Source organism: Lytechinus pictus, chromosome 3 (assembly GCF_037042905.1).
Source record: "Lytechinus pictus isolate F3 Inbred chromosome 3, Lp3.0, whole genome shotgun sequence".
Lineage (NCBI taxonomy): Eukaryota > Metazoa > Echinodermata > Echinoidea > Temnopleuroida > Toxopneustidae > Lytechinus > Lytechinus pictus.
This window is the reverse complement of record NC_087247.1, coordinates 71243801-71315889: the sequence shown is the minus strand read 5'-3', so window position 1 is coordinate 71315889 and position 72089 is coordinate 71243801. Positions and strand designations below refer to the sequence as shown.

Genomic DNA, 72089 nt, shown 5'->3' with positions numbered 1-72089 from the left:
TCCTCATTGTCCTGTACAAACGAAATGTAATTCCCCCTTGATATGTGGAATTACAATTGATTTGACATTATATGGTTCAGTCAAGTTCACTGTAAAAATGAAGTGCTAATTTAGCACTTTCAGTGCTTGTATAGTGACTGCACTACGAGTGCTTATTTTCTAGTTTAAATTTGAACTAGAAAATCAGCTCTCGTAGTGCATAGTGCAGTCACTATACAAGCACTGTAAGTGCTAAATTAGCACTTCATTTTTTACAGTGTTGGTCCTTTTTTTATTGTCAAATTCGTAAAATTGATTTATTGTATAATTCATGGCCCTGGGAAGATTTTCCCCAGGGGTGCTGCGTGTATTATTTTCCATAGGCAGCCGGCATCCCCTTCCCCTGGTAAGTGTGTCACACTGGAACATATATAATGTTTGAAATTGCTATTTTTTGAAAACATTTATACCCTTCCAAAATCATCCTGTTGGATGATATATAATATATATATGTATGTGTATATATGTATGTATATATATATATATATATATATATATATATATATATATATATATATATATATATATATATATATATAATAACACGTAGTGTTGACTCTTGGGGCAAAAAGTACATCCTTTATAAAACATTTTAGTCTTAAATTTTTATACCCTCGCGCATGTTACCCTAAACACGTAGCTTTCTTAGCGAAAATAGATACCCTTTTTTCATTATTTTAGTATTTTTGACGCCCTTATTACGTTACGTACGTAACGTGCCCTATCTTGAAAAATACATAATTTTTACGTGTTTTTTTTTTGGTGGGGGGGGGGGGGGGTCGCGCATGGTATCCACTCGTCAATGTAAGTGGTCCCCGGGTGAAAATTCAAACGCAAAGCTGAAATATGATATCACACAACGTGTCAACATAATTTCCCCACAGCTATCCTCCCGTTTGGTGAGGCCGAAAAATGTCTTTGCCAGGAATCGGACCCGGGCCCCCATCTTAGAGTGCCGGCGCCTTAACCACAGAGACGAGTTAGAGACAATCCGTCAGATAAATGGATTTTCGACCAATTTGTCGGGTGTAGATGAGCTTTGAACAATGACAACCGCATCAGCTGGATCAAAGCATATGATTAGATATACACATGGAGGTAATAACGTTAGTAGCCCCGTGCATGCATGGAACAAATGTGAGAAATTACACATATGGGAAGTTCCAGCGTTACGGACATTACATTTCAGACAATTTTTGCAACTTTAAAAGGTCATAAAGATAACACAACTCCTTGATTCTGAACTCATATCGTAAAATCACTCACATATGACCATGATAAACAGTGCAAGTTTCAACCAATTTCAGTACTTGTGGTAGTTGGTTGCAGCATATAATGTTCGCCGTTACGGACATTGCATTTTTGGGGCAAGGCTTAAATTTTGCATACATAGGCCTATACATTTATTGAAAAGTCTGTGAGTTTAGATACACAGTTAAACAAATTTACCCATAGATTTAAAGGTTATGAAATTGTCCAATGTATTAAAGTTAAATTTAATTAAACATTTAAATGAGGTATTTAACCTCTGGAGCCAAAGTCGTGGCGTTATAGACACGGTCATTACAGATTTGTCCACTTTCTTTAAGTAGGGGTGGCATGATAGTGGTAATATTTTGTATTCTTTTCACCTGTATTGTGATTAATACACATTCCAAAATATTGCCAAAGCATTTTCAGGATTTATTTTACAGGTTGAGTTTATTTTAGGACTGTTTATTCGTTTTAAACTGGAACTTTCTTAGTTCGTTGATTTTTATTTTTATTTTACTGGAATCAAACCAGAATTGTTTTATCTCTGTAAAGGAAAAATAATCTATAAATGACACTGTATTTCAACTTTTGACTCTGTATAATAATAGTTCAACTTATAATATCTCAAAATGTAATATAATAGAAACGTTACAGACATTACACTTTTGAAAAGTATCTTTTCATACGCTCGTGCACCCATAGCATAACCTAACTCTACAACTTCTATTCTAATAAAAACAAATGTAGGCCCTATATATTGTTCATCAAACATCCAATATGACTTTTTGGACCGTGAAAGAATGCTTTCCCTTTCAATTAATTTCATATTCCTGTACAAATCAATGCAGTCTTCACAAGTGCCATTCTTTCAGACATTTAATTTATTCCGCTTCACTTTCGAAGTGGTTTCCATTCTAGTAGGATCCATGGTTGGCGAGAGTAGAATCAGGTACAGCAGTGCTATGATTATAACCTTCCTTCCTCACTTTACACAAACATGACCAATGTGTGGATCTGTTTTTGTTTCCTCTTTTAACTTATCATGCATGCACCCATCAGTATGTGATATAAATTGAAAGAAAATACAATTTTCTAGGACCCCATTGGAAATAAGCCATCTCGGCTTTCATGGACTATTCTGTCAAGGTATCTTTTTAATACTTCATATTATTCATCAATCAATTACATATATTGCTTTTGAAAGGGAATATTCCAAATGGAAGACAAGGGACTCCATGCTAAAAGTAATATGGTTTTAAGAGATAAAAAAGAGGTTAGAAGAGTAACAAGGCAAACGCCAAGCGTTGTCTCGCCTGCATATTGCAGTCATGAAGAGACTGCATGTCAAAACTACATGTATGCTATATGACTTAGATGGACCTCTATTACGAGTTTGGCGATCCCACGTCGAAGCTATAGAAAGTTATTGTGTGTACAACACAGCAGTGCCAGTCATGGAAAGTTCATTGACCTTCGACCTTAATCAAATTCAACTCACATTCGAACTTGACCTGCACCTTCAAGAGATGGACCTCTTGTTTGAATTTGGCAATCCTACCTCGAAGATATAAAAAGTTATTATGTGTACAACAAAGCACAGTGCCAGTCATGGAAAGCTCATTGACCTTTGACCTTAATCAAATTCAACTCACATTTGAACTTGACCTGCACCTTCAAAAGACGGACCTCTTGTATGAATTTGGCAATCATAACTCGAAGCTATATAAAGTTATTGTGTGTACAACACAGCACAGTGCCAGTCATGGAAAGTTCATTGACCTTTGACCTTATTCAAATTCGACTCATATTCAAACTTGACCTGTACCTTCAAGAGATGGACGTCTGTTATGAATTTGGCGATCTCACCTCGAAGCTATAGAAAGTTATTGTGTGTACAACACAGCACAGTGCCAGTCATGGAAAGTTCATTTACCTTTGACCTTTGACCTTATTCAAATTCGACTCATATTCGAACTTGACCTGTACCTTCAAGGGATGGACCTCTGGTATGAATTTGGTGGTCCCACCTCGAAGATATAGAGAGTTATTATGTGTACAACACAGTACAGTGCCAGTCATGGAAAGTTCATTGACCTTTGACCTTATTCCAATTTGACTCATATTCGAACTTGACCTGTGCCTTCAGGAGATGGACCTCGATCTGTTATGAATTTGGTGATCCCACCTCGAAGCTATAGAAAGTTATTGGGTGTACAAAGTTATTATGTGTACAACACAGCACAGTGCCAGTCATGGAAAGTTCATTGACCTTTGACCTTATTCCAATTTGACTCATATTCGAACTTGACCTGTGCCTTCAGGAGATAGACCTCTGGTATGAATTTGGTGATCCCACCTCGAAGATATAGACAGTTATTATGTGTACAACACAGCACAGTGCCAGTCATGGAAGGTTCATTGACCTTTGACCTTATTCAAATTCGACTCATATTCGAACTTGACCTGTGCCTTCAGGAGATGGACCTCAGGTATGAATTTGGTGATCCCACCTCGAAGCTATAGAAAGTTATTGGGTGTACAACACAATTGTTGACGACGACGACGCCGACAATAGTGATACCTATGTCTCGCTCCGCTACGCAGGCGAGACAAAAATCAGACAAACACTGATATGAAGGTTTAATCAAAATTGGACAAGGAATACAAATGACATTCAAAGTTTTATATTGCTTTGGTGAAAAAGTTATATGCATGTGTCTTCATGAATATGTAGTAATTAAGCTGATACCGTCTTCTCCTATACTTATTCTTTTGTATTCCATTTTATGAATTATTCATATTATTTCCTGCAAGAATTTTCAGCTCATACCTATGGTGGCCCTGAAGGGACATCGCATATAGACCAAATCGCGAATATTCATGACGAAATTGGCGACGAAATTCACGACGTCGTCAATTTCGTCGTGAATTTCGTCGTGAATTATTCACGACGAAATTCACAACGTCGCCAATTTGAATATTGACGACGAAATTCGCGACATCGTGAATTTCGTCGCCAATTTCGTCGCGAATTATTCACGACGAAATTCACGACGTCGTGAATTTCGTCGCCAATTTCGTCGTGAATTTGTTTTGCTTGCCTGGGCGGTATGCGGGTTGAAACCAATTCGTCTGCTGCTAATTCCTCCACTCACAACAGGGTCTACATTCATTTAAGTCTAATGCAATTCTGTCCATTAACTTTTCGCCTAACAACCATGGTCCAATAACCATTTGGTCCAGTCGATCATCACTTCATCTTATCACCAGTTCGTCTATGACCATTTCGTCTCATAACTAGTTGGTCTAATATCAATTTTATTTTCCTTAATTTCGCCCAATAACACTTAGTTCAATTAGACCAAATGGCATATGGAATAAATGGCAATTGGACCAACTTGGTTATTAGACGAAATGGTAGACCATGTGGATAGTGGATGAACTGATGGTAGACCAAATGATAGCAGACGAATACGTGAGTTGGCATTAGACCAATTGAAAATAAACCATTTAAACGACAGAACGATGTCCACTGCTATCCATATGCATATAGGCGGATCCAGGGGGAGGGGCCGCCCCCCTATTGGCGGAGCAAAAAAAAGGAAAGAAAGAAAAAAAAAGAGGGAAAAGAGAGTAGAAAAAGGAAGAGGAGACGAGTGAATAAAATAAGATGAGGGATGACATGGAAATAAAAATGTCAAAAGTTTTTAGCTCGCGCTTGCATCAATTGTTTATTATATACCTATTCTGTTTAAGTTACAAAACGTCCTTAGAATTTTAATTTTTTAGGTAAAAATAAAAAAAATTCAGCCCGCGCATCGCGCTCGCATTATTTGATGTTTAAAATATATAACGTCTTCATGACAACTGCTTGCAGTCTTTAACAGGTAACTTTTCCACCAGTTCATTTCTGCTCGCGCTTCGCGTTCGTAGTAATTATTTATTTGCATACACATCTTTTTTAGGAAAACAAACATTGCCCAGAATGTTAAAATTTTAGGAAAAAAATACATAAGATTTCCAAAAAGAATTAGCTCGCGCTTCGCGCTCACATTATATAAATAAGGATTATGATATTATATATTTATGTTGATTTATAAGAATAAAGCTAAGAAGACTACCCCTTCACAGAAACCAAAAATCATCTTCGAGCGGCCGATCGGGGAAAATATGGCTGAAAAATGATTTCCCCCCCCCCCCCCCCTATTGGCGAAGGCTTTTTTGTGTTCAACAAGTCTATTACTATAACACTGTAGTCACAAACACTGCACACATGACTGCTCTCTCTGCTGGTCAAAGAACAAATGCTTTATTCATACATATGAAACATGTGGTACCACGCAGGGTCCAGGGTATTATATAACTCTCTACACGGTGGTGAGGGGTAACCATGGGAACAAATGAGATAGGGTAGGGGATGGAATGTGCTGACCCAGGGAAAAGTCTGCTACTGGGAAATGATGACATGGAATGATTATATGCCAATGCATGCATGGAGGCCTCCTCTTCTTTTTTTTCTCCTCTATTTTCCCTCTTTTTTAAATTTCTTTCTTTCTCCCCTTTTCATGTTGTTTGCTCCGCCAATAGGGGGGGGGGGGCGGGCCCCCCTCCCCCTGGATCCGCCTATATGCATATGGATAGCAGTGGACATCATTCTGTCGTTTCAATAGTTTATTTTCAATTGGTCTAATGCCAACTCGCGTACTCGTCTGCTATCATTTGGTCTACCATCAGTTCATCCACTATCCACATGGTCTAACTGCCATTTCGTCTAATAACCAAGTTGGTCCAATTGTCATTTATTCCATATGCCATTTGGTCTAATTGAACTAAGTGTTAATTGGGCGAAATTAAGGATAATAAAATTGATATTAGACCAACTAGTTATGAGACGAAATGGTCATAGACGATCTGCATGGTGATAGACGAAGTGATGATCGACTGGACCAAATGGTTATTGGACCATGGTTGTTAGGGAAAAAGTTAATGGACAGAATTGCATTAGACTTAAATGAATGTAGACCCTGTTGTGAGTGGAGGAATTAGCAGCAGACGAATTGGTTTCAACCCGCATACCGCCCAGGCAAGCAAAACAAATTCACGACGAAATTGGCGACGAAATTCACGTGAATTTCGTCGTCAATATTCAAATTGGCGACAAAATTGGCGACGTCGCCAATTTCGTCGTGAATATTCAAATTGCATGACGACGAAATTCACGACGAAATTGGCGACGTCGTGAATTTCGTCGCCAATTTCGTCGTGAATATTCGCGATTTGGTCTATATGCGATGTCCCTTCAGGACCACCATACATACCTACAGCTAATTAATCACCTGTTCATCCATAGTGACGTTGGATGTCATGGTTTTCCATCTGTCTCTATCCAGTGCTATCTTGCAGCATTCTTTCTGCCTGTCATCTCTTCAATATTTCCAAGCCAGCTTTTCCTTTAACGTCCCCTTCCTCTTTTGCCTTCAAATTTTTCCCTCCGTGATTTTTTTGACATGAACTCGTTACGGTTATCAAAAACACCGATTTTTCGAGAGAAAAACAGGTGGTTTTGAAAGACTGGTCAATGGTCAATCGCTGGGTCAAACGTATTTAGGGTATTTTTTTTTCAATTAAAAAGCTTTTTTTTTTTTAGACTAGCCAAACTTGTTTAGGTTAGATCTATGTTTTTTGCATATTCATGATGGTCATGCATTTAACTGTTTTCATAATATAATTCAAAATTAAAAATTCAATAAGTCTGTAATCTTTAATGTGATTTTTAAGAAAGACTGGGTTCTTCTCGTTAAATATTACTGTATTCATTCATTTAGATTTGATCATTCCAGCACTCGATAACCCCTTTAATATCAAAATCAATATTCATATTAATTGCATCATCTCATCTAATCCCATATCTCACTTTCATTGTTCTTTCTTTTGCCATTTTGTGACTTTGGATTCCAGAACCAAATCATTTGAGGGACTACAGCCTCTTTGTTATAAAAGCAATCTCTTAATTGTTGACATGTGCTTGATGCTAGACGTGTGTCAAATTTTTGTTCATTTTGACTGAGTGGAATTTGTGAAGTGCGTTTGTGAAGTTTGATAAGTTTCTTTTAGGAACCCAGTTGGTTGAAGAAAACTAAAAAATAAATAAGTAAATCTTTGTTTGATACTCAAAATTCAAAAGGGAGTAAAATAAACGGAGCACACGTACCTATGCGCTTAATGGTTGCGGAGAGGGTAAATAAAAAAAAATATGTGAGTAGAAACGTAGACATGAACATTCCAGTTTATCCTGTATTTTACTTTTTCTCTCTCCATCGGTTTCTTGCGTTTCTGAAAGGAATGGTTTCATTAAAGGACAAGTCCACCCAAACAAAAAGTTGATTTGAATAAAAAGAGAAAAATCCAACGAGCATAACACTGAAAATTTCATCAAAATCGGATGGAAAATAAGAAAGTTATGACATTTTGAAGTTTAGCTTAATTTCACATAATAGTTATATAAACATCCTGGTCAGTATGCAAATGAGGAGACTGATGACGTCATCCACTCACTATTTCTTTTGTATTTTATTATATGAAATAAGGAATATTCTATTTTTCTCCTCATCGTCAAGTGAAAAAACAATTAATTCCTCCTGAACATGTGGAATTAGCATTGTTTAATACTATATGGTTCAGTCAAGTTGGTCCTTATTGTCAAATCTGTAAAAAAAATGAAATATTGTATAATTCAAACAATAAAAACAAAAGAAATAGTGAGTGACATCATCGACTCACTCATTTGCATGTCACTGAGTTGTGCATATCACTGTTTTGTGAAAAAATAAGCTAAACTCTAAAATGCCATAACTTTCTTATTTTACATCCGATTTTGATGAAATTTTCAGCATTGTGCTAGCTTGATTTTTCTCTATTTATTCAAATCAACATTTTTCTGGGATGGACTTGACCTTTAAATAGCAATAAACATAAACAAATAACCATCATGCCATGTCTGGCCCCCTAAAAATTTTAGATTCAGAAAGGCATTTTGTGGTAGGTTTCATTCAAGGGGAAGATCACCCCGACATAAAATTTGTTGTAAAAATACCAGAACTAATAGTTATAAGAATTTTAAGTTTTTAATTTGTGACGTCATATACGAGCAACTGTCCCCTATGTTATGTAAAGTAATATGCACGAATTTCAATGGTGCATGATGGGTAAAATACTTCATTTTTTCAGGAGAGGGTGTGAAACATAGAGATGTATACTATTCTCTATGGTGTGAAATGATTTGTTGATATTTCTGAAGGTACAATACACATTATTTTCAAATTTTGAGAAAATGCCATTCATAAGCACTTCACTCGCCAGGCGAGTTCCTTTCATTTACCTTTGAATAGAACATCGTTTGCACAGAAGACATTTGTTTTTACTGGTCCAAAATTATGGAATTCTTTTTCAAAGGATATTATAAAATGTACATGTGTAATTCAATACAAAATTTCTAAGGAAAACTAAAAAAATATCTTCTGAATTCATATTAGATTATCGTTTTTTCCCAAAGTAATGTAATTCAGAACTTAATATGTAAATGTGTTTATTAATTTCTCTTTGTATATGTTTAATCGTTTTATGATTCCTGTATACAGTGTATACTGAATATTTTTTTTAATTATTTTTTATTTATTTTTATTTGTTTATTTCTTATTCATTATATATATATTGTTTATTTCTTTATTTCATATTATTTTTTATTCATAAAATGTACTTATAAAAGGGGGCCTTCACCCTACAAGCTCTGCTTTTTAGTTGGTCTCCTTCTCTTTCGATTTCATGGTATTATTGTATTGTAAAAAAATGATTTAAATGTTGTATTTTGTAAATATGTATATTTAACTATCATTGTAAATGTAAAAAGATTGAAAGAGGAAATAAATGAATTGAATGATAAATGACGTCACAAAGCAAAATATTGAACTTCATATTAGGATTTTCCTCAAACCTCCAAAATCATTTTTCTGCTATTTTTACAATAAACTTTTGTCAGGGTGACCTTCCCCTTTAACCCTAAAAGGACTGGAGGCCATGATGCCCCCCAACGCTTCGTACGATATTTCCGAAACGCAAAAAAGATAGCGCCGGGTATATAGCATCGAGACGCCACAATGTCATGCCGAAAATTGCTAATTTTTATACTTTGTGTACACAACAGGGTGATTATTTTTCAATCTAATTGGTCTGCATAATTAATTTAGGGTTAAGTTTAGTCGTTAAATGGTGTGTCATAATTTCCATTGAAAAAACAATGAAAAACAAACGATGAAGAAACAAGGAAATACATGAAAGAAATATTAAAAACAAAGAAATACATAAGGGAAACAAGTGGAACGCCTCTGGCAGTCTCCCCTGCATTACGCGATTTAATATAGCAGCAGTCCTAACTTTGAAAACTACTATAAAATAATCATTCACAAAAACACCATTCATATAATGACATAATACCACGTTCATTGACCATAAACGACATTTGAACGGTGACTTAAGACTTGTCATCTACACCCATGTCCACATTTCATTCACTCTATCTATAAGTTATGATGGCAATTCAACAAATACCCCCAACACGGCCAAAGTTCATTGACCTTTAAAGACCATTGACCATGGTCATGTGACCTGAAACTCGCACAGGATATTCAGTGGTACCTGATTAACCTAATGTCCAAGTTTCATGAACTAGATCCATAAATTTTCAAAGTTATGATGGTAATTCAACAAATACCACCAACTTGACCAAAGTTCATTGACCCTAAATGACCTTTGACCTTGGTCACGTGACCTGAAACTCGAGCAGGATGTTCACTAACACTTGATTAACCTTATGCCCAAGTTTCATGAACTAGGTCCATATACTTTCTAAGTTATGATGTCATTTCAAAAACTTAACCTTCGGTTAAGATTTTGAAAATAATTCTCCCAACATGGTCAAAGTTCATTGACCTTAAATGACCATTGACCATGGTCATGTGACCTGAAACTCGCACAGGATATTCAGTGGTACTTGATTAACCTAATGTCCAAGTTTCATGAACTAGATCCATAAATTTTCAAAGTTATGATGGTAATTCAACAAATACCACCAACTTGGCCCAAGTTCATTGACCCTAAATGACCTTTGACCTTGGTCATGTGACCTGAAACTCAGGCAGGATGTTCACTAATACTTGATTAACCTTATAACTAAGTTTCATGAACTAGATCCATAAACTTTCAAAGTTATGATAGTAATTCAACAAATACCCCCAACTTGACCAAAGTTCATTGACCCTAAATGACCTTTGACCTTGGTCACGTGACCTGAAACTCGAGCAGGATGTTCACTAACACTTGATTAACCTTATGCCCAAGTTTCATGAACTAGGTCCATATACTTTCTAAGTTATGATGTCATTTCAAAAACTTAACCTTCGGTTAAGATTTTGAAAATAATTCTCCCAACATGGTCAAAGTTCATTGACCCTAAATGACCTTTGACCTTGGTCATGTGACCTGAAACTCAGGCAGGATGTTCAGTAGTACTTGATTAACATTATGTCTAAGTTTCATAAACTAGGTCCTTATACTTTGTAAGTTATGTCATTTCAAAAACTTAACCTTAAGTTAAGATTTGAAGTTGACGCCGCCGTCGTCGGAAAAGCGGCGCCTATAGTCTCGCTCTGCTATGCAGGCGAGACAAAAAATGGCTTTCACCATTTTCTTTGTGGAAACGTTTGATAAAGATGACATCTGGGGGGGGGGGGGAAATAAGTGAAATTGGGTACGTGTAAAAAAAAAAAAAATCACAAATTTTGCATATTTTATCCATAATATATATAAAAATATATTTCCAGTTTTTTTTTTATACTGGCTTGTAGTTTATGTGGTAAAGAACGGCGGCCCTTTCATATAAAAGATACGACTTGCCCTTCAAAATGCCGTCTTCTTGCCCTAAATTCGAATCGAAGATAGTCTACGTTCAAAATGTTCATATTTATTGAAATGCAAATTAGGAAAATCGTAAAATGACCATAACTTCCTTGTTTTTACTCATTTCGGTCTGATATTTTCATGGTTTACTAATGGTATCATCCTCCATTTTTCAACAAATTTTTACGCATCAGTGACTTTCAAATTTACAAATAGCGCCCTCTACTGCAAAGTCGACAAATAGTAAAATGACAATAACTTTGTTGTTATCATTCATTTCGGTCTTATATTTTCAGGGCTGGCTTATGATATCATCCTTCATAATCCATATTCTTTTCACGCATCAGTGACCATTACATTTAGAAATAGCGCCCTCTATTGCAAACTAAAGAAATATTAAAATGGCCATAAGTTCCTTGTTTTCATTAATTTTGGTCTCACATTTTCAGGGTATGCTTATTGTATCATTCCACATAATCTATATTTTTTCACGCATCAGTGACTATTACATTTAAGAAATAGCGCCATCTTTGAAAAGTGCAAAATAGTAAAATGGCCATAATATCCTTGTTTTCATTCATTTTGGTCTAATATTTTCAGGCTTTGCTAATAGTAACATGTTTTCTAATTCATCAGTTTTTTACGAATCAGTGACCATTATCTTAATAAATAGCGCCCTCTACTGAAAAGTGCCAAATAGTAAAATGGCCATAATTTCCTTGTTTTCATTCATTTTTGGTCTATCATTTCCAGGGTTTGCTAATGGTAACATCCTCCATAGTTCCCTGGTTTTTAACGCATCAGTGACCATTACCCCTAGAAATAGCGCCCTCTATTGTAAAGTCGAAAATAGTAAAATGGCCATAACTTCTTTGTTTTTAATCATTTTGGTCTCAAATTTTCAGGGTTTGTCTCTAGTATCGTCTCCTGTATTTAAAAGGTTTTTACGCATCAGTAATCGTTACCTAAATAAATAGCGCCCTCTATTGAAAAGTCTCAAAATGTAAAATTGTCATAACTTCCTTGTTTTCATCCATTTTGGTCTCATTTTTTTAGGGTTTGCTTATGGTACCATCCTACATAATCCATATTCTCACGCATCAGTGACTATTACAGTTAGAAAAAGCGCCCTCTATTGCAAACTAAATAAATATTAAAATGGCCATAAGTTAATTTTTTTTTTAATTAATTTCGGTCTCCTCATATTTTCAGGGTATGATTTTTGTATCACTGGCGTAAATCCCGGGGGATATATCCCCCCCCCCACTTTTCGAGGAGGGGGGGGTGGCCTGTACAATCACCCCCCCCCCCCACTTTTTACGAAAGAAATAAAAAAAAATCACAAGAGATAATTGTTTTATTGGTGAAAATTCTTCCTAAAATACCGCTTAACAAATAAAACAATATTATTGAATCATAAAATGCAAATAAAGAGCCAGTTCACCATTTCCAAACGAAATACTTATGTCCTTATTATAACATTGAAGAGAAACCCCCGTTTCTTCCAATTCATCAATGTTGGGGTCTTTGGGAAGGGATTAAGATGGAATGTCAAAAAATGTTGAATGTAATCTCTAAGAAAACCATTAAACCATCATGGGGTAAAAAGATAATAATATTGGAGGGGTATTTGCCATATGGACATACAGTGGCGTAACTACGGGGGGGGGGGGGGCATGGGAGGCACATGCTCCCCCCATCGGCTGACAAAAAAACCCCGGGGAAATGGGGAAAAAGAGAAAAGAGGGAGAAAGGAAAAGAAACGTAGTGGGAAAGAAGAAAGTATTATTCATTATAATGTTATATTATATTATAATTATGTTATGTTACATTACATAAGAAACATTTTTATCATAACTTTATGAAACATAATTTGCCCAGGGCCTACGTCTTCATTGTTCCTGGTGCTCGCATTGTCTGTTCAACGAGATATATAATCCTGTTGTACTAAAACATCCCGTTTTCAAGTCAATATAAACCAAATATATTTCCTAGCACTTGAGTTATCATTGTTTTATGTAGTGACATAGGCCTATGCTTCTTTTACATAACTCAAAAAGTGATTGCCCCATGTTAAGGTCTTCGTATATATAAAAACATTTCCTGTCCGTGATTACGTTCGCATTAGTGGATTGGTGAGATATGTCTGCTCTTCATGAATTCCTAAAATCAGTCCTTAAAATGTCCCTTTTTCTGATCTGAATATCAAAAATTTTCAGCTCGCGCTTCGCACTCGCATCATTTGGTTAATGAAATACGTATGGTCCAAGTTAATTCCTACAAAGAAACCTTAGAATGCCCCACTTCAGGTCTGAATAATCTAACTTATCTAAATTTTCTGCTCGCGCTTCACGCTCGCAATATTTGATTTGTGAGATGCGTATGATAATCATGATTGCAATGACTACAAAAAGTGTTTCATGTGTTCAGATGTAATTCTAATAAAATCAGCAAGCGCTTGGCACTCGCATTAGATGACTATGGTGAGATATGCATACTCTTAATGGATTCCTAAAATATATTCCTTAAAATCTCGCTGTTTGGGGTAAAAATATACGAAAATTTCAGTTCGCGCTTCGCATTGTTTAGCGAGACAGGTAACTATCATGTTTACGCAAATTTGATTATAATGTCCCTTTTTAGGTGTGAATATAAAAAAAATTCAGCTCGCGCTTCGCGCTCGCATCATTTGATCAGTGAGATACATATCCGTTCAATGACATTGTCCTTAAAATGTCTCTATTAGGTCAGAATAACTAGCAACTGAGCGCGCGTCGCGCGCTCACTCAGTGATTCAAAAATTTTGCTGGCGCCCCCACAATGCCGTGACCCACGGTACGCCACTGTGGACATATCAATTACAATTCCTTGCATATCTAAAAACATGATTGCAAAAAAAATGCCAAAATATTTCGGTCATCCCCCCCACCCCTCAACACGGATTTACGCCAGTGTTTTGTATCATTCCACATAATCCATATGTTTTTCACGCATCAGTGACCATTACCTTTAAGAAATAGCGCCCTCTATTGAAAAATCGAAAATTGCCAACTTCCTCGTTTTCATTCATTTTGGTCTCATATTTTCATTGGTTGCTTATGGTAATATCTTTGGAAATTCACAGGCGTCAATGCATGCACATCGTTCTGAAACGATTAAAGTTCTAGTTTCATAATGGAATTGTTTTGAATTAGAATGTCCACTTTAACAAACTAAGAAAAAATAATTGAGATATAATCAAGTCTCACATTATTGTTTAAATACAGTGGTGCTGAAAAGTTAGTGAACCACATCAGAAAATGAACATGATTAGAATGTTCAAGCTCTGCCATGTTTTAGATATTTTATTGTGAACTCGGATGAGAAAATATACTCAATAAAGTTTGTTTCTCAGGTCTAGCTAAACATTGTAGTGTTGTCTACATTCAACACTCAACATTTAATAAAGGAGTGCATTTTATGGTGGGATTCACCAACTTTTGAGCACATATTTATTACAATATTTTTTCTAACATTTAATGTTTCTTCTCTGGTGAGATTCCCCCCCCCAAAAAAAAAAAAAAATCTAAAATACAATCACACAATGAAAGTAAAATGATATAACAAAAACAAATTTTTGCTGTTGAAATATTAGCATCCTGGAAAATTTTAATGACATGCATTGATACCAAAATATACATAAAATTTTTTATTCTCTGTGCCCAAAATATGATAAATCAAATATTAATTTTAAGTTGTAACAATTATCAAATAAATATAAACAGAAGTTTACAGAACCCAACCAAATTAGCACAAAGTGTTTGTATAAATGAATATCATGTGCAAAATTGACGGGGCTTGTTTCATAAAGCTATTCGTAAGTTAGGAATGACTTTACGCACGACTGGTGACCCTTTCCTGTGCTATATGACATGTCCCTATGTAGCTGACTTATGAACATGTTCCAGTCATTCGTAAAGTTTTGCGTAACTTTACAAACAGCTTTATGAAACACCACCCGGGTAGAAAAATAGAAATAACTCAGTAATTTGCACAATAAACATGGAATTCGGTCAAGATTCAAGAGATAGGAATTTTTCCAAACTACATGTCTTAATTCGCATGCTAGTTAGGATTCAAAATCAGACTTTGTAATATGCGGCAGTCAGACCGCAGGTCCCTATGCTAATGAGCAAAAAAGCCAGATTCATCCAAATCATCTCGTGGCTGAATCCTTCTCCTTGCAAAATCTCGTTATTTGTGAGATTTTCTTTCTCTAAGAATTTACCTGATTTAACCTCAAGTCAAATGAAATATCACTGCACCATCAGATAGAGTAAATGTTACTCTTTCATATTGGTCATTTATTTTGTATGAAATATTTTGATGAATAAGTGAATTTCTGGCCTGAAAATGTGCCTCAAAACTGAATTTTCGTCCTGTTTTCTTTTGCAAATTGTGCAAAACTTTTTTATTTTGAGCCTCAATGATATATATATCACCATAAAGCTGAACTTCTGTACTTTCTCACAATGCCACTCTTGATATGCGGCACCTTTTAATCGGGTCAAGATCACACTTTTCCCACCAAGGTACAAGACAAGATTTCTGAAATTTTGTAGTTGCATGAAATCCAGAGTTCTGATTGGCTGGATAAGGTTAAAAAAACAACAGGCGCGGCTAATTTGAGATTACCACATGGAAAGTGTGACTTTCCCATGAACTGGAACCATTGGAATTTGCCAGTGTGTGGTCTCTTTGACCAATCAGAGTGCAGTATTCTTGTTTCAAGCTGCTTTTTGTACTTGGCCAATGAAAAGTGTGATCTTGACCCGATTAAACCAATTCTTATTTTGAAACCTATACCATTTTAAAGCACACATATTCAGCTTTATCATGATCGAAAATTAATTTGGGCTCAAACAAAAATAAAATGTAAAAATAGCAGCTTTTGTCAGGTAATTATTTTGTACCATATTTTAGATCAAAAGTTTAACCTATATTACAAAATCTTTGAATAAATGCAAACACATGACCTAAAAGAATGATTCTTCTTCTTTACAATGATACCACAATCATGCAATTCGATGCCCAATTAGAGCAGCAATGACCGAATGTACATAGGTGTTTTGGTCCGCATCAAGCTCATTAAATATGCAAAACTTCTCTAGTCATGAATATCACTTGTTGGATGAAAGAAGCCACTTTCTTGAGACCTGCTGACTGACTGGCGGTGTACATAGAACTTCATAGATCTATCTGTGAATTACGCCCCCCCCCCTTGACATTTTTGGCGATAACTCCGCTGTGCGAAATTTTTCAACCGCGCCGCTCGCTTACTTTTTACTTTCAAATCTCGCGCAACTTTCGAGAACGCGGTTACGAAATTATGCAACATTATGTAAGAGCATCTCAGATCCAAAACTGCTCAAAAACGTGAATTCATGTACAAATCCAATGCAAATTGTGTATTTAGCCATAATTAATGAATGTATTATTTCGACTTTTACTGATTAAACTTAATTTTGTTGTTTATGATCAGAATTAAGTCTAACAATTTCCATCAAAAAAACAATAAAAAGAAAAAGTCGAGAAACAAAAAATACATAAATTAGAACAAGTGGAATGCCTCTGGCCGTCTCACCTGCATCACGCGATTCAATATAGCAGCAGTGCTGATTTTGAAAACTACTATAACTCGCACAAGATGTTCAGTGATACTTGGTTACTCTTATTTCCACGTTTTATGAACTAGACCAATACACTTATAGAGATATGATGGCAATTCAACAAATACCCCCAACGTGGCCAAAGTTCTTTGACCTTACATGACCTTTGACCTTGATCATGTGACCTGAAACTCGCACAGGATGTTCAGTGATACTTGATTACTATTATGTCCAAGTTTTATGAACTAGACCAACACACTTTCAAATTTATGGCTGTAATTCAACAAATACCCCAATTTGGCCAAAATTCATTGACCCTAAATGACCTTTGACCTTGATCATGTGACCTGAAACTTGCACAGGATGTTCAGTAATACTTGATTACTATTATGTCCAAGTTTCATGAATCAGATCCATAAACTTTCAAAGTTATGATGGTAATTCAACAGATACCCCCAATTCGGCCAAAGTTCATTGACCCTAAATGACCTTTGACCTTGGTCATGTGATGTGAAACTCATGCAGGATGTTCAGTGATACTTGATTAACCTTATGTATAAGTTTCATGAACTAGGTCCATATATTTTCTAAGTTATGATGTCATTTCAAAAACTTAACCTTAGGTTAAGATTTTGAAAATAATTCTCCCAACATGGTCAAAGTTCAATGACCTTAAATGACCATTGACCATGGTCATGTGACCTGAAACTCGCACAGGATATTCAGTGGTACTTGATTAACCTAATGTCCAAGTTTCATGAACTAGATCCATAAATTTTCAAAGTTATGATGGTAATTCAACAAATACCACCAACTTGGCCCAAGTTCATTGACCCTAAATGACCTTTGACCTTGGTCATGTGACCTGAAACTCAGGCAGGATGTTCACTAATACTTGATTAACCTTATGACTAAGTTTCATGAACTAGATCCATAAACTTTCAAAGTTATGATAGTAATTCAACAAATACCCCCAACTTGACCAAAGTTCATTGACCCTAAATGACCTTTGACCTTGGTCACGTGACCTGAAACTCGAGCAGGATGTTCACTAACACTTGATTAACCTTATGCCCAAGTTTCATGAACTAGGTCCATATACTTTCTAAGTTATGATGTCATTTCAAAAACTTAACCTTCGGTTAAGATTTTGAAAATAATTCTCCCAACATGGTCAAAGTTCATTGACCCTAAATGACCTTTGACCTTGGTCATGTGACCTGAAACTCAGGCAGGATGTTCAGTAGTACTTGATTAACCTTATGTCTAAGTTTCATAAACTAGGTCCTTATACTTTGTAAGTTATGTCATTTCAAAAACTTAACCTTAAGTTAAGATTTGAAGTTGACGCCGCCGTCGTCGGAAAAGCGGCGCCTATAGTCTCGCTCTGCTATGCAGGCGAGACAAAAAATGGCTTTCACCATTTTCTTTGTGGAAACGTTTGATAAAGATGACATCTGGGGGGGGGGGGAAATAAGTGAAATTGGGTACGTGTAAAAAAAAAAAAAAATCACAAATTTTGCATATTTTATCCATAATATATATAAAAATATATTTCCAGTTTTTTTTTTATACTGGCTTGTAGTTTATGTGGTAAAGAACGGCGGCCCTTTCATATAAAAGATACGACTTGCCCTTCAAAATGCCGTCTTCTTGCCCTAAATTCGAATCGAAGATAGTCTACGTTCAAAATGTTCATATTTATTGAAATGCAAATTAGGAAAATCGTAAAATGACCATAACTTCCTTGTTTTTACTCATTTCGGTCTGATATTTTCATGGTTTACTAATGGTATCATCCTCCATTTTTCAACAAATTTTTACGCATCAGTGACTTTCAAATTTACAAATAGCGCCCTCTACTGCAAAGTCGACAAATAGTAAAATGACAATAACTTTGTTGTTATCATTCATTTCGGTCTTATATTTTCAGGGCTGGCTTATGATATCATCCTTCATAATCCATATTCTTTTCACGCATCAGTGACCATTACATTTAGAAATAGCGCCCTCTATTGCAAACTAAAGAAATATTAAAATGGCCATAAGTTCCTTGTTTTCATTAATTTTGGTCTCACATTTTCAGGGTATGCTTATTGTATCATTCCACATAATCTATATTTTTTCACGCATCAGTGACTATTACATTTAAGAAATAGCGCCATCTTTGAAAAGTGCAAAATAGTAAAATGGCCATAATATCCTTGTTTTCATTCATTTTGGTCTAATATTTTCAGGCTTTGCTAATAGTAACATGTTTTCTAATTCATCAGTTTTTTACGAATCAGTGACCATTATCTTAATAAATAGCGCCCTCTACTGAAAAGTGCCAAATAGTAAAATGGCCATAATTTCCTTGTTTTCATTCATTTTTGGTCTATCATTTCCAGGGTTTGCTAATGGTAACATCCTCCATAGTTCCCTGGTTTTTAACGCATCAGTGACCATTACCCCTAGAAATAGCGCCCTCTATTGTAAAGTCGAAAATAGTAAAATGGCCATAACTTCTTTGTTTTTAATCATTTTGGTCTCAAATTTTCAGGGTTTGTCTCTAGTATCGTCTCCTGTATTTAAAAGGTTTTTACGCATCAGTAATCGTTACCTAAATAAATAGCGCCCTCTATTGAAAAGTCTCAAAATGTAAAATTGTCATAACTTCCTTGTTTTCATCCATTTTGGTCTCATTTTTTTAGGGTTTGCTTATGGTACCATCCTACATAATCCATATTCTCACGCATCAGTGACTATTACAGTTAGAAAAAGCGCCCTCTATTGCAAACTAAATAAATATTAAAATGGCCATAAGTTAATTTTTTTTTTAATTAATTTCGGTCTCCTCATATTTTCAGGGTATGATTTTTGTATCACTGGCGTAAATCCCGGGGGATATATCCCCCCCCCCCACTTTTCGAGGAGGGGGGGGGTGGCCTGTACAATCACCCCCCCCCCCCCCCCCCACTTTTTACGAAAGAAATAAAAAAAAAATCACAAGAGATAATTGTTTTATTGGTGAAAATTCTTCCTAAAATACCGCTTAACAAATAAAACAATATTATTGAATCATAAAATGCAAATAAAGAGCCAGTTCACCATTTCCAAACGAAATACTTATGTCCTTATTATAACATTGAAGAGAAACCCCCGTTTCTTCCAATTCATCAATGTTGGGGTCTTTGGGAAGGGATTAAGATGGAATGTCAAAAAATGTTGAATGTAATCTCTAAGAAAACCATTAAACCATCATGGGGTAAAAAGATAATAATATTGGAGGGGTATTTGCCATATGGACATACAGTGGCGTAACTACGGGGGGGGGGGGGCATGGGAGGCACATGCTCCCCCCATCGGCTGACAAAAAAAACCCGGGGAAATGGGGAAAAAGAGAAAAGAGGGAGAAAGGAAAAGAAACGTAGTGGGAAAGAAGAAAGTATTATTCATTATAATGTTATATTATATTATAATTATGTTATGTTACATTACATAAGAAACATTTTTATCATAACTTTATGAAACATAATTTGCCCAGGGCCTACGTCTTCATTGTTCCTGGTGCTCGCATTGTCTGTTCAACGAGATATATAATCCTGTTGTACTAAAACATCCCGTTTTCAAGTCAATATAAACCAAATATATTTCCTAGCACTTGAGTTATCATTGTTTTATGTAGTGACATAGGCCTATGCTTCTTTTACATAACTCAAAAAGTGATTGCCCCATGTTAAGGTCTTCGTATATATAAAAACATTTCCTGTCCGTGATTACGTTCGCATTAGTGGATTGGTGAGATATGTCTGCTCTTCATGAATTCCTAAAATCAGTCCTTAAAATGTCCCTTTTTCTGATCTGAATATCAAAAATTTTCAGCTCGCGCTTCGCACTCGCATCATTTGGTTAATGAAATACGTATGGTCCAAGTTAATTCCTACAAAGAAACCTTAGAATGCCCCACTTCAGGTCTGAATAATCTAACTTATCTAAATTTTCTGCTCGCGCTTCACGCTCGCAATATTTGATTTGTGAGATGCGTATGATAATCATGATTGCAATGACTACAAAAAGTGTTTCATGTGTTCAGATGTAATTCTAATAAAATCAGCAAGCGCTTGGCACTCGCATTAGATGACTATGGTGAGATATGCATACTCTTAATGGATTCCTAAAATATATTCCTTAAAATCTCGCTGTTTGGGGTAAAAATATACGAAAATTTCAGCTCGCGCTTCGCATTGTTTAGCGAGACAGGTAACTATCATGTTTACGCAAATTTGATTATAATGTCCCTTTTTAGGTGTGAATATAAAAAAAATTCAGCTCGCGCTTCGCGCTCGCATCATTTGATCAGTGAGATACATATCCGTTCAATGACATTGTCCTTAAAATGTCTCTATTAGGTCAGAATAACTAGCAACTGAGCGCGCGTCGCGCGCTCACTCAGTGATTCAAAAATTTTGCTGGCGCCCCCACAATGCCGTGACCCACGGTACGCCACTGTGGACATATCAATTACAATTCCTTGCATATCTAAAAACATGATTGCAAAAAAAATGCCAAAATATTTCGGTCATCCCCCCCACCCCTCAACACGGATTTACGCCAGTGTTTTGTATCATTCCACATAATCCATATGTTTTTCACGCATCAGTGACCATTACCTTTAAGAAATAGCGCCCTCTATTGAAAAATCGAAAATTGCCAACTTCCTCGTTTTCATTCATTTTGGTCTCATATTTTCATTGGTTGCTTATGGTAATATCTTTGGAAATTCACAGGCGTCAATGCATGCACATCGTTCTGAAACGATTAAAGTTCTAGTTTCATAATGGAATTGTTTTGAATTAGAATGTCCACTTTAACAAACTAAGAAAAAATAATTGAGATATAATCAAGTCTCACATTATTGTTTAAATACAGTGGTGCTGAAAAGTTAGTGAACCACATCAGAAAATGAACATGATTAGAATGTTCAAGCTCTGCCATGTTTTAGATATTTTATTGTGAACTCGGATGAGAAAATATACTCAATAAAGTTTGTTTCTCAGGTCTAGCTAAACATTGTAGTGTTGTCTACATTCAACACTCAACATTTAATAAAGGAGTGCATTTTATGGTGGGATTCACCAACTTTTGAGCACATATTTATTACAATATTTTTTCTAACATTTAATGTTTCTTCTCTGGTGAGATTCCCCCCCCCCCCCAAAAAAAAAAAAAATCTAAAATACAATCACACAATGAAAGTAAAATGATATAACAAAAACAAATTTTTGCTGTTGAAATATTAGCATCCTGGAAAATTTTAATGACATGCATTGATACCAAAATATACATAAATTTTTTTATTCTCTGTGCCCAAAATATGATAAATCAAATATTAATTTTAAGTTGTAACAATTATCAAATAAATATAAACAGAAGTTTACAGAACCCAACCAAATTAGCACAAAGTGTTTGTATAAATGAATATCATGTGCAAAATTGACGGGGCTTGTTTCATAAAGCTATTCGTAAGTTAGGAATGACTTTACGCACGACTGGTGACCCTTTCCTGTGCTATATGACATGTCCCTATGTAGCTGACTTATGAACATGTTCCAGTCATTCGTAAAGTTTTGCGTAACTTTACAAACAGCTTTATGAAACACCACCCGGGTAGAAAAATAGAAATAACTCAGTAATTTGCACAATAAACATGGAATTCGGTCAAGATTCAAGAGATAGGAATTTTTCCAAACTACATGTCTTAATTCGCATGCTAGTTAGGATTCAAAATCAGACTTTGTAATATGCGGCAGTCAGACCGCAGGTCCCTATGCTAATGAGCAAAAAAGCCAGATTCATCCAAATCATCTCGTGGCTGAATCCTTCTCCTTGCAAAATCTCGTTATTTGTGAGATTTTCTTTCTCTAAGAATTTACCTGATTTAACCTCAAGTCAAATGAAATATCACTGCACCATCAGATAGAGTAAATGTTACTCTTTCATATTGGTCATTTATTTTGTATGAAATATTTTGATGAATAAGTGAATTTCTGGCCTGAAAATGTGCCTCAAAACTGAATTTTCGTCCTGTTTTCTTTTGCAAATTGTGCAAAACTTTTTTATTTTGAGCCTCAATGATATATATATCACCATAAAGCTGAACTTCTGTACTTTCTCACAATGCCACTCTTGATATGCGGCACCTTTTAATCGGGTCAAGATCACACTTTTCCCACCAAGGTACAAGACAAGATTTCTGAAATTTTGTAGTTGCATGAAATCCAGAGTTCTGATTGGCTGGATAAGGTTAAAAAAACAACAGGCGCGGCTAATTTGAGATTACCACATGGAAAGTGTGACTTTCCCATGAACTGGAACCATTGGAATTTGCCAGTGTGTGGTCTCTTTGACCAATCAGAGTGCAGTATTCTTGTTTCAAGCTGCTTTTTGTACTTGGCCAATGAAAAGTGTGATCTTGACCCGATTAAACCAATTCTTATTTTGAAACCTATACCATTTTAAAGCACACATATTCAGCTTTATCATGATCGAAAATTAATTTGGGCTCAAACAAAAATAAAATGTAAAAATAGCAGCTTTTGTCAGGTAATTATTTTGTACCATATTTTAGATCAAAAGTTTAACCTATATTACAAAATCTTTGAATAAATGCAAACACATGACCTAAAAGAATGATTCTTCTTCTTTACAATGATACCACAATCATGCAATTCGATGCCCAATTAGAGCAGCAATGACCGAATGTACATAGGTGTTTTGGTCCGCATCAAGCTCATTAAATATGCAAAACTTCTCTAGTCATGAATATCACTTGTTGGATGAAAGAAGCCACTTTCTTGAGACCTGCTGACTGACTGGCGGTGTACATAGAACTTCATAGATCTATCTGTGAATTACGCCCCCCCCCCTTGACATTTTTGGCGATAACTCCGCTGTGCGAAATTTTTCAACCGCGCCGCTCGCTTACTTTTTACTTTCAAATCTCGCGCAACTTTCGAGAACGCGGTTACGAAATTATGCAACATTATGTAAGAGCATCTCAGATCCAAAACTGCTCAAAAACGTGAATTCATGTACAAATCCAATGCAAATTGTGTATTTAGCCATAATTAATGAATGTATTATTTCGACTTTTACTGATTAAACTTAATTTTGTTGTTTATGATCAGAATTAAGTCTAACAATTTCCATCAAAAAAACAATAAAAAGAAAAAGTCGAGAAACAAAAAAATACATAAATTAGAACAAGTGGAATGCCTCTGGCCGTCTCACCTGCATCACGCGATTCAATATAGCAGCAGTGCTGATTTTGAAAACTACTATAACTCGCACAAGATGTTCAGTGATACTTGGTTACTCTTATTTCCACGTTTTATGAACTAGACCAATACACTTATAGAGATATGATGGCAATTCAACAAATACCCCCAACGTGGCCAAAGTTCTTTGACCTTACATGACCTTTGACCTTGATCATGTGACCTGAAACTCGCACAGGATGTTCAGTGATACTTGATTACTATTATGTCCAAGTTTTATGAACTAGACCAACACACTTTCAAATTTATGGCTGTAATTCAACAAATACCCCAATTTGGCCAAAATTCATTGACCCTAAATGACCTTTGACCTTGATCATGTGACCTGAAACTTGCACAGGATGTTCAGTAATACTTGATTACTATTATGTCCAAGTTTCATGAATCAGATCCATAAACTTTCAAAGTTATGATGGTAATTCAACAGATACCCCCAATTCGGCCAAAGTTCATTGACCCTAAATGACCTTTGACCTTGGTCATGTGATGTGAAACTCATGCAGGATGTTCAGTGATACTTGATTAACCTTATGTATAAGTTTCATGAACTAGGTCCATATATTTTCTAAGTTATGATGACATTTCAAAAACTTAACCTTAGGTTAAGATTTTGATGTTGATTCCCCCAACATGGTCTAAGTTCATTGACCCTAAATGACCTTTGACCTTGGTCATGTGACATGAAACTCAGGCAGGATGTTCAGTAATACTTGATTAACCTTATGGCCAAGTTTCATGAACTAGGTCCATATACTTTCTAAGTTATGCTGTCATTTCAAAAACTTAACCTCAGGTTAAGATTTGGTGTTGACGCCGCCGCCGCCGGAAAAGCGGCGCCCATAGTCTCACTCTGCTATGCAGGTGAGACAAAAACGATAAAATACATAAGAAAAAAATTGCGATACCAAATTTTTCAAAGTACATTTGTTCAAGATCCTACAGAGTCTGAATAAAAAATTAGCAGTTTTGAGGCAGTATGATAGTTGATTAGAGCAAATGTTTTATTTCATGAATAAATAAGCATAATCAAGTCATTAAATGAAAAATCTTATTTCAAAATAATAAACCATAAAGCCTTGTAGATTATATTGCACAATTATACCCCTGTGCAAATGTTTGCGGCGCTCGCGGGATTGAGGGCCAAGATCTCAGGGGGGGGGGGGCGGCCCAATAACCCGGCTCTTTTAGGGCTAAGAATGATATTCTTAATTAATCTTGTAGCAGTTACTCTAAACTAGGTATAGATATAACTGAATATCAGAGGTATGTACTACAGGGAGGATTTTAGCTGAAAGGAATAGGTGAGTGGTAATGAGCTATAAGCTGGTTCATTAGAGATATTTTGTGTAACTGAAACATGACATTTCTGTTCACATTTGCTTAACACACTCTCCATTCTAGAACCTTGATTAGCTTCAGATACAGCAACTGAACAAAACAGGTTATCTCCCTTATCAATGATAAACACAGGAATATTCTTTATCCTGCCTTCAGGTCGTTACTTGAAATGAACCTCATGGACATGATGTAAAACATCAGGGTTATCCTCTAGCTCACTTAGGTCAATCTTTCAACACCGATGAAGCTTTCTTCGACATTCAGGAGAAGCATCTGAAAGGACCTGGGAAAGAGAAAGGGAAAAGATGATAAAAAGTGTTATAATAAATTACTACAAAAATGAGACTGATGGATGACCTGAAATCGTAATGCCTCTGCCAACCACCTTTGGTGGACATGAATCGAAGCAAAGAATATTTCCTGGTATATCAACTTACTAAAACATGGACTGATGAGAAATGGACATTCATCAGTAAGTTAATGAATTCACGAACATGCGACTATCATACTCTTCATATTTATCAAATTTTATCCTACCATGTCCGCTGCCAATATTTATTACACCATGAGTTAAAAGAAGTAGTTCATGATTAGACATTGATATTGCAGAAACAGTACATGTAGAAAATGACAAATCACGTAAATCCTAAACAAGTGGAGCACCTCTGGCAGTCTCACCTGCATTATGCGATTCAATATAGCAGCAGTGCTGACTCTGAAAACTACTATAAAATAATTATTCACAAAAAAAAACCATTCATATGATACAATACGTTCATTGACCCTAAATGACATTAGACCTTGATCATGGGACCTAAGACTTGTCAGTGATACTTGAATACCTCTATGTCCACAATTCATAAACTACATGTGTATCCATAAACTTTGAAAGTTATGACAGCAATTTAATAATTACCTCCAACATGGCCAAAGTTCATTGACCTCAATGACCTTTGTCATGTGACCTGAAACTCGCACAGGATGTTCAGTGATACTTGATTACTCTTATGTCCAAGATTCATGAACTAGATCCATAAAATTTCTAAGTTATGATGACAATTCCTCAAATACCCCCAACATGGCCAAAGTTCATTGACCTTTAAATGACCTTTGACTTAAATCATGTGACCTGAAACTCAGGTAGGATCTTCAGTGATACACTAATACCATATGTACAAGTTTCATGAACTAGGTCCATATACTTTGTAAGTTATGACATTTCAAAAACTTAACCTTGGTTAAGATTTCGATGTTGACGACGCCGCCGTCGCCTATAGTCTCGCTCTGCTTTGCAGGCGAGACAAAAACTGCTAAAATTTCACATCTTGATATCCATAAAATGGCCATTTTCAAAAGTTCCTTGAAATTATTTTGATTTAGTTGAAAACTATCAGGAAAATGAATTACATTCAGCTCTTTTTTTTTACTATGACAGATGTTACAATTGGTAAATATTATAGTCCTACATGTAGGCTTCCATGGTGTTACAACATTAACTGAAAATGATTGATCGTTTTGATCGTTATTGTTTGACATTTGGTCAACACCATGAAAATCCACATATGGGACTACAATATTTACCGAGTTTAAAATCATGAATCAGAGTCAAGAAAGAGGTGAATATTCTTAATTTTTTCAGTAGTTTCCAACTAAATCAAAATAATTTCAAGGAATTATGGAAGATAGATGCCTATTTCATGAATATAAAGATGTAAAATGTGAAATTTCAGCAAGTTTTTGGGGAAGTTTTTTTTTTTAAATAAGGAGCGCGATATTTTGTTCTTATTTTCTTTTAGGAGCGCCAGCACGATCGTGCTCCTCCAATATGAAGGTCTGCTATAGCAGCAACATGTGTAGACTTGTATGTCATTACAGTCTTGCAGGTAATTTATCTTATTGCATTTTGGACCCCTAGTGTAGCTTAATAAATGAACATCCTAGTACAGGACTAAATGAAGCATATCATGTATTAGTTGTAACAGAAAATAATGTTATTACCTGCCATTGGAGAACAAGTGCAACCATCTGCTGTACCTCGACTGGTTGGTCTATCATTGCTGGTCAGTTATCAACTAAAAGGAAAATCATGTACACCATATTACTGATCACATCATATCCTTGCACTTATGAACACATTCAAAATTAAACCAGGAACTCATTAATGAATTATGGGAGATTAAAACTGAACTTGGATCTTTAAACTCCCATTTCAAATATGCTCTTTCCTTTAACAAAATTTGATAATCAGTTCCTGGTTTACAGTTCTATACAAGTCATTGTGGAGTACATTGATCTGGACACATGAATCATAACTATAGATGCCCATATACCTATGACCTAAAAATATTCATATACTCTGTATTAAAAAAAAGAATTACTTGTAATTTATCTGCAGTTGTTTACTCTATTAAAAAGTATAGCATCTATTGTAGAAAATTAACAAGAATTTGCATAAAACTTGCTGGCACAAAGTCTACATTACACCTAGACTACCGGAACATGAAACTAACCTGTATTGTGACCTACAAAAGGCTTGATATACGTGTTTTTCATGTATAGTTCCTGTGGTGGGATACCTTTCTTGCTACATTAAATTCCTGGCAATAACTATTCCTGGTCTGACGAGACTTGGAACATAAAATGAAGCACTAGGTAACGATCCCTTCCATAACAATTCCTTGACTAACTTCTGGGGTGGCAAGGCGAGACGTTGATTAAAAAAACTCCAATGAGCTATTTGAATGAACCTTGGAAATTCTTGGCTTGGTAAGAAGAGATATCCTTCACTCGGTTGCTATTCTATGCGACTTTCCACTATTAAAGTAATCACTCAGAATATGCATATTAATTAAATTAAAGTTCTGTAGACTGATATTTTATGCAAATGTTGACTAAACTCAGATTTTATATTAATTTTATGACCTCTACTAAAGTTAATTAGATTTCAAGTAAAAATCATTTGAGAAATGGGACAACTGAGAACCTGTAAATAAATAAAATACACATATATCATACTTGACATGGAGGAAAAGGAAACAGCATGGAATCAATTAGAATCATGTTCAACTTGGCTATTCTTAAAAAATTACAGGTGCAGACTCGAATGTTATGTATGCTTAAAAGTCACTAATGAATACTAAGGTGAAGCATCATTGACTTGTAGTCTTATATGAAGGCAAATAAATAACCGTTTTGACTACTTTGTGGACACTTAACAAGAAGTCCATTAAACATACATGATTACAGGTTATTTCATTATAAGTGCATCCCTTTGAAGGAAAAGAAATAGAATTTGTTAGCAAATGGAAATTATCATGGGGCAGCATCAGGATTCAATAGGGGGCAATATCTACTCAATGTCTTTAATTTATTTCCATTTCTTTCCAAGGAGTATTTAACATTTCCTTTTTTTTGGTCCACTTTCATGATCACTTGAAAAATAATTCATTTCTTTTTATTTATATACTCTACTACATTGCTTAATTAACTGATAAATTTATTTATTAATGTATTCCTTTCATACTTTTTTTTTTTGGGGGGGGATTTTGCCCCCTATCCCCTTACCCGTCATTCTTTTTTCCTTTGAAATATTAGAAGATTAAACTGACATTACCAAGAATGACAGTCCAAAATAAAGAGTTAACAGTGTGACAGGTCTTTGGCGAAGGAAGAAGATAAGGAGTAGTAAATGATAGTTTATTGAAATGCCCCCCCCCCCCAAACCAAAACTTTTAACCCTAAAATGGCCAGGGGGGGTTGAATCACCCCCCCCCCTCAACATTTTCTGCGACCATTCCGCTGCGCGAAATTTTTTGACCGCGCCACTCGCAGAGTTTATACTTTTAAGTCTCGCGCATCTTTTGAGACCAAATTTACGACGCCCGGGTACGCGGTTCCGCAATTACGCAACATTTTGTAAGTGCATGTCAGACCAAAAATTGTTCCAAAACGTGATTTTGTGTACAAAGTCAATGCAAATTGAGTTTTCTCATCTTATTCATAAAGATATGATTATTTTTACTTTAAACAGCTGAAAGCAATTGATTTTAGCATAATTATGCTTCAAAAAAGGTTGTGCAATAAATCTGGTGAAAAAAACAAAGGAAAACAAAAGGTTGAAAAACAAGGAAATACATAAGAAATTCATAAAACAATAAAATACATAAGAAATTTATTTCCACACCGAAGTTTTTTTCAATTGCCATTGTTAAGAATGCTACAAAGAATATTTTTACCAAAAATTAGCATTCTAGGAGCTTTATTTAGTGAATTAGAGCAAAAAGTATGATTTATGCATAAATTAGCATAATTCATATAAAATAAAATCTCATTATTTTGGAAAATTTTACCATACAGCCTTGTAGATTACATCGCACACTACCAGCGTGCAAATTTTTGCGGCGCTCGTGCGATCGGCGTCCGAGATCTCAGGGGGGGGGGGGGGTTGAATCAACCCCCGGCCACAGAACAGCCAAAAAAGCCCGGCCTAGTTAGGGTTAACATGGTATATTTATGCAAGGGTCTGTTTCCTTCAATAGCCTAGAACTGGGAATCTTTAACAGTAATTCAATTTTAAAGGAAATAAGACAGGACTTTCTCATGTATATCGCCACCTCCCAATTACAACCCCTCAAAATTATTAGTGGAAACTTGTCAAGCCTTGCATGTAAAGTCTACAATACTTGGGACAGACTATTAACTAGAAAAAGAAACAATATTCAAATTTTCAATGATTATCAAACATTTAATTAGCACAATAACTCACACTTAAAACACATGATTATCTAAGTGAAACTTAGTAATATGGACATATGACTGTATCTGTAAATAAAAAGTATTTAAAAATATCACAGATCTCTGTTGGCCCTCATGAAACAACTAATTTTTTTTCTTGAAAAAGTTACATGTGAGAACTTGCTCAACCATCATGTGAATTGCTGTCTATTACATATATATACATTAACAACAATATCCAGATATTTTTTTTTTCAAATTGAATACATGATGGACAAATTGTACCAATAATTCATTAAAAACATTATTAAGAGTATTAAAATGGATATCAATGGGCAAGTGGGATGAAACACCAATCCATATCACTATGATTAACATTACCATAAATAACTGAAGTAGATAAACACATACAGAATCCCAAACAACATATAATCAAGTAATTTGGACAGATATTATTTACACTGTACAGATCCAAGCCTTTCATAGGAAGATAGGTCCCCTAATAGTTCAATGTAAAGCATAGGAAACAACTAGTATGAGGCTATTATATTGTTTTCTTTATCTGAAGTATGACCGACTTAATCACTATTCAAGAAAATTACATATTGAGAGTATTTACCATAGTCTAGAGAGAAAGGAAAAAGACTGTACATCTTAAAGAATTGTGAATTTAATTTTTGTTTCATAAGTACATTTATAACTGACAATTACCTAACATGACATTATGCCCAAGTTATTTCGATGGATATATGCATCAACAATGCTAATTTCTTGCTGCTTCATAACTTATACAAGGCCAAAGTCTATGGAATGAAGGGGGAGTTCCAAATAGTTACATTTTCTCAAAATGAGCAAGACATAGCACTTAACCATAAATAACCATTACTAGCAATAAATTGGCAAATTATGAGGTGTAAATGTTCTGACAATCCTTCAAGAAAAAAGAATGAATAGAAATTTTAAAAGGCAATTTATAATTTTTACTCGATGTGATATGCTTGGAGTCTGTACAGAGGAGTTGTATGCCTTTACATGTAGGCTTCATTCAAAAGTCTCGACAGTTATCTATGCTTGTTTTCCAGATAAGTGTTATTGTTCCTTGCACGGTGCTTACAGGGAAAGTGGTCCTGTTTTCGCTAACTGGTTGTGGTAAGGTAGAGAAAGAGCTAACTTTAAGCTTATGATCCTTGCTCGTTAATGTCTGTTAACTTCCCTTATAGTGTCAGGGTAGACAAGTTTTAATAAGCTAATGGGAAGCTCCTGATCCTTGCTTGTTAATGGCTGCTAACTATTGATCATGTGAAGTCATATTAATCAGATTTCTTCCTTTCAGCCTAACTTATGTACAGGGGAGCTATCAATATGTGTGTTCCTGTTCCGGGCTTCTAGCAGGTGTTTCCTCGATGGCTACCATATAAAACAAATCTCTACCTGTGATGAATAGTAAGTAAACCATACAATACTTGTAAAACAAAGTTGAAGAAAATTTCATCCGTGATCTTAACTTTTTCGAAAAATCTTTTATAAAAACTTATGGACATGGACAAAGAAAAATAAATCTAAATGAAAATAAACACTTCTGCATAAAGATAAGTAATTAGACACCCTCTATCCCATGCCCTCTGCCTCGGACCCATTTTTAAGGTATAGGTGCCTTTAGCACACTGATTGGCACTTTATATCCAGTGTAAACAAAAATAAGATCTTGCAAATAATATATAGCTATCCTAGATGAGTACTGCAGCATGGCCCTTTCAATGTTCATATGGAAAGGTTTAAAAGCCTCCCGTTCCCATGTTACAACTTTCTAATGAAAAAAAATCAATACAAAATAAGGCTGCTACATCAGGCAAGGTGGGAAAGTATTATTTCATGCTGGCTACCATACTACATATTTATGAGTCCATTGACCTTGACCCCCCCCCCCCCTTCTCCTATGCCATTGGTTGTTATTGCCATGTTGTGTGTTCTACACCTAAATGAAACTAGAGGGTCATTTCATGATGCCAGCTCTGAATGGTGACTTTGATATATTTGCCTGCGACCCATAGAATAGACAGCTGGGTGTCATTTTTTCATAGAACTAATGGCAAAATTTTAATTTGGGCACCAACTCCTGTAAAACTAAGTGAAAAAATAATTTAATATCTCTAAGAAGTTTTGAAGACAAGATTTCCTTGAGAATGGCAGAACAAACATCCCAAATTAACATTTATTCTTAATTTGATTTTAATGTCAATAAAACAAAGGCATGAAGATCAAACATTTCTCTGGTTGGATGGATGGAGGCTTGCAGATTAGTATAAAACAAACACGAGAGTGTGTAGTAGAAAAATATGACAGGTTCAAAGTCGGATAGCTCATGTGGGCATAGAATATCCTTTCAAATACTGATATCTTTTAATTGCCACAGATTTCTGCTTGAAACTGTAACATCACTTGCATCACATACTCCTCTCAGAAATTCGCCCTGATTAACAGGAAATGACTGATTCTTACCACTTAGAATCTCTTTCCATAGCCACCACCACCACCGCCTTGGTAGCCTCCACCACCGCCACTGTAACCACCACCACCTCCTTGTCCACCACCGTAACCACCACCTTGGTAACCTCCGCCTCCACCTCCATAGCCCTGTGGTCCACCCTGTCCTCCACCACTGTATGGAGCACCTGTAAGAGAAGCCAAGATTTAAAATTACATGTTATACAAGAAAATAAAGTATTCCTCATGTGCACATTTAAATATCTCCCAATAACAATGTCTATCAATCCATTACTTCCATTGACGACCCCCCCCCCCAAAAAAAAAAAAATTAAAGTACGGGGTTTATCAGAACTTTTTGTATTGTCAGTGTGACAAAGGCAAAAGCCCCAATAGACGAGAGTGAAAGGTGTCTGGCTTTTCTGCAACTTCATATATACTATAAGTGAGTGTACACTTTCTTGCCACTGCAAGCTGGTTGCCTCTTATGGATATAATCATGGAGAATGAGTTCAAACAAATTTTTTTCATTAGTCCATACAGTGAATAGATAATGGCTAGATGGATAATGAGAGATTTCTATCACCATTATTACTTGGGTAAGGCCCTTGGTTGCGCCCTCCTCCATAGTTTCCTCCTCCACCGCTGCCTCCACCACCTCCTCTCACAGGTCCATAGTTAGAGTTCTGTCCTCCATAGTTGGAACCAAAGTCATTGAAATTGCCTGGACAACAAAGAAAGGAATGACTTTCTTCCACTAAATTGGTAAAACTAAATTAAAAGTCATAAATCAAGGACTGATGTTCTATAACACTAACCCTTACACTCATTCTCCATTTACCAATACGTTCTGCTCTATAAGCTGATCTGAGTACATTTGCTTGAATCTAATGAGGCTCTAAGATAATTAAATATACATTCTACTTTTATCCTTGACAACAGAATTACCAGCCAATTATTTCAACCAATAAGTATGAATTGCTGAGAATACTAACCGCCGCCGCCGCCATAACCACTACCGCCACTGTAGCCGCCACCACCACCATAGCCACCACCTCCTCCGAAACCACCTCCTGGTCCTCCACCATATCCTTGGTTATAGCCACCTCCTCCTCCCTGGCCACCGCCATATCCACCTTGGTAATCTGATTCAAATAAAACAGTGCAACCTCCATCTCATTTCAAAGGTACAAAAAAAAAGACATTATCTTTCAAGTTTGCCATGAAATTGAAGTCAATCTGCATCCTTCACATCCGAGAGGGAAGTATATTTTTGTGTAAAGTGCATAATAGAAATTGTGCTACCATTGATTCACACATGCCTAAAAGCAATTACCCAAAAGTGGGCCGGCTAATTTTTGTGTAAAGTGCATTATAGAAATTGTGCTACCATTGATTCACACATGCCTAAAAGCAATTACACAAAAGTGGGCCGACTAATTAATTGCTCATTTAAAAGTACACATTTTGATGATCCATAAATGCATTACAGGTCTAGATAAAGTTCATTTTGTTCTGATTTTAAAAAAGTTCTCTTATTAGTTCTTGGGAATGGGCTAAACACAAGTTTCAAAGTGTAAAAATACTAGTCCAAAAGTTTGAAAATGAGGGTTGGTTTCAATGACCACAGTATAATGCAAATCTGTAACTCCTTACTGTAACAACTGCACAATACAACTGACTTGTTATAGATTTACAAACAATGGTTTGTGCCTACAATTATAAACTAAGCCTGGAATGAGTATCAACAGGGTTTTAAGATGTATCGTGTTATTATATGACAGAATCGGTTCTCTCATACAGTGGATCACTTAGGGTCAAGTAATATGCTTTGAAAGAATGGGGATTGACTCCTCGATGCTGGTGACAAGAATCAGGTAAATTGATTACTTGACTTCTTAAATACCCTATTTAAATAACTAACCATGCTAAAACAAACTAAGACATACCTCCTCCACCATATCCTCCTCCTCCTCCTCCTCCATAGCCTCTGTAGCCACCAGGTCCACCAAAGCCACCTGTTAATATAAATAATATATACTTTAAACTTTTGTGTACACTTCTGTATTCAAGACTAAGAATACACAAATGATTTTAAGAGGGGGGGGGGATACACCCTACTTGTTTTATTTATTACAGTTTTGTCCCCTATCTACATAAAAAAAATACTATTCATACAAATATTCATTAACAAAACAAGTCAATCAGAAGATATATTTAACCCAGTAGGATGCAACTAACAATATTTTTGCAAAGCAAAAAGTTTTTACTTGCAATGATTCGTTTGGCTGACTGCGCGCATTGAAATCTCGGTCAGTCAAAATGTCTTATCGCTCTGAACATTACAATACACATTTCCAATGGGATTTGTGCATTTTCTTAAAAATTTGCATGGCATCGCCGTGAAAATCCCCTCATATCTCAAAAACTAAAGTAAATTGCTGTATAGAAATTTAGTTATGAATAGAATAGGACGTGTAATTTCATTTTTTGCAAAAATCTTAAAATCAATTTTTTGGACCAACATTGACTGATTGACGGTTCGGATGAACGCCAACGTGATGTGGGTAGTGTGTAGCAGGAATATTAAATGGATGTTCATCGAAACCCAAGCGAATGGAAGTGGACAGCAGCTCCATAGGGGTTACCGGGGGTCTTGAATACTTCATATATAAGATGCATACGCTTACATCCTTTCTTTACCAGCGCTACGAACGATGTATCTACGTTCCATGTACCTTATCTTCCCTCACTCTTTCCATTGGTGCAGTGGATTTGAGTTGCGAGAATGCACAGAGGATGCAGAGAGGACACAGCACATGTTTGATGGATGACAACAGACATAGAACGTTTGCTGCTTGCATATGTCGCAGATTTACATCATACACAAGTGACAGTGGAAAGTTCAGCCATTCCAAAAAGCTCATAACTTTTTGCACAGATGAAATCAGTGGATGAAACATGTTTGCAATGAGTACACAATGGATGCATAGCCTTTTCCAACAGATGGCATGATTTTTTACGTTGTACATCCGGAAGAGCAGTGGGACCAAGCCTTAATCCTAATTCTCCCAGTTTTCGCGATAGCCTTAACCCTAATTCTCCCATTTTTCGCGATAGCCTTAATCCTAATTTTCGCGATATATCTGCTGCGCAAAATTGTTGACCTCGCCGCTCACTGACTTTTTACCCCGGGGGGGGGGGGGGGGGGCACTCAGTATATAATGCATAGTGGGTATGTGCCGCGGAGGGGACCCCCATTTTTACACTCAAATTTCCGTTCCAAGGCATAGCATTTTTGTCTTTTTGAGAAAAAGAACAAAGAAAGCCGCTCCAAGGCATAGCATTTCCTTCTTATCGAGAAAAATGAAGAAAGAAATCCGTTCCAAAGCTTTGCATATTTTTCGTTACGCCGTTCCGGTCGCATTGATTTGCTACAAGGAGCTGCAATTTGGTAAAAAGCGGCCGTAGAGCGCTTTTCGACCATCGCCTAAGCGAGAGCGCACCCGGCGGAGGCCGCGCTAGCTGCGTCATGCACGATTGCCCGTTCCATAGGGATGCATACGCACTCACAGAGATACGGAGATCCGTTCCGAGGACCCCCATTTTCACAAACATTCGTAGTTCCGAAGCCCGTTCCGAGGACCCTCCTTTTTACAATAAGCCCGCTCCAAGGCCCCCGTTTTTTGCCTCGCCCGCGGCACACCCCTACCACTTTTTTGGTCGAGTGCCCCCCCCTGGGCTTTTTACTTTCAAGTCTCGTGCAAATTTTGAGACCAAATTTGTGACGCCCGGGTACGCGGTTACGACATTACGCAACATTATGTAAGTGCATGTCAGACCCCAATTTGCTCATAAACGTGATTTCATGTACAAATCCAATGCAGATTGTGTATTAGCCAAAATTCATAAATGTATCATTATTTCTACTTTTATTGATTAAACTTAATTAATTTTGCCTTGTTTAAGATCAGAATTAAGTCTGGAACGGTTTCCATTGAAAAAACAATAAAAAACAAAAAGTACAAAAACAAAGAAATACATAAGAAATTAAAATAACAATAAAATACATAAGAAATCGGTCTGGCTACCATAATTTTTTTCATTCACAATTGTTAGGAATGCTATAAAGAATATTTTCACCAAAAAATAGCATTCTAGGAGCTTTATTTAGTGAATCAGAGCAAAAAGTATGATTTCATGAATAAATTAGCATAATTAATTCATATAAAATAAAAATATATGAATTCAGTGAAATTTACCAATGCAACTGCGTAGATTACATCATTCTCTACCATCTTGCAAATTTTCGATGTGATCGCGAAATCCGCGGCTGAGATCTTAAGGGGGGGGGGGCCATAATGCCCCCCCCCCCCCCCCCCCCCCGGGAATGACAAGAATCAAAATACCCCGGGAGATTTAGGGTTAAACATGTGTGTGGGAACAATGTGACTTTCTTGAAATAATACAATGACAGGGCTTGAAAAACAAAATACCTTGTTGCTGCTGTTCTTTCATCTTCATTTCATTCATCTCTTCCTTAGAGTATGCCTTCTTTCCTTCAACCTTCTTCCCATTAATCTTATGGTGCTTCTGCACTAAAAACAAAAACAAAACAAACAAAAAGTTTAAGTTAATATAGCATGCCCCTGGCAGTCTCACATACATTACACAATGCCCTTCTTCTTGACCACAGAAACTTTTTTGTTGTTCCTTTTCATTTTCCTTATGTGTTGTAATAAAGTATTGTGCCCTATAGCAAACCAACCTGGCATTTTGAAAAATCACACTTGAGGACTTAAAGGTCAAGTCCACCCCAGAAAAATGTTGATGTGAATAAATAGAGAAAAATCTTACTAACATAATGCTGAAAAATTCATCAAAATCGGATGTAAAATAAGAAAGTAATGACATTTTAAAGTTTTGCTTATTTTTCACAAAACAGTGATATACACAATTCAGGGACATGCAAATGAGAGTCAATGATGTCCTTCACTCACTATTTCCATAATTTCCCTGTAATTTGGAACTCCACCCCTAGAAATGTAATTGAAAGCAAGTCTGTTAGGTCATTCAAAAAAAGATTGAAGCAGTTCCTATATCATAAATATGTATAGTTATTTTTGTCTTGTAGATTGACACCTTTTTATGTATTTTTTCTTGTTTATATATCATGTTTAATTCCTTATTTTATTGTTTCTCTATACCATGTCATGTTATTAATGTTTTGGGAACTGCGCTTACACAAGGCCACTTGGCTTTATTTATGCAGTTCCCCATTTCATTTTCATTTTTACTCTTGCTTGTAAATATATTGTTTCTCATACCTTGCTTTATAATTGTTTTTATCGAGAATGAAATAAATGCAAATTGAATTGAATTGAATTTATTTTGTTTTTTATTGTTTAATTTATACATTATTTCATTTTTTACAGATTTGACAATAAGGACCAACTTGACTGAGTCATATAGTATTTAACAATACCAATTCAACACGTTCAGGGAGGAATTAATCGTTGTTTCACTTGACAATGAGAAAATTAGAATATTTCATATAATAAAATACACTCGGCAAAAAAAGTTCTTGGACACTTAGAAAACTTAAAATATTTCATATAGATATTTGATTAAAGGCAAATTATTGTATGCTAACATGACCAGACAATATTCCTCTTCCAGTATGACATGATATTTTCATGTTAACAGTCATGCATGTGCGGTTAAATGCTTTAAACAATAGAAATGTCAGTAAAAGAAAATTGCAAGAAATGGACCATTCAAAAGCTAATGATCATGGCCATCCTGTAGGCATACATTCAACAATTTCAACAGGGGGTTGTCCCCATCGAGCGAACATTGTCCAAAGATTTCTGGATGACCACAATGTTCCGCTTGGATCCATGGCCCGCTTGTTCACCAGACATGAACTCGATTCAACACTTGTGGGATCAGCTAGGAATCGGTCAGTCAAAGAATTCAACCAGGAGACACTCTTCAAGATGTCCGGCGTTATCTCCTGGAAGAATGGGACAAAATCACCACACAGAGCAAATTCGCCAACTTGTGACAAGCATGCGACGTCGATGTGCTGCACTCATTCAAAGCCAGGGTGGACAAACGAGATAGTGAATTTTTTTTTGCTTATGCCAAGATACTGAAATTTGACATTTTTTTCATCAACTAACTTTGACTTAAAATTCCAGTGGAATAGTGATGCATCCAAGGTGGATAACTTTCTCTTCTCTTTTAGAGTGGTATTTTTTACTTTAAGTTTGCTTTTATCATTTAATGGATATTTATGCCACATAAACTTTCACAACTGAAAGAATGACTGATCGTTTTATTGCAATTTTCTTTTACTGACATTGCTATTGTTTAATGCCTGTAACCAGCCATGCACTGACTGATCCATTTCTTGCAATTTTCTTTTACTGACATAATGACATTGCTATTGTTTAAAGCATTTAACCGCCCATGCATGACTGTTAACATGAAAATGTCATGTCATACTGGAAGAGGAATATTGTCTGGTCATGTTGACATACAATAATTTGCCTTTAATCAAATATCTATATGAAATATTTTATGTTTTCTAAGTGTCCAAGAACTTTTTTTGCTGAGTGTACAAAAAAAATAGTGGATGACATCATCAGTCTCATTTGCATATCGACCAGGATGTGCATATAACTATTTTGTGAAATTGAGCAAAACTTTAAAATGTCATAACTTTCTTATTTCACATCCAATTTTGATAAAATTTTCAGTGTTATGCTTGTTGGATTTTTCTCTTTTTATTCAAATCACTTTCTGGTTGGGGTGGACAGGTCCTTTAAATTTGATCTATTTTCAGGTTTTTGTAACATAGCTATCATGTCAGATTTTCTTTCTTTTTCACAGTGAGTAGACTTAGTTTATTGAAGTGCCCTACAACTCCATCTTAGTTTGGATTTCATTTTCTTAGGGGGGGGGGTTAATACAAAACTGTTCAGTACACTTTAGTTTAGTCAATACGTGTTGAACTTTAATATGCAATTCTGCCTCTGTCAATCAATAGGGGTCCAGGTCTGTGAACTGTGTTGTGTGTTTGTGAATGTGATCGAAATAATATGACAGTGACAAAAACTTAAAATGAAATGTCTCTATATGTTAAAATTTGTTATGCTTTTAACCATCTGTAATTATTAACCTGGTTAATCATTTATTATAGAAAATTATTTCTAGTCCAAGAAAGTGTACCGGTACCAAAATGGTAAAGGTTAAGCATTAATAATAGTAAACCTGATTTATGACCATTTTTTTAACATTGTTGGTATCCATGGTTAGAGTTATGTACATATAGGGCAGGTCCAAGCTATTGTCCCCTCTGAAGCCAAAATTAAATCTTTGCCTAAATCTAACATATTGTATGTCATTTTAAAGCTTATACTCTGAAGTTTTTTGCCCTATATTTTTTTTCTTCTGAAAACGTAAAGTTAATGAATGCCAAGGTCACGATTCCAAGAAATCATTATTAGCGTGACGTACGGGACATATTTTTTTATCTGCAGATAATGCAAATTATATATTTGAAAATATTTCTGTGGGGACTTGTTGTGCTAAGTTCATGCAAACATTTGAGAAAAAAAATGATTTGAAAATTAAATTAGTTAAGTTAATTATCTGGTGTCCAACAGGCAGTGTCCCATACATCACAATTTAGCATAAGTTTTTTTAGATTCTAATTAAGAAAAAGTTGAAGAGTTTTTCACACTTTGGAAAGTTTTAATTTATATTACTATACATCCAAAAATTAAATTGGATTTACTGAATTAATTTCATTTTTAATTATATCAGCTAATTAAGCTTTGTGACGTACGGGACAAATGTGTGACGTACGGGACACACCATAGGATTTCTATGTAATTCTAATTGGGGTTATTTTTCAATAAGGAGCAAAGATATTGAAAATTGGGATAAATAATATTATATCAGTGGTTGAATATTGGTAAAAGGCTGATAATAAAGTTATGATTTGTAATAAATAACATTAATTATTATTAATTAATTAATTTATTAATTAAATCTTTCATAATTATAAGGTCATAAAGTTTTTTATGTTTTGTTTAATCATATAATAGAAATATATACACAACAAAAAAAGTAAGTCCCCCCTAAATCAAATTGCTGTAACTTTTGAACGGAATTATTTTGAGATACGATATTCCGTAGGTAGTTTCCTACACTCATTAAGAAACTCCTGGGGAAATATAGGATTGATCGGTTTAGTCATGCATGAGTAATTAAAGATTGAATTAAAAATGAAAATTTTTTAAAGTCACAAGAGTCGTTTTTCAGATTGTGCAAATACAGAGTTGGGCAAATATTGTCTTTAGGTGAATTTTATGGTGTTATGCTGTTTTACTATCCATCATTTAGCCACTCCACACACAATTTTGATATCATATGTTCATGGTTGAGTGAGCACAATGTATTGCAGGGGCCGCGGAAGCGGGGGGGGGGGGGGGGGGGGGGCTGGGCGGGGAGCTTCAGTCCCCCCCCCACTTTTTTCCAAAAGCATGTACAAAAATGTAAAAATTACCATACGATTGTGATTTTTTGCATGGTCAGCCCCCCCCCCCCACTTTGAAAACCCTTCCCCAGCCCCTGTACTGTGACGTATCATCATAGGGGTTTATGGTAGTATCCTCTACAACTTATTACATCATGTTAAAATTTGAAAATGTTTGTGGCTCCCCCGATTATAGGCCCCTCCCCCATTTTAAAATTCTGGACCACCACTGATTTGTCCATTAATTAAACTGATCATGAGAAATTGTTAGGAAAAGAATACATTTATGCAGTACAAAGAGTATTCAATTTAAGCCTGAGTCGAATCGATTTTAAAATCGGTGTTCGATCGATGTCATCGAGCGCCGGTGCAGATTTTGCAAAATCGGTGCATCGAAAAAAAAAAGAAAAAAAATACATCGGCCGGCAGATTCGTTTGATTCACACAATCAATCATCAAAATAAACAGAAATGTCCAACTTGACTACTAGTACTACTTACTTGATTTGTATTCCCCCCAAAATGAAACCGATTGTGTAATTATGATGCCTATTCACCATTAATTTGAAGTTTATTTCGATCATAGTTCGAGTCTTACTCGTCTGCTCGTGCCGAGATAATTTATGCACGATGAATTCATGAATGGAAATCATCGATTGTGCAGCGCATGCGCTGTACTGTGCTTTAATCAAAACAGAAAATGGCCGGAAAATTGACGCAATCAACGTAAAATAAACCTTGCTATCATGAACAATATTAATATCATGACCATAGAACATTATTTAATCGTAATATTTGACAATAATTTGCATATGATAATCATTAATATGAATTTAGAGCTTGATGTAAAACGTTTGTATTTCGTTTCAATTTTCAATGACGGACATCACATGACGATCGACTTGAGCGAGAACACTTGTCAAAAAAAAAAAATTATCACGTCAGGATTGATTCTCGAACATAATTGTCAACATGCAGAAACTTTTTCAAGATCGTAATATCTCCATATAATAACATTTTACATCATGTAACATGACAAAACAGAGTAAATTGCGTGATATTTTTTTTCCATCAATTTGAAGCTAATTTGTGCCCAACTTCGAGCTCTGATTTTCATTAATGGAAAATATTTCCTACGTCAACGAACGCGCATGCGCATTGTGCTTCTTTTTCTTGGAGCTAGCTAGCTAGCTCCGGAGACGTCCAGGCCAGAGATGGAATTAAAATAAAAAATAATGCCAGTATATTAAATACTATAAATACTTCCATATGAACATGACATGCTTTGCTGACATTGTCATTATCTTTAATATGGCCATAAAATCTTATTAAATCGTAATTATTTAACATCCAATAATAATTCAAGTTTAGTGCTCGATCCGAGACATATTTATTTCGATTGCATGCTCTTGTCTTGACGTGTCTAAAATTAAAAAAATATGGATTATCATATCAGGATTAATTCTCGAACATCGTCATTACTCATATTCCACAATCTTTCCTCACAATCGTTATATCAGCATTGAATACCAATTCAAATGACCATCCAGAGAAAATTACGTATTTATTCCCGTCAATTTGGAGCTCATTTTGGATCTAACTACACAATCTCAGGCAAGTTACAGTGCTCCCGCTGGTTGCACTTTTTTGCTGGCGCTGGCCGGGGCTGCGGTGGTGTGTGCGAGTCTGGACCGCGAATGCTAGTTGACCGAAAATCGTTCGGATCGACTCTGCGTGATTCATGTCTTTGATATTGTTTCATTTTAAACTTATATATTGTCATCTGCAAATATCATTGTTGATGATATTTTGGGAAGAATTCTGCATTGGTCCCGGCTTTTTTGTGTTTTGTGATCATGGAAAATACAAACGAACTTTGCTCTGTCATCTGCTTGTGCAACGCTCACCCAGCCAGCGCATACCGTCAGTGCGTGCAATGCGTGCATAGTGCATCGACGCGACGGCCGGAGCAAAAAAAATATTGACTCGATTTTCCCCGCCGCGCCTTCAAAATTCGATTCATCGATGTTCGATCGAATTAAAGCTGTCGAACACCGGTTTTCAAAATAATCGATATGACTCAGGCTTAATTCAATTCCTAAGTTTTCGAATGTGCTCGCTCAACCATGAAAATGGTCGGAAAGTGTGTGGTGATAGAAATGATGGATGATAAAAACAATAGCAATTAAAATCTTATTTGAAACCGAATTTGCCCCCAATATTCACTTTATTACCCTTTAAAATGAGTATGTGACATTGAAAATACCAATTATCCCACTTTGATGCGTGCTCACTCATCCATAAATAAACAAATCGATTTCATTTTTGCACAGAATTCTGCCCATAGGCTGATAAACATTACTGCCAAATGACATTGCTTAAGACAGCCGTGAAAAAAAGTTCTACCATATTGAATAAGGGATTACTCATTCTTAAACATGTGCACCCATAATGTACACAAGTCTATGAGAGACGAAGTCAAAATTTTAACAAATATGAAATGAGGGTTTGTTTCATGGACGGTTTTTGTTACTTCTGCCCATAGTTATTTCATGAAACTTCGTACATGGCTTCAGAGTAACACTATCCAGAAGGCGCGCACACCAAAATAACCATTCAATACGACACAGAGTGGGGCCAAGGCCTTGAACTTTCTTCTCATTTGCATAATTTTCGAATATTGTGTGCTCACTGATGCATTAAACATCGGGATTTTCATAAAAATCAAATCAAATGAACTATGCAAGGAGGTTTGTGACAGATATCCATAGTAACAAATTGCATTTTTTCCAATAATGTAAAAAAGAGCTAATCGCATTCCACATGTTCATTCAATCGTGGGTATTTAATTAAACGCCTTTGAATCATTGAAGCATGTTAATTGGTCATGAACTTAACGAAAAAGTTGAGAAAGATCATTTTCAGTTCCCAAAATGAACCAATACTTGCCTATGATATTTGAAAATCGTATATTTTGTTTTCAATAAATGTTCATTGAACCGTGAAACGATGAATATTGTTGAAGAAACTCTTCCAAAAATAATTGTCATCATATTCTATCATTTTTATTGATATAAATGTGTAAAAAATCCAATTATAGCAAATTTGGACTTGTGTTTATTCAACCGTGAAATTCAGCCAAAAAAGTTGTATCGTCTTTTAGAGAGTACCTTTTACAAGCCTTCTGACTTTTTTTATGATGAGAATGTGGAATTAGTTCGAATAAAATGGAATCAAAGTCATGATATTTGGCTTGTGACTTTTGAAAAGTGACATTTTTGCCTTCTGACGGTGCTCACTGAAGCATGAAGTGAAATACGTCCATAACGTTTACTCAGAGGGTAGCTTATAAAATTACCTACACGCTCATGTAAAAATATATTAAAAACTCGCATTGGTTCGGAAATTATTGATGTTTGTTTAAGGGGGGACTTACTTTTTTTGTTGTGTATATATCAATCATAATAATCCATGTAAAATTTACTTACTTTGCTTTACATCCAGTTAATTATGACTTTTGATGAAATGTCATTTTCCCCATTCGTTTAACACATGGAATTATTTGTAAGACATCTTTCATAATATTTAGAAGGTTGTAAAGTGTTTGCTATGTTTTGTTTCAGTGTTTGCTATTAAAGAAATATATATCAATCATGATAATCCATGTAAAACTTAACTTACTTTGGTTTACATCAAGTTAATTATAAATTTTGATGAAATTTCACTTTCCCCATTCGTTTTACACATGGACAAATGTCCCGTACGTCACAACGCGGATGTTTATATTTTGAGCTATTATATAATAACATCAATGAGTTCTATCATTTCATTCATGGCTAATGAAACTTGATAAGATACAAGATGAAAAGTTGAAAATGAGAGATTTCCAGCTTATTCCAATTCACAGAGTTTTAATGACAAACTTTTTTTCAAAAAAATCAGCTTTTGTCTGGTCCCGTACGTCACAGTGCATATTACTTAAAATATTACATCGTTAATGGAATTGTTGATCACTAATTTTTTTAATGAATAAAGAGGGCACGACTGGCCTTCCAAAATCCATAAAAGATTCTGTTATGCATTCATTTTTTATGTTACACAACTTTAAAGCCTGTAAATGTCCCATACGTCACAAGTAAAATAGCTTGGACCTGCCCTATAATATAAACTTCAAAAATTCTAACTTTTATTGTGATTCAACATGCCATGGTCAAAACTTATTGACATTGATTATGCAACCTAAAATTCATACCAAATGATTGAAAGGTGACTTCCACTCCTGATAAACCATTTAGAGTTAGCAAGTTAGTTAACAAGTGATCTCTTGCCAGTGGCTGCCAATAGAGTTGTCAATCAGGAATGGCAATGATTACTGTAAGAGGTGGTTTGATTTACTTCTCATTCCATAAACAAGTAACACAGAAGACACTTTGCATTTGAAGCTTCAACTATCTGAATACTTACTGACAATCTGATCAACACTGTCTGTGTCATCATAGGTGATAAAACAAAATCCTTTGTTGAGATGTGATGCAAATTCAACGATGTTACCAAATTGACCGAAGTACTTTCTCAAGTCCTCCTCTGTGGTATCCCTTGGGATGCCACCCAAGAAACACTTGAATGAGGGATTCTTTGGTCCCTTCTCCTACAAAAGTAAATTTAACAATATGACAATAATTAGGCATCACGGGGAAAGTGCAGACTCCTTAAACTGGGGGTTCAGGCCCGTAAAAAAATGTTTAGCAATAAATCCTAAAAGGGAAAGTTTGTGATACGACTGGGTGTTTAGCGCAAATTTTGGAGATAAATATACATGTAAGTGAATGTCAGACCCCAAATTGCTCAAATTTCATGTACAATCCAATGCAAATTCTGTTTCTAGCCAAAAATCAAAAGCACTTACATTTTTATTGTACTGATTAAAATTCCATGTTGTTTGTGATTGGAAAAATGTCACCTTCAAACTACCTCAGTCTATGGTTAAGGACAGTGTTATAGAGTGGACAGCAGTGGCCTGGCCCAATCACCACAGAACGTTCCTGACCGCCACTCATGAAATGCTGCTTCCGTGCAACACTTGTTTAAAATGATAAGTGTTTCAAAACTAACTCCTTTGCAAACAGGAATCTTTCGTCTTGGTTTATTTGCATTAAATTTCAATTGAATAATTCTTGAAATTTGCTCTAAAACCTAATTTGATAATGCTTGATCACTGATTTATGAAAACACCCTCAACTTTGCAAGTTCCAAGGGACTCGCATCTCAAAAACTGAAAGAAATTGGAAGGCTAATTCCTGCCCAGCCTAATTTCCATACCCTTTGTTTAAGTGGGTTGTGCTCACTCAAGCATGAATAGTTTTCCAACTTTTTGGTGTCATCTCAAAATTGACATTATTGGCTTTCCATATATATAGGTATTTTCCCCCATAGTGACATATTTTTGGTTTGGTAGCCATTTCAAAAGTTTTTTTTTAATTGATGCACTGTAGAGGGGGTCCGAATTAACAAAGGAAGGTGATTTCAATCATGGAATACATGAAGGCAGATTTTGTGTAATAATAACAAATATTTCATTGCATACGTGTACCTAAAATGGTTCAATTATAAATTTGCACTCACTTTTGGTAAAGGGCCCTAAATTCATTCTTGAATGAAGCAATGTGAGAAATCTGCAATCCATGGTTTAGTACCAAGGCACATTTGAAACCACCTTTGTGAATTCTGACCTAAAAATTCTATCTACATATAGTTCATCCATATAAAAAAAATGATATAAAGTCAAAACAAGGGTGGCTAACACTTAAAATTTTGAAAACATCAGACATACACTGTAAGAAAGTGATGGCATTTCAAAGTTTTTTTCACAATACAAGTCAAGTGATATGGGAAATCAGAAATTTAATGATGAAAACATATCAATTTTTGTCCTCCACTACTGTAGAACTTATATTCCTGAAGGAAAATACAAAATGGATTTCTTGTGATTCGGTGGAACATTACTAATAGAGGCCTATTCACACCAAGATTTAGCTGTATATTGAAATTTTTTACATCAAGATAATGCATCTGGGATAGGCCAGAGTCAAAACATTTAACAGATATTTGTACGACAGTTAACACGAAAAACGTTGACAAATTGTGGCTGATAATGAACTGATATGAAATTTTTTTTTTTACATTTTTCATGATAAATCCGCCGCGTGAAATTTTTCAACCGCGCCGCTCGCTGACTTTTTACTTTTAAATCTACACTACCAGTCACAATTCTTTGACTACCTGTTTAACTGTTTCACCACTGAATCTATTGTTTTCTGGTGAAACAGGTAAACAGGTAGTCAAAGAATTGTGACTGGTACTGTAGCACAACTTTACCCTTTTTACACACGCTGAAATTTCCTTAACCCCGTACTATAGGTGGGGCTAAATTGCCATTTAGCCCCACCTATAGTACGGGGTTAAGCTTAGCCCACTTTCTTTTTACACAGCATTTTTGCAAAGTGGGCTAACCCCACCTTTAGTACGGGATTATTTGGCCCTGCAAAAAAGCAGGGTTATCCCAGCAATTGCGGTGCTAAGAGCGATAGTACGGGGTTAAGATCGCTAGTGTAAAACGAAAGTGGGCTAAGCTTAACCCCGTACTATAGGTGGGGCTAAATGGCAATTTAGCCCCACCTATAGTACGGGGTTAAGGAAATTTTAGCGTGCGTAAAAAGGGTACGAGTGAATGAGCTACCACTAGTCCGGGGTTAGCGAGTTTCGTGTGTGAAAAGCAAGCATTCCTTATCCGGGGTTAGCAATAACAATTTGGCATGTGTGAAAAGGAAAAAAAATAGTACGGGGTTAAGGATAGTACGGGGTTAGCGATAGTCCGGGGCTAAGAAAATCCTGTGTAAAAAGGGTACTTTTGAGACCAAACTTGTGATGCCCGGGTACGTGATTAGGAAATTATGCAACATTATGTAAGCGCATGTCAGACCCATAATTGCTCAAAAACATGAGTTCATAATGTACAAATCCAATGTAAATTGTGTATTTAGCCAAAATTCATAAATGTATCATTATTTCTACTTTTACTGATTAAACTTAATTTTGTCTTGTTTATTTACATAATTAAATCTGCAACAATTTCCATTGAAAAAAGCTGTGAGAGGGGTCCAAATAACACGACTCTTACATGATTAAGACAACACTTGCAATGAAAACTTACATCTCTTGACATGGCTCTTCTCACATCAATATCTCTGTTATCAAGTCGATGAGGATTTTCTTTCCTAGCTTTCATAACATCATCAACTTCCTTTCGGCTGGAGAATGTGACGAATCCAAATCCTTTGGACTTCTGTGAATTTGTACTGCAACAGACACACATAAAAACAAAAATTATTCATGTTTAAGCATTATTCCTATATAGTCTGGGGTGTCTCTCTCCACACCATTTTTCCAGACCCCACCAAAATTTAAACTTTATTCTCTGAAATCTGGCAAAACCTTTGAGACAACATGGGTAGAGCCTTGTGACACCACATTACATTATACCAGACAAGATCATGAAGTAAAAGACTCATTTTTATACTATGTGTACAAAGTCAATGGGAGGTGAAATTCATAAAAGGGTGATTTTTCATTTCAATTGATCCGCTTTAATTTAGGGTTAAATCTAATTGTTAAATGGTCCATAATTATTTAATTGAAAACAATTAAAAACACAGAAGAAAAAAAAAATGGCCATGCATTTTGAGTTGGGCCCATTTTTGTTACAACTCAAATTCCCCCCCCAAAAAAATTGCATCCTTTTATTCAATCGAATGTTTCCCTCATGTTTGACATCCTATGCACATGAAAGTATATATATTCTGAATAGGGGCAGATCCAGGATTTTCCAAAAGGGGAAGCACATTTTCCCAACGAAAAATTAGACAAGCAAAAAAACGTCTTTACTTTCAAAAGGGGGGAGGAGGGCACACTTGTGATTTCATGGCATTTTTACATTACAAATTTTCATTGCGCCTCTCATAAAAGGAGGGCATGGGCCAGCTGTCAGACTCTACACTATCAAACTTGAAACCATGAGGTCATACTCAATATCAACAACAGATTGATTTCTCTCTTTAAGTTTTTAATTAGTCTGCTTTTCCTTTTGGAATTTTCTCAGCTTCTAAACTTAATTGAAGTTGTAAGTTATCCTACAGCTACTTTCCCAGAACATCCCAGGAAGCCTATTGATTTTGAGGTCAAAAGGTCAAAGGTCAAGATCACACTGACAAGTTTTCATCTTGCTCTTCTTAAGTCTTTGTAAACGTGATATTTTCAGTTCAACTTAACCTAGCCTCATAATTTGGTGTGTATGATACTCGCCCCCCCCCCCCCCCCCCACTCAAGTGTTGTTTAGGGTACGCCTACATGTATGCTCGTTCCCTTCCTTTGAAATCACCCCCATATCTCATGTCTGCCAAAATTTCTGAACACTTTTGCGGCTTTCCCTGCCTTTGAGACCCCTAAATCCGGAACACTGCTCAATGTACCCCCTATCGCAGATGAGCTCTCATTCCAACCCCCTATCTCAGGACAGACAACCTCTCCCCCCTTCATCTCAGTTAAGCTGTCATTCATTACCAGTCAGTCAGCAAGCCCTCAAAAAGTAGCTTCTTTTACCCAAATGATATTCATGACTAGAGGGTTTTTGCATTGTTAATGAGCTTGGTGCGGACCAAAACACCTCTTTTTATTCGGCAATTGCTACTCTAAATATTGACCAAATTTTGGTATCTTTGTAAAGAAGAAGAATCATGCTTTCAGGTCATGTGTTTGGATTTTTAAACAGGTTTTGTAATATAGTGGAAACTTTTGATCTAAAACATGAAACAAAATGATTATTTTCATGCAACAAAAGTTGTTGTTTTACACTATATTTCTGTTTGAGCCCAAATGATTTTAAATTATGAAAAAGCTGAAGATCTAAGCTTTAATATAATGTAATTTTTATAGGAGGTATTTTAGATGGGTCAGCAGCCAGCTTTTCATAGGCCAAGTACATCTAGCAGCTCACAAACAAGAATACTGCGCTCTGATTGGTCATAGAGACCACACACCCACGCAAATTCCAATGTTCCCCACACTGGGCCTCTGCAAGGTCACACTCACCATGTGCTAATCTCTTCAAATTACCCGCGCCTGTTGTTTTGAAAACATTATTCAGCCAAGCAAAACTCTAGATTTTATGCTACTCAGAAATTTGGTCTTGCATCTTGATGGAAAAAGCTGGCTGCTGACCCATCTAAAAGGTGCCACATATCAAATAGGACATCGTAAGAAAGTATAGAGTTTGAGCGTTCTGATGATATAAATGTTTGTGCCCAAAACACATAATTTCGCACAATTTGCAGGAGAAAACAGAGGAAGAAAATTCTGTTTGAGGCATCTTTTCAGGCCTGAAATTCACTTATTTATCAAAATATTTTATTCAAAAGAAATAACCAATATAAAAGAGTAATGTTCACTCTTTCTTATGGCAGGCCTCTACAAAAATTTTTTTCGTCACTTGCCCTGTTGGGCAAGTGATGAAAAAGTTTGCTTACCCGATAGAAAAAACGGCTTGCCCAAATTGTTTTATAATTTTTTTATTATGACGGCACTACTCTTATTTATATAGGTCATACAAAATAACAACAATTGAGAATCATGTACAGTATAAAAGAACACACATTTAAAAGTTTATTTTCAGCAACGTAGGCCTGAGTCATTACGTTTATTTTGAAAAAACTTTTCGCTATTTAAGAAGTTGCTAAAATTTCTTATTTTGCATCTTTAAATCCACAAAATGGTTATCTGTTTGCCATATTTCCTTAGAATTGTTTTGATTTAGTTGGAAACTATAAAGAAAGCCAGTGAAAAATATTCAGCTCTTTATTGCCTCTGAAAAAGATCATTTTATGATGTAAAAAAAATCAAAATCATCAACAGTGGAGTGGCTAATATTTCACATTTTGCAGCTTTAAATCCATGAAATTGTCATTTATATTCCATTGAATTTTTTTTTTTAATTTGTTGGAAACTATGAAGAAAATGAATTCTCTCTCTTGTCTTTTCTTCATCATTTTATGATGTTACACTTGGTCAATATTTTTTTTTAATTGTAGTCCCACATGTAGACTTTCATGGGTTTTTTTCATGGTGTTGCAACATTAACAGAAAACGATCGTTCATCGTTTTACACTTGGTCAACACCATGAAAGTCTACATGTGGGACCACAATAATAAAAAACATTTACAGAGTGTAACATCATCATAAATCAGAGTCAAGAAAATTGGGCAATTGACTTTTAGAAATGCTTGCCCGCACATCATTTTCACTTGCCCGGGGGCAAGCGGGTTTGTCGCGCCCTGCTTATGGTACAAAAATAATCAATTTTACTCAAGGAGAAAATGGTTAAATTCTTTGAGAAAAAATGTCTCACAATTCAGCCACGACAGGACTTGGATAAATCTTGCTCATTTGCTCATTAACATAGAGACTTGCAGACTGTTACAATAAAAGTTCCCTAATGTCATGATGGAGGACAAAACAATAGCAAAACCATGAAAACAATGACTTTTCATAGTCTGATGCACAGGGTTTTTTTTTGTCCTCCAATATGGCTGCTTGTGGGAACCCTCTATACCTTGGGAAAGATTCAAAAGTTCAAAATGAGATCTCATAACTCAATGCAGTCATAAGAAACCAAAAAAAATGAAAATCTCATGACATAAATGTTTGTTAATGGCAAGTCCTGTTAATAGCAGTTTAAACTTTTGTTACTTTCCGCGATTGTTTTTACTTTTCAAAATGAAATAATCCTGAATGAGCTTTCAAAACGAGAAGGAATTTGATTCCAGGATTTGATCAATTTTTCCATGATATTCAAGATATTTTATAACCCCCTTTTTAAATTTCTCAGGAGTGAAAAACACCCCCTTTTAAAAGAAATCTCCGGGTGAAAAGTCAAATACACCCCTTTTTTACTATTCATGGGCCGGGCTTGTCCCGTGAAAAAGTACCCCTTTACCAAACATTTTGGGAACAAGTATGCGGTCCCTCCGACCCCGGAGTGGGGAGGCCGGGGTTTGATAGTGCTGACTTTGAAAACAGCTACATGTATTAAACAATTATTCAAAAAAGATAATCACTCTTATGATAAAAAAAATACTTTGTCCATTATCATGTGACCTAAGATGTGTGCAAAGCAATCAATTATACTTGATCACCCTTGTGTCTATGATTCATGAACTACATACAGATCCATAAACTTTCTAAGTTATGATGCCAATTCAACAATACCCCCAAACATTCTCAAAGTTTGTTGACCCTAAATGACCTTGGTCATATGACCTGGTACTCGCACAGAATATTCAGTGATACTTAAAATTTTATGAATTAGATCCATAAACTTTCAAATTTATGATGGTAATTCAACAAATACCCCTAACATGCCAAAAGTTCATTGACCCTAAATGACCTTTGACCTTGGTCATGTGACCTGACACTCGGGCAGGGTGTTCGGTAATACTTCATTACCCTTATGTGTAAGTTTCATGAACGAGGTCCATATACTTCTTAAGTTATAATGGCAATTCAAGAACTCAACCTTCGGTTAAAATTTTGATATTGATTCCCTCAACATGGTCCAAGTTCATTGACCCTAAATGACCTGTGACCTTGGTCATATGACCTGAAACCAAGGCAGGATGTTCAGTAATGCTTGATTACCCTTATGTCCAAGTTTCATAAACTAGGTCCATATACTTTCTCTAAGTTATGTCATTTCAAAAACTTAACCTTAGGTTAAGATTTGACTTTGACGCCTAGCCTCGCTCTGCTACATGTATGCAGGCTAGACAAAAATTAACTTCTGAAGTGAAATTGGGTGTTAAATAGATATGCAAAATTCCTTTATTCGAAAATATTTTTATTCAAAATAAAAACTATCATATTAAGATTTTCTTTTTAATACTGACTTAACCCTTAAACAAAGTGGGGGGGGGGGGGGGTCGACATTTCCTGCGACCATTCTACTACATGAAATTTTGGGACAATAAAATAAATTTCTGCAATTATATATATCAAAAGCGATTTCTAGCATGTATTATTACCTGGCACAAAAATGTCAATAAGCCTTAATTAAATTCTCAGAACAAAATTACCAAAAATAACTTACTCTTTGATAACACAACAGTCCACGATTTTTCCAAATGTGCCAAAATATTTCTTGATGTCGTCATCTTTTGTGTTGTAATTCAGCCCACCTAGAAAAAGCTTTCTTTCCTGTTCAGACTCCATCTGGTGATAAAAAACAGAAAATAGTAATTAGAATTTTTTTGCCTTGCCAACATGCATTGTTTAAATAGCATAACTTCACAAACTTTGTTTTCTCAAGAACAAGGCAAAAGTGATTTTGTGTCTCGCCCACTTATGAAAATAACCAGAAATATCGTGATTTGCAAGGGCAGGCAACAGAATTGTATCGAAACTTCATTGTGAAATGACTCGGATGGTATAAAAGTTGTCATAAACGTCTTGCAAGTAAACTTTAATGTTGCCCCAAAAATAACCTTTGACCTTACCATGTGACCTCCGACTGCAGCATAACATGCAGGTCCCCCAAGTCCATCTACCATCCAAGTTTGGTTGAAAAGTGACTTACGGTTGCGAAGTTAGGTGTCATAAGAGTCTTGCATGTAAACTTTAACGTTGACCTGAAAAAGACCTTTGACCTTACCATGTGACCTCTGACTGCAGCATAACATGCAGGTCCCCCAAGTCCATCTACAATCCAAGTTTGGTTGAAAAGTGACTTACAGTTGCGGAGTCATTGTAAACTTTAACGTTGACCTGAAAATGACCTTTGACCTTACCATGTGACCTCCGACTGCAGCCTAACATGCAGGTCCCCCATTATGGCACCCCCTCGACAATTTTCGCGATATATCTGCTGCGCAAATTTTTTTGACCTCACCGCTCACTGACTTTTTACTTTCAAGTCTCGCGCAAATTTTGAGACCAAATTTGTGACGCCCGGGTACGCGGTTACGAAATTACGCAACATTAAGTGCATGTCAGACCGCAAATTGCTCATAAACGCAATTTCATGTACAAATCCAATGCAGATTGTGTATTAGCCAAAATTCATAAATGTATCATTATTTCTACCGTAAGTAACGGTGTATTAACCGCACCCGTGTATTAACCGCACCCCCAACTTTGGACTAAAAAAAAAAAAAAAAAAAAAAATCCTTCTCACATTTACATGCATATTTGAGGTACGAAGAAACAAAAACTAAGTTAAAGATTTCAAAGTATTCAAAGAGATTACCGGTATGCGGAAATCTGCTTTTCTTGATCAATTCATCTACAAATGTTAGCAAGAAAGAAAGGTCCCGACAATATTGGCCACTTACACACTCACTCACCTCACAGTCACAGTGTACACACACACAGCACTGCCGTTCTTGTACATGTACATTGCAAACTTCGATACGGTACCACTACCAGTACATCTTATCAAATTGTGAACTGTGTCTTTCACATTTCTTGCATCACAACCTCACAATCACTTTCAGAATTTGTCTAGCATTCGATGGCTTAGCATGAATTTTGGATACGGGATTACAGGAAGGTTCAAGAAACAAAGAAATTGGCATTTCTTCCAGTTGTTTTACGGCTTCGTGCCGTCTCTCTCATACGTGGTGCACGGTGTACATGGTATCTTATGAAAAGCAAACAGGAAAGAAAAAAATAAGCTGGCGCGAAACAGGACTTTGAGGGGTTAAAATGAATAGCGCCAGCTTAAGTCGCACTCAAACCAAACAATAAAACGCAAGCTAGCTTTCGGCTCTTGCTCAGCTGTGACAAATTATTACCGAGAATGCTTGGCGTCTCTTTGAACTTAGCCAGGGAACTTCGCTGCTCTGAATCGAGAATAAAGTCGAAATTAGTGTCATGAAGGTGGGTGCATTTGTTATTGACACTATTTGATTAAGATTGTAATAATCGCTCCCCATTACCCGTGGCTCATACCCCTCTAAACGACATTGCCCTGGGCGGCTACGCCCGGCCACTCGATGTGTTGTGAACTTGCAGACTTCTTACATGTTCGGGAGGGGTTACGCGGGCGGGCTCAGACCCGTCAACGTGGATAAACCGCACCCCCGACTTTTGCTTATATCCCGCCGAGAAAAAGGTGCGGTTAATACACCGTTACTTACAGTACTTTTAGGGTCATTCCATGCCAATTCACCCAATGAATGTGCAATTTTGCACCCGACCATCTCAGATTTCGTTGTAATTTGGTACACATAAAATTCCCCATGGCCCAACTGGCACAAAACAAAAAAAATTAGTCAAATCGGTCAGTCGGTTCTCGCGCTACGGCCCGCCCTTTTCTCCTTGTTTTGACAAAAATGGGCGTGACCTTCAACTTTCAATGGCCATTGCGTCGTAACGTGTTGACCAATTTTCACGAAACTGGTACCATTCAAAAGGAAATTCAGAGAGGAATCCAAAACATGCATCAAATAATGTATTGTAGCGATTTAAAAGGTCATGACCTTTGACCTTAACTTTGACCTTGAGTTTGACCCCCGGAAAAATAATTTTTTAACTTGATTTTCGTGTACATGTTAATTATTAGTATAATATTAATAAAATATGTTAAAACCAATGATGATATTTTATTCCTTCACCTTTTAAAACTCTTCCAAAGACACCCAAGTATCTGATCTGAAATTTCACTCTAGTCCCACATACTGATATTCATGTTAGTAAAGTGTTTACCAGTCCTATGATATATGATTTCTTCCAATCTTAAGTTACAGTATGCAAACAGATGAAAATAAATTTAGCTCATCAGTTAACAAATGAAACATTAAACATTTATGCTCATGAATAGGTATCTGTTTAGGCATTTTGATGTTGGGCAATATATACATGTAATAACTCATTATTAGAAAACTGCAATATCCTGCTTTCTGGTAAGCTGTACTCCCCAAAGTGGATACATCCTTCAGATCCTTGATGATGATGATGATATTAGAGATGGATGATCGATTGGAGAGATAATATTGTTTCTAACTATCCAGCAGGTACATTTATCCATCCTTACATTGCACCCCTATGGAAAAATGCAGTGTGTGACTTTTTTTTTCAATTTTCTTTTCAGAAAAGTAGTCAGTAAGCCACTTTTTGTTCACATGACACATCCAGTTTTCCTAATTGCTTTCTGAAAAGCAACTTGTAGGTAATCAGCAAAACGCAGTTTCTACATTTTGCACTAGACAATATATTAAGCATTAACTTTTTTTATAAGTCGCTCCATACTATTTTATTTCTCAAGTATTCCTTTATCATCAAATTGTAGAATGCCTATTTCAGGCCAAAACCCCCCATTTAAATTTTGTTGTTATGTTTTGAGATATTGGTGTAAATGTAGAATTTAAGCAAATACTCAGTTAAATGCAGTACCCACAGATGAAGAACATGTTAATTAAACTTATTTTCATCAGGGCGCCCTCTGTGTATCTAAGGGATTATTTTCCCCTTGAAATACATGTACACAATGACACATTATTTCATGGTAATGAAGCAAGTGATAATAAAACTGAATGGAATTCTGGCCCATCTGTAGATACATGTACAGCGTTTTTCCATGGAGAAAGCGAGCATTCGCTTTGACTTTCCCAGAGTAGGCCTATCTACGGTACATTTCATCATTATCTAAAAAAAAAAAGAAACAAAATATTGTTTTGGGAGCCTTAAATACAAATAGGCACGTATATACTCAACAATTTGATGATAAAAGAATACTATAAAAAAAGAAATGAAATAGTTTTGAGCAGCTTTGGAAAAACAAAAAATGCTTAATATCTCAACTTGTGCAATATGAAGATTTTGTACTGTCTTTTTTCAATGGAGAGGCAGCGAAAAGGATACCTGCTGGGTAGCTAGATACAATATTATCTGTCCAATTGATCATCCATCTCTAGCATCATCATTATAAAGAATGTATCCAATGCTGATGCTTCAAGGATCTCAAGGGTGTTTTCACTTTGGGGGAGTACAGCTGACAAGAAAGCAGGATATTGCAGTTCCCAGCAGTTTTCTAATAATGAATTATTATATATTGCCCAACATCAAAATGCCTAAGGGCATTTTCACCACAGATGGACACAGAGGCAAAAAAATCAAGTTGATATTCATGTCAAATGCTTTATGTTTTTTAATAAAACAAGACCTGAAGTTTCTGTGACAAAATTTTTTTCCGACTCTGGCAGCCATTTTTTTATTTCAAAATGGCTGCAAAAGTATGGATACAAATTAGTGTTGAAAATAGTATATTGATACATATTTTGTTTTGACAGATTTTTAAAGAACAGGTTTGATCATGATGTTTTCGCCTGTGATTTAGCTTGCTATTATAACACTTCCACATCAAGCTCACTTTCATGTGAAGCCCTGCACAGAAGATACAATGCAATGATTCCACACATTTGACTTCCATGTGTTATCTCTATGGCAAATTAAGTGTAATGTCAGTTACCGTAATGTCAGTTACCAGCATGGTTGTGGAAATATTATCATAGTCCCCAAAAGACAAAAACGAATTGTTTAATATTTTGACACATCTTAACCTAGTAACGGAGGTATATTTACATATTCAAATTATTACTCTATCTACTCAGGGACATGAGATATTTCAATTTTAATGAACACCCTGAAATTGCATGTCCTTTTGCGTAATGTCAGCTACCGACACGTTTTTGCTTGCTGATGCGTAAAAAAATGTGGTTACATAGGAAAACTTAGTATCAGAGTATACAGCAAGGTTCACTTTATTAACTCTATCAAAAGCAAACTCCCATCATTTGTTGTTTTAGAGATACACACAATGAAAGGTGTGAAAACATTGTGCCGTGTAATGTCAGTTACCGTGAAAATGCCCCTAAGATACCTATTCATGAGTAGGGACAGTGATTTTCCGCGATCGCGGAAAAACGGTCGGAATTCACGGAAATTGCCTTTTGAAACGGAAAGTGCCATTTCAAACGGAAAATCACGGAAAACATATTTTTTCCTCAGAATACACAGAACAGCAACAGTAATTACTCCAAAATCTCAACAAAATACGAATATTAACTGGCCACAAAACCTCACAAAACACGATCTCACTTCACTACAAAGTATAACAATTCACACATCGTGACTGCTCTTGACTCCATCACTCTCGATCGTACCCCGCGGGCCTCGGGCGCGTCTTGGCCGGCGGCGGGGTCGGCCGTATCGAAAACATTCACATGCAAACAACACGGTCGTGTGTTGCTGCCCTCTACGTTTGAAGATGTAACAGCACGATATTCCGGTCTTGAAATCCAAAATGGCGGATAGGCTACAGTTGTTGACTGGTCGAAACCATGTCCAAAAACCCCCAAAATTATCGATAAAATTTAATTTAACAAAAGAATAGTGCTAATAATGTGAAAGGTAAGGATGTATTTATGTCAGATATGTTTGTGAAAATATTTTGTGTACCCGCATAGATCCGATTAGAGCGGATTCTACTGCGTTGTTGGTACAGTGGCAGATACAAATTTTGACCAGCGCAGCGCGAGTGATATATTGCTACTGAATGGTAAACGGAATTGCCAATTTTCCGTGTACACAAAGTCTATGGGGAAACGGAATTTCCGTTTTCTGGCATGCTGAAACGGAATTTACGATTTTCCGAAACGGAAAAGGCAATTTTTTGAAACGGAAAATCACTGTCCCTACATGAGCATAAATGTAAATTTATTTTCATCTGTTTGCATACTGTAACTTAAGATTCGAAGAAATCATATATCATAGGACTGGTAAACACTTTACTAACATGAATATCAGTATGTGGGACTAGAGTGAAATTTCAGGTCAGATACTTGGTATCTTTGGAAGAGTTTTAAAAGGTGAAGGAATAAAATATCATCATTGGTTTTAACATATTTTATTAATATTATACTAATAATTAACATGTGCACGAAAATTAAGCTAAAAAATTATTTGTCCGGGGGTCAAACTCAAGGTCAAAGTTTAGGTCAAAGGTCATGACCTTTTAAATCGCTGCAATACATTATTTGATGCATGTTTTGGATTCCTCTCTGAATTTCCTTTTGAATGGTACCAGCTTCGTGAAAATTGGTCAACATGTTACGACGCAATGGCCATTGAAAGTTGAAGGTCACGCCCATTTTTGTCAAAACAAGGAGAAAAGGGCGGGCCGTAGCGCAAGAACCGACGGACCGATTGGACTAATTTTTTTGTTTTGTGCTTGGGCCATGGTGAATTTTATGTGTACTAATTTACAACAAAAACTGAGAGGGTCGGGTGCAACCACTGGGTGAATCCAGATGGAATGACCCTTTACTGGTTAAACTTAATTAATTTTGCCTTGTTTAAGATCAGAACTAAGTCTGGAACGATTTCCATTGAAAAAACAATAAAAAACAAAAAGTAAAAAAACAAAGAAATACATAAGAAATTAAAAAAACAATAAAATACATAAGAAATCGGTCTGGGTACCATAATTTTCATTCATAATTGTTAGGAATGCTATAAAGAATATTTTCACCAAAAAATAGCATTCTAGGAGCTTTATTTAGTGAATCAGAGCAAAAAGTATGATTTCATGAATAAATTTGCATAATTAATTCATATAAAATAAAAATATATGAATTCAGTGAAATTTACCAATGCAACTGCGTAGATTAGGTCATTCTCTACCCTCATGCAAATTTTCGTTGTGATCGCGCAATCAGCGGCTGAGATCTTAAGGGGGGCCATAATGGCACCCCCCCCCCCTCGGGAATGACAAGAATCAAAATACCCCGGAAGATTTAGGGTTAAGTCTCGCCTTCACCTCTGGTGGGCGAGACAAAAAGCAGAGCAAGGAGTGCATTAGGCTACTGTACACTGCATGCAAAACATGAATAATAATTTCTAAGCCTGAGTCATATCGATTATTTTGAAAACCGGTGTTCGACAGCTTTAATTCGATCGAACATTGATGCATTGAATTTTGAAGGCGGGGAAAATCGAGTCATTTTTTTTAATCCGGCCGTCGCGTCGATGCGCTATGCACACACTGCATGCACTACCACTGACGGTATGCGCTGGCCGGCCGGGTGAGCGTTGCACAAGCAGATGACAGAGCAAAGTTCGTTTGTATTTTCCATGATCACAAAACACAAAAAAGGCCGAGGACCAATGCAGAATTCTTCCCAAAGTATCTTCAACAATGATATTTGCAGATGACAACATATGCGTTTAAAATGGAACAATATTAAAGACATGAATCTCGCAGAGTCGATCCGAATGATTTTCGGTCAACTAGCATTCGCAGTCCAGACTTGCACACACCAGCCCCGTCCGCAGCCCCGTACACTCACTCTCCCTAAACGACAGGCGTGCTTGCCAGCGCCAGCAAACAAGTGCAACCAGCGGAGAGCGCTGTAACTTGCCTGAGATTGTGTAGTTGGATCCAAAATGAGCTCCAAATAAATTGATGGGAATAAATACATAATTTTCTCTGGATTGTCATTTGAATTGGTATTCAATGCCGATTGTGAGGAAAGATTGTGGAATATGAGTTATGACGATGTTCGAGAATTAATCCTGATAATCCATTCTTTATTTTAGACACAAGAGCATGCAATGGAAATAAATACGAATGTTTCGGATCGAGCTCTAAATTCATATAAATTATTGAATGTTAAATAATTACGATTTAATAAGATTTTATGGCCATACTAAAAGTATTGACGATGTCAGCAAAGTATAATATGTTCATATGGAAGAATTAATAGTATTATACTGGCATTATTTTTATTTTTATTCCATCTCTGGACGTCTCCTCCGAGCTCCGAGAAAAAAAGCAAAATGCGCATGCACGTTTGATGACGTATGACATATTTTCCATTCATGAAATCAGAGCCCAAAGTTTGGCACAAACTAGCTTCAAATTGATGGGGGAAAATATGAAACGCAATTTTCTCTGTTTTGTCATGTAAAATGTTATTATATGGTGATATTATGATCTTGAAAAGAGTTTCTGCATGTTGACAATGTTCGAGAATCAATCCTGACGTGATAATTTTTTTAGATAAGTGCACTCACTCAAGTCGATACGAGCAGACAAGACTCGAACTATGATCGAAATAAAATTCAAATTAATGGTGAATATAGGCATTATAATTACACAATCGGTTTCATTTTGGGGGCAATACAAATCAAGTAGAAGTCAAGTTGGACATTACTGTTTATTTTGATGATTGATTGTGTGAACCAAGAAAATTGGCCGGCCGATGTATTTTTTTTTTTTCGATGCACCGACTTTGCAAAATCTGCACCGGCGTTCGATGACATCGATCGAACACCGATTTTAAAATCGATTCGACTCGGGCTTAATAATTTCTGCTCGAACGAGGCATCAATGCATTATGGACTAGTCTGACGCCGTGCATAAATAATCCCGAGTGCGTCTTCGCAGGTCTGCGAATTAGTGGGATAATTCGTAAAATAGCGCGGTATTTTGCAAATAATCCCAAGTTGACTTGGGATTGCAATCTCGAGATAAATCCAGCGAACTAGCACGATAATTGCATTTCCATTACAAATAATCTCAAGATTGTTCAGACCAGGATAATTTGCCGGATCAGAAATAGCACGCTAATTTGGAAACTCTGGCTGAAGACTGCCCTCTCGTGTGCAATAGCACTGGCGTATATTCAAACAGTCAAGCAGGCGAATAAGACCCCATTCTCATCTACTTTCTTGAACTGGTTTTCATTGTTTTAGACGACTGCTTTGCTAGTGATCTCATTTTCATCTCCTGAACTGGCTTCCAGAACCACTTTAATTTAAGTGGTCTTGTTCTGTGAAAACGCTCAGTTTGGTCACATGTATCTTGTTTTAATGACATGTCATTAAAATGAAATGTAGGGACAGTGATTTTCCATTTCTAAAAATTGCCTTTTCAGTTTCAGAAAATCTTAAATTCTGTTTCAGCATGTATGAAAACGGAAATTCCGTTTCCAAATAGACTTTGCGTACATGAAAAAGTGACAATACCGTTTACAATAGAAAATCAATGCGCAATGACTAGCGATTTCATCATGCGTGCGCTGGTCAAAATTTGCATCTGCCACTGTACTAACAACGCTTTAAAATCGATTTTAATCTAAGAGATTCAAGTACAAAACTATTTTAAGAAACATTATCAACATGAATACATCCTCATCTTTCACATTATTAGCATTATTTTATGGTTAAATGAGATTTTATCGCTGATTTTGGGGACTTTTTGGACATCATTTTGAGCAGTCGATGACTTCCGACTATCCGCCATTTTGGATTTGTGGAATCACCGCGATCATATTATGACCGAACGCAGAGGGCAGCAACACACGACCGTGAACTGCCTTAAATGCGGACGTGAGTGTAAACCAATTTTGATATGATCGTGGCTCGAGTGCAGTTACGATGTGTTGACTGTCATGATTGTTGTAGCGAAGTGTGATCGTGTTTTTTTCCAGTTGATATTCATATTTTGTTGAGGATTTGGGATAATTTCTGTTGCTATTCTGTGCATTTTGAGAAAAAAAAAATCTGTTTTCCGTGATTTTCCGTTTCAAAAGGCCGATTCCATGAATTCCATCCATTTTCCGCGATCGCGGAAAATCAATGTCTCTAGAAATGTTATTAACACTTCACACTTTTTGAAAATATGTCAAGTCACATTATTATGATAATTATTTATAATCATGTATTAAATTTTAGTATTTGTTCAATAATAATTTTTATCTATAAATTGTTCTTCAAAACGGCATTTTGTAACATCGCTAATCGAACGTACGTCATAACGAAGCGGTTCAAGGGTAAGACCTATTGTATTTGCTTTATTGACAAACGGATCGAGGGATCTACACGAGATCGGTCTGGTAAAAAACCTCTCATTTTTGCCATTTATAGTGAAATAATTTGTATCCCTTTATACGCATTAGGCGTATGAAGGTTCATAGATAATTAAAATGCACCTATACAAACCGATTTCACCCTCTAACTATGGATTTCCTAGGGAAATCCATCCGGGTGTGTAGGTCTCGCTTATGCGTCTATGGGAAGAGTGTCAAGGCTTCATAATAAAGAAGTATATGTCAAAATATTAAAAAATATCATCACGAAGTCCTCAAGGCTAATTGCGACCGTTGTTGTTGTTCTTTGTGGGTCGTTTCCACACCCAAATGATCTCCTCGGTATACTCTCAGTGTGTTTGTCACAAGGTTGATGAGCTGCTAGGTACTATTTGCTTAGATACTGGTGCTAGAAGTTGACATTGGTGCTTTTTTGCACTCACACTAGTGCGTGGTTAGTATATAGTATACTAATCTCGCACTATGAAGTATGAACCGAGTTTGGCAGTGGATTTCTAACTAGTGGGTAGCGTGTGCTGCGACACCACTTCTGGCGTCCACAACACACAGATTCTATGGCTTGATTTTTCTGTGCGTGGCGGCATGTAATGAACCCTTGAGTGGTGCTTTTGATGAAGCGAGCCAAAGATGCTAATATGGATTGCACTCAGTATATAATGCATAGTGGGTATGTGCCGCGGAGGGGACCCCCACTTTTACACTCAAATTTCCGTTCCAAGGCATAGCATTTTTGTCTTATTGAGAAGAACCAAAAAAAGCAGCTCCAAAGCATAGCGTTTTCTTCTTAGCGAGAAAAAAGAAGAAATCTGCTCCAAAGCTTTGCATATTTTCCGTTACGCCGTTCCGGCCGCTTTGATCCGCTACAATGAACCGCAATTTTAGTGAAAAGCGGTCGCAGAGCGCTGTCCGACCATCGCCTCTGCGCTAGCGTACCCGGCGCGTGCCGCCGGGCTAGCTGCATGCACGTTCCATAGGGATGCATACCCACTCACACGCAGGCAACCCGTTCCAAGGACCCGTTTTCACAAACATTTGTAGTTCCGAGGACCCTCCTTTTTACAATAAGCCCGCTCCAAGGCCCGTTTTTTGTCTCGCCCGTACCCACATACCGACTACTTTTTTGGTCGATCCCCCCCCCCCCCCCGGACCTTGATTTGACAAAAATGATTGCAAATGCACCAAGTTACACTGGACACAGACACTGTCATAGCTATTTTTAATTATATAGGCTACTAACCCAGGGAGGCACAGACTGGAACCTCAAAAAAACGAAAAGTTCTGTCGCGATACCTCTCCTTCTTTCAAACTTCAAAAGTAGCCTCGAGACCGAGGCTAGATCTATATTTTTTTTGTTGAGATTCCAGTCTCTGCCTCGATGTCAGGATTTGTGTGTCACGATAGACCTTCATCCATTGTGGTTAGTGCATAATTTGTTTCCACATTTTATTAAGATTACCGTAAGTAACGGTGTATTAACCGCACCCGTGTATTAACCGCACCCCCCATTTTCGGATGAAAAAAAAAAAAAAAAAAAAAAAAATCATCAAAAAAAAAATTTAATCAAACTTACTTTCTATCTCTAATATGCGTATTTAAGAAAGAGTCAAGAACCAAAAAATATCGAAGAATTACTGGTAAAAAATGATGGGAAATCAGCGCTTCGTCACTTATCTGCAAGTAACCAACATTATTGGCCACTTCCACACTCACCTCACACACACACATATGGTACCGGTGTTCATTGCAAGTACCGATACCAGCATAAACATGGGGGCTCACCCATACGAGAAGATCGTTCATATCATATTTCCTGCATCACAGCCCCACTTTTGCTTTCAGAATTCTGTCTAGCATTCAATGTCTTGACATGAATTTCAGACAAGGGAATACGGGAAGGTTCAAGATACGAGAAATTTGCGATTTTGTTCAGGTGTTTTTCTTGTCTGCTATGAACCACTACCGGTAGTTCTCAGTACGTGTGTGGCGGTATCTTACAGACAGCAAAATAGGGGGAAAAAATGCTAGTACCGGTATACCGTATTTTCAATGGGAGCTCTGGGCGGGAATAAAGTGAATAATAATTAAAAATAAAAAGTCGGAAGGAGGGAAGATGGGGATTGAAGATTGATTTTGAGATGATGGATGATAGAGAGAAATGAAGGAAAGGCAAATGAAAGAAATTAATTGTCAAATAATACCAATAATTTGTCAAACAAAATAACTTCCACGGAAAGGTAAAGCGCCAGCTTACGTTGACGTTGCGATAAACATTACACATGCATGTCTTATTCGGCTAGCTGCACCGCGCTGTGCGATCGATTGGCGTCTGAACTTTGCCGCGATGACTAAAAAATGACAACAAAGACAGAGTCACACCATTAAAAAAAGTCAGTTTCATGAAGGTAGGTGCGTTTGTTACCGTGATATAACTTTGAGGGACCTTTACGGCAGATACCGGTAGTCACAGATGCTTCCCTTTTATACCCGCGGCTCATACCCCTCTAAACGGGATTGCCCCAAGCGGCTACGCTCGGCCACCCGACGCGAGTTGAAAACTGTAGTGGTAGTAGTATCGGGCTGAGATTGGCTTGGCTCAGACCTGTCACCTTGTATAAACCGCACCCCCGACTTTTGATTCTGTCCCGCCGAGAAAAAGGTGCGGTTAATACACCGTTACTTACGGTACTATTGAGACCCAATTCTACCCAAGACCAAGTCTCGCGTCTCCCTCATTTTCACTCAAGCCAAGGGTTCATTACAATTTTTACATGCTGTCGCACACAGAAAAATCAAGCAGTAGAAGTTGTTGTGGACACCAGAAAAAAGCAGAAGTAAGATCCCAGCACGCGGATCCACTAGTTAGAAATCCACTGCCAAATGCGGTTCATGGTGCGAGGTTAGTACATGTATACTAACCTCGCAATACGTGTGAGTGCCTCGTTTTGAGCTCCCTGGGTATTAACAGTTAGTTAGCAGTAGAGGCGCAGGGCCAATATGGGAGACTCTCTCCAATAGGGGAGACAATCTCCCACATTGGAGACTTGCTTTGCAAAAGGACAAAAGAAACAACACCAACAAAAGCATGATTTTTTCCACCCAAAATTTTGTCTCACTGAGGTCAGAAGCCCATTTGTTTTGTGTGTGATTGACAACAAAAATCCTTATAAAAACAAAAGTAGACGGTGAATTTTTAAAGTAGAAGGTGAAAAGGGGTTATTTTTCATGAGGAATCTCCTTATCACATTTTTATTTGCCGCCAAGGTAATCCTTTTGCAGCAAATGTAAACAAAGGAAATTGGTCTCCAAAACTGGAGACTGTCTCTGAAATTGGATACCCAAATTCTTTACAAAAGTCTCTGATATTGGAGATAATCTCCCACATTGGAGACAGTCTCCAATATTGGCCGTGCGCCTCTACTGGTTAGGGCCTAGGCTACATACCGGTATTTGTCATGTTTGTGGACGAAAGCTAGAGCTGGAAACTTGGCTGCAGCTTTCTGCATTTTTCCAGTAGATAGATCTACATCCGATAGATCTTACATGCGCAGCAAGGGGGCCCCCATTCATAATTTTATTGGCGAAAAATTCACATGACTGACTCAGTGACCGAGACGAGTCTGAGATTAAGAAGAGATGTCATGCTCATGCCTCATGGATGTGAGTTGTGACAAGTCGATGCTAACTTAAACTTTAAAGGGGAATGAAACCTTTGGTGTTTGGAACAGGTAGAGGTAGGCTTATGTCGAAAAAGAAAAATTAAAGAATAAGAACAAAGAAAGTTTGAGAAAAATTGGACAAATAATGAGATCATTATGAGCATTTGAATATTATTGCAATCACTAATGCTATGGAGATCCACCAATTGGCAATGCGACAAGGATGTGTGAGTGATGTCACATGTGAACAACTTTCCCTGGCGCTGGCTGGCTTTGGCTTTGGCTTTGATGTGGACTATAAAATACTCCCAAAATTCTTTGTGCTTTTTCTTATGGTGATACAAACTCTTTATCCATGATGTATTCTTTGAATATCTGTAATACTTAGTTACATGCCCTCCTACAGTAGAGGCGCACGGCCAATACAATATTGGAGACTGTCTCCAATGACAATGTGGGAGATTATCTCCAATATCAGAGACTAATTTGTAAAGAATTTTGGTATCCAATTTCAGAGACAGTCTCCAGTTTTGGAGATCAATTTCCTTTGTTTACATTTGCTGCAAAAGGATTACCTTGGCGGCAAATAAAAATGTGATAAGCAGATTCCTCATGAAAAATTACCCCTTTTCACCGTCTACTTTAAAAATTCACCGTCTACTTTAGACAGGAATAACCGTCGTTTCTGGGGATTTATTCAACAATTTCTGACATTTTACTGTAATCCCCATTTACCGACGGTAGGGTGTACGTGTGGGCTCGCATGTGTTCTCATTCCCTCCCTTTTGTCAATTCACAGTCCAAAGTTTGATGTAATTTTACACATCGAATTTACAATCTAAGGATGTATAAACAACAAACTTTTAAAAGTTTATATCTCATTGTTTAAATACTTTAAACGATATAGATGAAAAAGACATGAAAAATATACTTTACCGATGTTTAATTGGGTTGAACACGATAAAAATGGTCAAAATGGCAGCCAAACTATAAAATATTTACAAACGAACGTCAACAATCACGAATGTGATATCGATATTGCTTTCGATATTATACGATCTGCTCCATATGCGAACGAAACCGAAGATAAACGATACTAGTTATACTAGTACTAGTACTAGTTATAATCGCGATATATCGATTCGAGACATTAAGTTAATAACGATAATGACGTCATTCAAGATGGCAACTTGCAGGAAAAACCGTCAGGTCAGGTGAAAATGTCTTAGATGACAGATTTCTCAATCATCCAGAGGATTTTTTTCAATAACTCCGGCCCAAGGTATGCAATTACTTAAGTTATTTATATTTACCTGATAATGGAAACCATGAAACTTTCAATTTTGCTTAAAAAACAGTTTTAAATCGCGATCTATAAAACGCTAGTTCACTATACGTTGGCTGTAGGTACAGGGCCCCATCCCCTTCAGTCTATGTATGGTGAGTGGAGCCAACGTAGTTCAGCGGAACAACCAAAATACAGAGACTGAAGCTTTTGGTCTACGTCTACTTTTGTTTTGATAAGGATTTTTGTTGTCAATCACACACAAAACAAATGGGCTTCTGACCTCAGCGAGACAAAATTTTGGGTGGAAAAAATCATGTTTTTGTTGGTGTTGTTTCTTTTGTCCTTTTGCAAAGCAAGTCTCCAATGTGGGAGATTGTCTCCCCTATTGGAGAGAGTCTCCCATATTAGCCGCGCGCCTCTACTGTCCTATAAAGTCTAGAAAGAACACATGATCTACTGATACTGAGAGGCAGTTTAACTGAAATATATTATATACTAAAGTAAAACTAATGGCATGTCTGGGGAGAGTTGTTCACAAGTGACATCACACAGACTTATCACATTGCCAATGTGAGGATCTCCATAGCATTATGCCATTAGGCATTGCCAGGCATTTAGTCACTGTAAATTAGTGATCGCAATATTCAAATGCTCATAACTTTCTCATTATTTGTCCGATTTTTCTCAAACTTTCGTTGATCTGTTTCTTTGATATTTCTGTTTTCACACAAGCTATCTTGTTCCAAAGGTTTCATTCTCCTATAGTATAATCAACATGATCAAGCCTGAGACAGTGAGAGTGAGACTGAGCACTGACTGAGTGAGTGATGACGTGATGAAGAAAGCCATTTGATTTTGAGTAGGCCTAGGCCTAGGCCTAATTAAAGTTACATTTCCACCTGGCATCCTCAGAAATAACGGAACAAACGAAACAAAGCATTAGCCAGCGAATACTTACACCTCGACCTCGTGATGAGAACTCACTTTAACTCAGTAACTGCACTGCAAGCAATTAAACGTCCAAATTTACTAACTGCACATGCACGTCCACGGTCGACACTGCACTAAGTCACTAGCTGTATACTGCACCTGTACGATAAATAAACGGGGGACATGTACATGCACACGTTACTGCTAGCTTAGCATCGACGACGCGACTGTACCCACGCCACGCTGTACTTTGTCTTTAGCATACAGCACATCTCTATCTGCGCAGCTTTTACGCAGGGTTTAAACTAGACTGCACGCACAGACTCATATGTTATTGTTCAAAGCAAAAAAATATTTGACAATATTTAAACCATTAAAATAATGTATAGTGTGAAGGCTGGACGTCAAACTATCTGACTGTGTCAGGTAAATGTTAAAGCCAGCCTCAGTACATAATAAACCTAGTCTCACTACTTCGGACTCTTCAAGTATTATGCACTAATATGCGAAACGCGAAAACCAAGGTTCTGTGTCTGCAGACTAGAATAAGGTGTCGTTTTAGTCACGTGATTAAAGTCGCGCGTATTTCGTTAGTCTACTAAAGCGACTCAATTAAAAAAATTAAAATAAAATAAAATCACCCGGCCAAGATGAAATAATGAATCAGGGAAGCCAGTGGCGTAACAGGCGGGGGGGGGGGCAGGGGGGCAAGCTGCCCCCCCCCCCCCTGGCGGAGCTCACCGGGAAAAAGAAAAAAAAGAGGGAGGAAGAAAGGGAAAGGGAAAGGAAAGAAAAAAGGGGAAAGGGGAAGGGGAAAGGGAAAGGGAAAAGGGGGAAAAAACTAAGAAAAAACATAAAAAAGGGAAAACGGAAAGATAACAGGAAAAGGAAGGAAAAAAGAACAAGTGAGAATAAACAATTCGCCCCGATATACAAATACATTAGCATGATTAGTAAGACAGGGAAACAAATTAAAGATGACAAAAAGGCAAACAAAAGCGGGAAATAAAGGCAGAATGGAATTAGCCAAAATCTAAATTGGAAAATAAAGAATAGGGACAAGATAACGTACACTACCGGGCTGCCGAGGATTGAGATAACGAGCGGGAAGAAAAATGGATGGTATATAGCATAATGTCGTATGAAAGTCTATCACAAACTTGCTAAATCTCCAAAGGCTCTGTCAAAGAGTCAAGACCCCGTGCAGTGGGGGCTCTTCATCTGTAACCTTTAATGGGTTCTATAACGGGCCCCTATATGGACCCTTCCTGCATTAAGCTTTACGTTGAAGCACTGGCGTACCGGGGGTGGTTCCACAGCCAAGGGGAAATAAAAGAAAATAAAGGAGGCAGCGAAATGAGATGAATGAAAAAAAATATATGACATGATATTTGCTATAATGATGTAAAAATCTATCACATAATTAGAATTTCATTTTAACAGACCATTTTTTTCTGGCTCGCTTCGCTCGCTGGCGACTTTTTACACATTTCCCCACATTTGCTATATGGTGTGCCCCTCACAATATTTGGATGATTACGATACACAACTGCATTGAATTTATGTGTTGTGTTAAAGCTATATAAACATGGGTGTCGATCGGTATTCTTGGTTGGGGGGGGGTGATTGATACAAATGTCCTTGTGGATGGGGATCTTTCAAGATTACCCCCACTAAAATCACAAGTTAGGACATTTGGGAGTGGTTGATCTGCATGGTGTTCTTGCAGTGGCGTACCGTGAGTCACGGCATTGGGGGGGGGGGGGGGGCACCAGCAAAAATTTTGAGTCACTTAGTGAGCGCGCTCAGTTGCCAGGTATATATACTGACCTAATAGGGACATTTTAAGGACAGTGCCATTAAACGGATGTGTATCTCACTGCTAAAATAATGCAAGCGCGAAGCGCGAGCTGAAAATTTTTGATATGCAGACCAAAAAGGACATTATAAGCAAATTTTTGTTATCATGATACATACCTGTCTCGCTGAGATTTTTGTAAATATTGACCCCAAACAAGGACATGTTAAGGACTATATTTTAGGAATCCATTGAGAGTATACATATCTCACCATAGTCATCTAATGCGAGTGCAAAGCGCTTGCTGATATTGCAAAATCTAAACATATGAAGCACTTTTTGTAGTCATTGTAATCATGATAATACGCATCTCGCTCATCAAATATTGCGAGCGCGAAGCGCGAGCTGAAAATGTATGATATTCAGACCTGAAGAGAGGCATTCTAAGGCCTGTTTATAAGAATTCATTAAGACCATACGATACGTATTTCACTAAACAAATGATGCGAGCGCGAAGCGCGAGCTGAAAATTTTTTATATTCAGATCAGAGAAAGGGACATTTTAAGGACTGATTTTTAGGAATTCATGAAGAGCAGACATATCTCACCAATCTACTAGTGCGAACGTAAGCACGGACAGGAAATGTTTTATATTAACACCTTAAAATGGGGCAATCACTTTAAGAAGTCATGAAAAAGAACGATATGTCACTACATAAAACAATAATAAGTCGAAGTGCAAGGAAATATATTTGGTGTATATTGACTTAAAAACGTTAAACAGACAATGCGAGTACCGGGAACAATGAAGACATCTAGGCCTGAGCAAAATAAAGTTATGAAAAAATGTTTATGTATTAAAACATAACATTATTATAATATAACATTATAATGAACAATTATTTCTTCATTCCCACTACGTTTCTCTTCCTTTCTCCCTCTTTTTCTCTTCTTCCCCGTTTTCTTTTTTTTTGGCCAGCCGATGGGGGGGGGGGGGCACGTGCCCCCCCCCCCCGTAGTTACGCCACTGTGTTCTTGGAAATTCCTTCATTGTTGCAGTGTACTGTACTTATATAATTTTTTTGAAAAGTCAATTTGTGTTACAAATAA

General features: G+C 36.5%; 1 protein-coding gene and 1 long non-coding RNA gene across 8 annotated transcripts; both read right to left on the bottom strand.

Moving 5' to 3' along the window:
- Nucleotides 1-25458: 25458 nt before the first annotated feature.
- Nucleotides 25459-28149, bottom strand: LOC135153674 (uncharacterized). Of its 2 annotated transcripts, XR_010293173.1 has the most exons (3): nucleotides 28060-28149; nucleotides 27548-27621; nucleotides 25459-25832 (listed from the first exon to the last, which is right to left on the bottom strand). It is a non-coding gene; the product is annotated as an uncharacterized LOC135153674 (long non-coding RNA). The 2 variants fall into 2 exon arrangements; XR_010293172.1 differs by lacking the exon at nucleotides 28060-28149 and having other exon boundaries at nucleotides 27548-27636.
- Nucleotides 28150-30266: 2117 nt separating this feature from the next.
- LOC129256746 (heterogeneous nuclear ribonucleoprotein A3-like) lies at nucleotides 30267-69463 on the bottom strand. 6 transcript variants are annotated; one of them, XM_064097665.1, is made up of 10 exons: nucleotides 69236-69463; nucleotides 53509-53630; nucleotides 48525-48669; nucleotides 45779-45962; nucleotides 37264-37365; nucleotides 34717-34785; nucleotides 33763-33912; nucleotides 33354-33491; nucleotides 32783-32955; nucleotides 30267-31714 (listed from the first exon to the last, which is right to left on the bottom strand). In XM_064097665.1, the coding sequence occupies exons 2-9, from the start codon at nucleotides 53628-53630 to the stop codon at nucleotides 32786-32788; spliced, it is 1080 nt and encodes a 359-aa protein (XP_063953735.1). In that variant the 5' UTR covers nucleotides 69236-69463; the 3' UTR covers nucleotides 30267-31714; nucleotides 32783-32785. The 6 variants fall into 6 exon arrangements, with proteins under 6 accessions (XP_063953735.1, XP_063953737.1, XP_054750889.1 ...); XM_064097667.1 differs by having other exon boundaries at nucleotides 33363-33491; nucleotides 69236-69439; XM_054894914.2 differs by having other exon boundaries at nucleotides 69210-69433.
- Between the last annotated feature and the right edge of the window lie 2626 nt (nucleotides 69464-72089).

Coding starts and splice junctions, on each gene's coding strand:
- LOC129256746 (XM_064097665.1), bottom strand. CDS start 53,630: ATGGAGTCTGAACAGGAAAGAAAGCTTTTTCTAGGTGGGCTGAATTAC. Junction 34,786..37,263: donor GAAAGAACAGCAGCAACAAG/GTATTTTGTTTT, acceptor TTATATTAACAG/GTGGCTTTGGTGGACCTGGT. Junction 33,913..34,716: donor AGGAGGATATGGTGGAGGAG/GTATGTCTTAGT, acceptor TATTTGAATCAG/ATTACCAAGGTGGATATGGC.